General features: G+C 55.7%; 1 protein-coding gene across 3 annotated transcripts; it reads left to right on the top strand.

Moving 5' to 3' along the window:
• The first annotated feature begins 27,838 nt into the window (after positions 1–27,838).
• On the top strand, positions 27,839–65,415 carry HTRA3 (HtrA serine peptidase 3). Of its 3 annotated transcripts, XM_003898431.3 has the most exons (9): positions 27,839–28,444; positions 40,475–40,574; positions 44,485–44,707; positions 49,013–49,207; positions 49,970–50,002; positions 51,721–51,835; positions 60,814–60,862; positions 62,504–62,599; positions 64,294–65,415. In XM_003898431.3, the coding sequence occupies exons 1-9, from the start codon at positions 28,060–28,062 to the stop codon at positions 64,457–64,459; spliced, it is 1,362 nt and encodes a 453-aa protein (XP_003898480.2). In that variant the 5' UTR covers positions 27,839–28,059; the 3' UTR covers positions 64,460–65,415. The 3 variants fall into 3 exon arrangements, with proteins under 3 accessions (XP_003898480.2, XP_003898481.2, XP_009204732.2); XM_003898432.3 differs by lacking the exons at positions 60,814–60,862; positions 62,504–62,599; positions 64,294–65,415 and adding an exon at positions 53,712–54,492; XM_009206468.2 differs by lacking the exons at positions 60,814–60,862; positions 62,504–62,599; positions 64,294–65,415 and adding an exon at positions 53,783–54,492 and having other exon boundaries at positions 27,845–28,444.
• The last annotated feature ends 4,614 nt before the right edge of the window (positions 65,416–70,029 follow it).

Here is a 70,029-nt window from a genome sequence, read left to right as displayed (position 1 = left end):
CCCATCTGCTGCTTCAGTCCTGGGTTGATTTTCCACCCAGCAGAGGTGACAGAGCTGGGAGGTCCTGGGAGCGCCACAGGGGAGCCCCACACTTGCAGCCAGAGCCCTGCCCCGAGCCTCCCCACCAGGGGACAGCAGAGAGCTTTCCAGAACCAGCCGCGGGGCTGGCGGGAAGCAGCGGGTCAGAGCTGCTGACAAACCTCACGTGGACCCCAGATCGCTGTCTCTGTGGGTCGGGCTTGGGAATTGGAGAGGAGGCCGCATGATTGGAAACATGAAGACGGCTTGGCCTGGCTAGAGGAGTGGGAAGCTCAGTCACGTTGACTGAGGACACAGACCTCCTGCCGGCTGAGCCGGGCCTGCAGCCATTCTTCTCGGGGTGGGGGCCGCAGGTCCGGGTTGCTCTCGGCCCCCGACCTGCCTCAGAGTCCGGGGGGCTTTGGAACTGTGCCTCCCCATCTCCACCCACCCTGGCTGGTACCATGAGGGGCCTGGATCCTGGGATCCTGTTCCTCTTGGGCAGCAGAGACTGGGGGACCAGAGGAGATGATGGGTCTTCAAGCCCCACATTCAAACCCCAGCCCACCACTCACAGTCTGGGGGTTCGGGGTGACGGAGTTGATATCTCTGAGCCCCAGTTTGGTCACCACTAAAATGAGGCCGACATACTGGGGCAGAGTGCCAGCCCCAGGGCTAACAGAGGCCTGTTTCCTACTGACAATACTTCTTACTCCTAGGAACAGCTCCAATAACCACACACTAGAGAACACTCAACCCAGGCCAACTTGTCAGAGGCACGTGAACCACAGCGACTCCATCTTGAATGGCGGCTGGGTAAAGGGAGGCTGAGACCTGCTGGGCCGCGTTCCCAGGGTGCTAGGCATTCTTAGTCACAGGATGAGATAGGAGGTCGGCGCAAGATACAGGTCGTAAAGACCTTGCCGCGAAAGCAGATTGCAGTAAAGAAGCCGGCCAAAGCCCACCAAACCCAAGATGGCCATGAGAGTGACCTCTGATTGTCCTCATGGCTCATTATGTGCTAATTATAATGCATTAGCTGCTAAAAGACACTCCCACCAGTGCCACGACAGTTTACAGATGCCGTGGCAGCATCTGGAGGTTCCCTACGTGGTCTCAGAAGGGAGGGCAGAAACGCTCAGTTCTGGGAATTGCCCACCCCTTTCCTGGAACACTCATGAACGGTCCAACCCTTGTTTAGCGTATGATCAAGAAATAACCATGAAAATGGGCAACCAGCAGCCTTTGGGGCCACTCTGCCTATGGAGCAGCCATTCTTCTTTTTCTTTTTTTGAGATGGAGTCTCGCTCTGTTGGCCGAACTGGAATGCAGTGGTGTGATCTTGGCTCACTACAACCTCTGCCTCCTGGGTTCAAGCGATTCTCCTACCTCAGCCTTCCTAGTAGCTGGGATTACAGGCACCTGCCACCACGCCCAGCTAATTTTTTGTATTTTAGTGGAGACAGGGTTTTTCCATGTTGGACCAGGCTGGTCTCGAACTTCTCACCTCAGGTGATCCACCTGCTTCGGCATCCCAAATTTATGGGATTACAGGAGTGAGCCACTGTGCCCAGCCAGAGTAGCCATTCTTATATTCCTTTTCTTTCCTAATAAACTTGCTTTTACTTTATGGACTCGCCCCGAATTCTTTCTTCTGTGAGATCCAAGAAACCTTTCTTGGGGTCTGGATCGGGACCCCTTTCCAGTAACAAACTTGCTTAACCTCTCAGACCCTTCGTCTCTTCATCTGTACCCAAGACAAAGCCTCCCCCGAGGTTACAACAGTGAGGAGCGAACGCATGGGAAACGACGGGCACAGAGTTGGTGTGCAGAACCAGGCAGCCAGTCCCTTTGTTTTGTGGTGGGTGGAGGTCCGGGCTTGGCTGGCTGAGGCCTAAGCCCACTGGTCTGCAGCCCTGCTCTGCCAATCGGAGGCTGGTTCCCAGGCAACAACCGCCACAACAACAACCCCCTTCAGCAGAGTGGGCATGAGATGAAGAGATGTCCAGTGAGCACCTGCCCAGCCCTATGCAGCCAATGGGCTCACAGCCCAGAAGCCGCTGCCCTGATTTTAGAGGGAGGCGGCCATGACCCCCGGGTTGACTCAGTCACCTTCCCACACACGTTTAGCAAGCGCCCACTGCACGGGCTCCAGAAACTCCCTTGGGCAGGTGCAGGGAACTCCAGGAGTGTTCCAGGCCCTTCCAGAGGGGCTCCTGGGACTGGAGCTGAAATCACACTCCTTTTGGGGTCCCTGGAGGCTCTCCCCTGAACACAGAAGGAAAGAGCCTTGCCCAGGGTCACACAGCCCCCTCTCCTGACTCAGAGGCAAGGGGACTCCGCCCAGTACAGCTGCTTCCACTCTCCTGGAGCCCACGTCCTTCCCTGCACTGGTTCATCCAGGGGTAAATATCGGCCGAGTCCAGGGTGGACCCTCATTTGGGTGAGGGAGCTGAGGCTCAGAGAGGGGTGGTCACCATCCCAAGGGTATGGAATGATCAGCAACCCAAGGGAACTGGCTGCATCTTGCCGTTCCCTTCAATAGAGAGATCACCATCTCTACTCAAGAGAACAGCAGGCCCAGCCAGGTGAGCAAGGATTGGGCAGCACACAGGCCACCATCCCAAGGGTGCCCAGCAAGTCCGCATCATCCTCACCTTCGCCACGGAGCCCAGGAGTTGAGAGGAGTTGGTTTATGGCCCAGTGTGAGGCCAAACTCTCTCCTGAGCAGGGTTCTCCGGAGATGGGAGCGGCCAGCTCAGGCAGAAGAGAGCTCCCCGTCCGCAGAGGGGTTCAAGCAGGCCACGAGGGTCTCCCATGTGAGTGGAGAAGTGTGTCAGGTGACACTGTTTGGGCATAAAGGTGCTCTTGGACTCCAGTTGGCACCATCAGTGATCCAGGCTGTGTTTCCAGGGAGCTTGGCCGCAGTCGACTCACATGTCCTGTGTCCAGCGCCTGGCCTGGGGAGCAGGGTGTGGGTCCCAGGCTGGGCAGCTGAGGAGACCCGTGCACCAGCAGCAGGGTGGAGTCTACGCAAGCTCAGGGGCAGGAAGCAGGCTTGAGTCCAGGCTCTGCCTCTCTCTGACTGGGCCTGACCCAGAGCACCCCGCAGTGGGCTCCCCTTCGTATGCCTTGCCCCACCGTGAGCCTCACTTTTCTCATCTATAAAATGGGGCAATGGGATGTACCTTGCTGAGCTATTAGGAAGATCAACAGCATGGTAAGAAACATTTACCACATTTTCCAGGGCTTGTCAGGTCCTCCAGGGTTGATAGAAAAACACAGGGAAAAGAAAAATATGCCTTCCCCCAGACAGAAGTGTGGGCAGGTGGAATTCTAAACTGACCCTGTGTGCCTCCTTCCCCTTCAGCACAGTGAGTCTGGGCTGTGATAGGATTTCACTTCCACAAGTAGGTTGCAGTAGGTGGGAAGGGTGACGGGGTTTGCAGATGTAATTAAGGTCTCTAATCACTTGACCTGGAGTTATTCAAAGGAAGATTATTGCAGATGGGCTTGGCCTAATCAAGTGAGTCCTGTGTAAGAGGGTTCAGCCTTCCCCAATTCTCCTACTGGCCTGGAGGCAAACAGCTTCCACACTGCACAGCACGGTGAACAGTGGGTTCCCCACGGAGGGGCCAGCCCACCAGGGGCTGCAGGCTCTCTAGGAGCTCAGCGGCCCCCAGCCGGCAGCCCTCAAGCACACGGGACTCCAGATCTACAACAGCACGGAGCTGAATTCTGCCAACAACCACGTGAATTTGGAAGGATTTTGAATCGTGGGGGAGATCACAGCCCAGTAGGCACCTTGATTACAGTTTGTGCCGACTCTGGGCAGAGAATCACGTGAGGCTTCTGACCCAAAGAAAGGAGCGTTGCTCTAGGTTGCTGAATTTGTGATTTGGCACACAGCATCGATAGCAAATATGAGGCCAAGCCTAGGAATGGGGAGGCCGAGCCCCAGGCATCCCTCCAGCCCTGAAGGACTCATGGTGGGCGGTAGCCAGGCAGCCCTTCCCTAGGCCACCTCCTCGCCTACCCACCTACCTGTTCCAGCAGGTCCACTCCTCAAACTGAGGTCTTCACACTCAGCTCCCACACCAGGAATTAAGGAAGAACGGAGAAAGAGGAGTAAGGCAGGAGAATGGGGAACTGGGGTAGCCAAAGGGTGGGGCATAAGCAAAGGGAATAGCAGGTGCGGCCAATTGGAGTAAGCCAGAGAACTGCAGGGGCAGCTGGTTCTAGGCAGGACTGGGCGGCACCCAGGCCACGTCCTCACTCCTGCGATAACAGGACGGAAATTTCCACCGCAGCTTCTGATGGACCGTGGGCCAAGTGTCCACTTCACCTTTGATGGACTATGGGCCAGTCCTTCATAGGGCGTAGCCAGCTGGGGGTCTCTCGAGGGCACCCAGGGATATTGCCAAGTTCTTTAGCTTAATAAACACGCCAATTGAGTGGCCCTCAAGCCACCTGCTGGAGCTGGCTCCCGCTCTGTGAATTGCACTTTCGCTTCTTCAGGAAATCTGTGTTTTGGTTGCTCCGTTCTTCTGTTGCTTGGTCTCTCATTACTTCTCTCATTGCTTTGTTTTGTGCGTTTTGTTCAACATGCCAAGACCCTGGACAACTCACAGGAATGACCTTCCATCGGGGAACAGCAGGGCAGGTGTTGGGACCCCTGGGCTCCACCCTCCCCCCAGCTGTGTGACCCCAGGACAGCCTGGGCTTCAGGTGGCCTCCTCTGCACAGCAGAGGGCACACTTCCTGAGCCCCGGTGTGGGCGCCCTGCGAACATGGCCTCCTGTCCTGGACCCTGTTCATCTGCTGCCGTACTCACCAGGCCAGCCCTCAGTACCCAGCCAGAGCCAAACACAGGATTTCACAACCCCGGCCACTTTGGGCTGGGTCTGCACGGCATCCCAGGAAGAGAGAATTCCGGCGCCAGGAGATGTCCAGGAAATAAGGCGTACCTCGTCCCTCTCATAGCAAACACGTCAGCTCCTCGTCTGTGACGGCTCTGATGAGCCCGGACTGCAGGATGAGGAGACCTCTGGGGACCCATCCGTGTGAGGAGAGCTGGGTTTCCAGAGACGTCTGAGAGGGGAGGCAGTTTCACAATGCCAGCACCGCAGGCTTCAGGCCAAGCCCAGCCTCTCCGGGAAGGATAGCCCATGCCAGTCCCCCTTGCCCTGTCCCCAGAGCCTGAGGGACTCCAAGAGGTCCATGGGCAAGCCTCTCCCTTCACCTCCTGACCCTTGTTGGCCCCAAAGGGGAGCCCCTGTGTGCATCCCCACCTCCTGTGCAGGAATGCACACCAGACTGGCTATCTCCAGGCCAGCGGGGAGGACCCCACTGTGTGGCCACGGCTCACACTGTCGGGCCCTGTGAACACACCCATTCCCGACACGGCCTGGATCCAGGGCGGAGTGCAAAGCTGAGCCGGTTCTGACCTAAGCCTTGTTTCCAGCACGAGCTTCGAGGGCCACACCCGGGATGGGCCACAGTGATGGAGGAGGAGTGGTGTTACCTTCCCACATGGGTCCCAGATGCTTTGGGACAGCCCTCCCTGTGCCGGGGAAAGGGCCCTGGAGGGAAGGAGGCCCTGGAACCACTGTGAGCTCAGCCTTCACCCTTATGGAAGCTTCACCCCAACCCCCTGACCCTGTAGGGACAGATCAAAGGAACCTCCAGAGCCACCTATGCTCTGGGTCCCCACTGGTGATCCATGCTCTTAGCAAAGGAGAGATGGTATTGACCTCAACCTGACCAGGGCTTTCTGCTTTACCTAACAGTGGACGTCAGAACATTCCACTCAAGTTCAAGAGCAAGGCTCATCGTGTCATCAACATTATACTGGAAGTCCCAGACAACGCAGCAAAACAAGGAAAAAGAAATCGATTCAAAGAATTGTTAAAGAAGAAACAAACCGACATGATTCACAAATGACAGGGTTGTTTACCCAGAAAATCCAAGACATCCCAGACAGCTCTTAGGGTCACTAAGAAGCCAAGTTTCCTGGGAAAAGAGTAAACAAAAGTCAATTCCATTCTCACGGACCTGGAACAGTGAGTTGGGAAATGCAATTATAAAAATTATGCAATGTTGAATATCAAGAAGATAGACACTATGTATGATGGTTAATATTGAGTGTCAACTTGATTGGATTGGAGGAGGCAAAGTATTGATCCTGGGTGTGTCTGTGAGGGTGTTACCAAAGGAGATTCACATTTGAGTCAGTGGACTGGGAAAGCCAGACCCACCCTTAATCTGGGTGGGAACCATCTAATCAGCTGCCAGCATGGCTAGAATAAAGCAGGCAGAAAAATGTGAAAAGACTAGACTGGCCTAGCCTCCCAGCCTACATCTTTCTCCCGTGCTGGATGCTTCCTGCTCTCAAACATCAGACTCCAAGTTCTTCAGTTTTGGGACTAGGGCTGGCTCTCCTTGATCCTCAAGCTTGCAGATGGCCTGTTGTGGGACCTTGTGATTACATGAATTAATACTTAATAAATTCCCACATATATAAAAAAATTTATATAAATATAAATATATTTATATATTTAAATATGTATTTATATATATATATGTCCTATTCTGTCCTTCTAGAGAACCCTAATACAATGTGTCTAGGGAGAAATTAGCCAAATATTTACAGTGTTCATAGGTAGGAAAATGCAATACGGGGAAGATGACCGTTTTCCTCAAATTAACATGTGGCTTTATGGCAATTCCAATAAAAGCCTCAAAGGTTTATGTAAAACTTCACAAGCGGATTCTGAAATATAGACAGAAGACCAGAAGTTCAGGAAGAGCTACAACTCGTCACGAGGAACAGAGACAGGGCAGAAGGCCTTCCCCCTATGGGCCTGGATGATGTATTATAAAACAGCTTCACTAATACAGGGTGGTATCAGCATAGGGATTTTTAAAAAGCAGAAAAAAAGAAGCCTAGAATTGAATTACCAAATATCCTAACACCCGACATCAGGCGTGCAGGTCCGAACACCCAACATCAGGAGTGCAGGACTGAACACCCGACATCAGGCATGCCGGTCTGAATACCTGACATCAAGTGTGCTGGTCTGAAGGGGGGAAGCTGGGTTCTTCAGTAACCAGTGTCGGGGCAAGTGGTGGTCCAAGCATGAAATGGGCCTCTCACATCCTCCTCAAAACCCATTCCTGCCACTAACCCAAAGGTGGAAAGCAAAAATGATGTTAACTTCTTTTAAAAATGAGGCTATTGGCCGGGCGTGGTGGCTCACGCCTGTAATCCCAGCACTTTGGGATGCCAAGGCAGGTGGATCACCTGAGGTCAGGAGTTTGAGACCAGCCTGGCCAACATGGTGCAACCCCATCTCTACTAAAAATACAAAAATTAGCCGGGCGTGGTGGCGCCCGCCTATAGTCCCAGCTACTTGGGAGGCTGAGGCAGGACAATCGCTTGAACCCAGGAGGCAGAGCTTGCAGTGAGCCGAGATTGCACCACTGCACTCCGTCTGGGCAACAGAGCACAACTCCATCTCAAAAAAAAAAAAAAAAAAAAATGAGGATATCGTCATGAGCCAGAGTGGGAAAGAATTTCTCAAACAAGGCACCTAGAACACAAAAGGAAAAGATGACTAAGTTTGACTGTATTAAAACTACAAACCACTGTGTGGAAAAGACACCATGGACACAGAAAAGACAGGCCCCAAGCTCAGAGAAGACACTTGCAGCACAGGTTTTAGTCAGGGTTCTCCAGGGAAATGGAGCCAATAGGAGATATATATATATATACACATATATATATATATATATATACACACACACACACACACACACAGGTAAACATGTACACATATACATCATATACATATATGTTCATACACATAGATACACACACGCATATGGAGATTGATTACAGGAATTGGCTCACGTGACTGTGGAGGCAGAGAAGTCCCATGAGATGCTGCCTGTGAAGCTGGAGACCAGGAGAGCTGGTGGTGTGATTCCAGGTCTGACGGTCTGAGGACTGGGGGAGCTGATGCTCGAGGGTAGAGGAGGATAGATGTCCCAGTCCACAGCAGACAGGGAGAGAGGATTTGCCCTTCCCTCAACTTTTTGGCCCATCTGGACCCTCAAGGAATGGGATGATGCTGCCTGCACTGGTGCTGATGAGGGCAGTCTTCTTTAATACTATGGATTCAAATGCTAAACTCTTCCAGAAGCGCTCTCGCGCACACTCCCAGAAATACTTTATCAGCCCAGTCAAGCTGGCACAAAATCGACCCTCACCACACGTGTGCATGGTGTGCTGCGTGGAATGTATAGAGTTTATCACGTGCACGTGTGTGATACAGAATCTAATAGATTTGTTATGACATTTCATGTATGCATAACATCTGCAAACATCATATATAACCAAGTACATGCATGCACACGTACAGTTGCAGATGTATTGATCAATGATGGGATACATTCTGAGAAACGTGACGTTAACGTGTGTTTGTGTGGACACCACGGAGTGCTTATACACACCCAGATGGTCTGGCCACTCCACACCGGGCAGAGGGCAAAGCCCCTTGTTCCCAGGCTGCACACCCGCACGGCTTGTGACTGTGCTGAACACCGCAGGCAGCTGTCACAACACAGGAAGGATTGATCTAAACATTGAAAGGGCATAGGGAGAGTTGGGGCAGCTCCTATAGGGCTGTCCCTGCACCCTCAGTGCTCATCGTTGGCCAATTTCCCTGCACATGGGGAACGAGGGACAGGCCTACGGCCACAGAGCTGGGAGGCACCCTTGGCTCCACTGCTCAGAGCTCATGGCCGTGGGAAGTCAACCCCTTGGAGTCCTGGCTTCCTCCTCTGCAAAATGGGGACAGTGATGCCGATGTCCGAGGTTCCTGTGAGGGTCATGTGAGGCTGTGTTTGTAAAGAACAAACCCTCAATACGCAGTGCTGTTACTGTTAGCTTTTTTTTTTTAACTTCTTTTTCTTTCTGAGACAGGGTCTCACTATGTTGTCCAGGTTTGTCTTGAACTCCTGAGCTCAAGTGATCCTCATGCCTCAGCCCCCTGAGTAGCTGGGACCGTGGCTGTTTTGCAGCACACCCAGCGGTTGTTGTTATCTTTTTTACTGGAAAAAGCCTGGACAGGAGAGACCGGCGTGCGTGGGCAATAATCTATCCACCCCCGTGCATGGGCTGCACCCTACCCTTGGCCTGGCGGGCTCCTACCCACCCTTCAGGATCCCATGTGAATGACCCCTTTACAAGCCTTTTCTGCCAGCGCCGCCCCCTGGCAGTTCCCCCACCTGGCTCTCTACACTCCCCTGAATAGTGTTCATTGCACTGAATTGCCACAACCTGTTTACCCAGCTCCTCCATTCCATGAGGTCCTGGAGCCCGGAGTGAGTCTCGCTCACCATCACGTGCCCACCAGCACAGGGTGCGTGCCTAACAGGCATTTGTTGAGGGAATAAACAAACCCAGGCGGGGGTGTGAGAACTCCTGAAGGAAGGCAGGTTCCACGAGGAGTGAACTCCCCTGAGAGGGACCTGCGAGGCAGGTAGAAAGCTTCGCCTGGGGCTGGGGTTTGGAAGGAGGCCTTGGCCTCTGAGGCCCAGCGGCAGGCGTGTTCCATGTGGTTGGGAAAGGGTTCTGAGTGTGCAGGGAGGAAGATGTCCCATGAAGGGAAGCTCTGGAGGCTTCTGCACTGAACAGAATGTTCTTTCTCAGAAGTCCCTGCAGTCCCTTTCCTGACTGGACCTTTTGCAATGAGTGATTGTCATGGGCATCTTCCACCAGGGATGGACCAAGCGGCTCTGTTGAATTTCCTGCTGCAGAAAACGTGGCCGGGCTGCTTTTGTTAACTGCGTGTTTGACAAATGAATATTCTCGAACTCCTGCTCTGAACAACGGCCTGCACTTCTTGGTTGGGGCCGCTGCCACTTGGTTGTGGCAGTTGGGGCCGCTGCCACTTTAGGGACAAGGTGCATTACAGAGGTCGCATGGTCACAGCCCCTTCTCGAAGCTGAGGCCCAAAGAGGAGAAGGAAATAGGGAAGGGCAGAGCCTGGACACCCCTGCAGCCTCCAGCTTCCCCACAGCACCTGTGGTGGAGTTCCCATGGTAACCCTGGGGGGTCAGCAGGCAGGGGCATCAGCCATCGCTGGGAGGCTGCGGCAGGAGCCAGGGCGGTGTCAGCCAGGCTGCTCCACGCCACCAGTCTCCCCTCATCACCTGTGTCCATCTTGACACGCTGTGTCTCTCACTAACCCTTTATTTACTTCTCTGTTGCGTGAGGACCCTTGGTGCCTAGCTCGGGGGAATAAAAATGGCATTGCAATTCGGGGCCGAAACAAAAGGGCAGGCGTTCTTTACCTACTGGTCCGGCTGAAAATCCAGCTCTGCACTCCAGGAGGCCTGTCTCGGTTTCCGGTGGCTGCCATAACAAGTTACCCTGGTCTAGTGACTTGAAGCAGCAGACGAGCCTCCTCTCACGGTTATGGAGGCCAGGCGTCCAAATCAAGGCATCATCAGTAGGGCCACGCCCTAGGAAGATGGGGAGAGGACCCTTCCTGCCCCTCCCAGGCTGCTGGCAACCCATTGCACTCGCCTCTCTGCGATATCTTTACAAGACCTTCTGCTCTGCATGTCTGTTCCAACCTCCCTCTCCCTCCATCTCCTAAGGACACTTGTGGTGGCGTTTAGGGCCTACTCAGATAGTCTGGGATCATCCCTCCATGCCAAGCCCCTGGGCTGAATCCCTGTTTCCCTATGAGATCACAGGTGCTGGTTCCAGGTTCCCGGCACGAGGCCCTAGGGGGCCATTTTCCGGCTGGCCACCAGGGATGCACTCCAGATGAGCCGAGAGAAGGGCTTGAAGCCCTGGTGGATTCGGGAAGCAGGAGGTGACAGGATGCAGAGCAGTGGGAGGCAGAACAGGGGAGGGTTGGCCTGGGGGAGCGGGTCTGCGGGAAGCGGGTGATGCCACTCCTGAGGCCGGAGAGGGCTGTGCGTGGCCAGGGTGGCCAGGTCCGAATTTCAAGGGGCGCCTGCCTCTTGACCGGGCAATGAGGTCACGGAGGTCATCAGCCCCAGGCGGTGGCCGGGAATGGAGACATGGACCAGGATGAACTGGGAGCACGTTTGCCCCGTTTCCCAGGGAAAGACGATTCAGGGGCACCTCCAGCCTCCCCACAGCCACCCCAGCACCCCCAGATGCCGTGTTTCGCCATGGCCAGAATCAGAGCGGATTTACAGTGCATTTCCCAAGCCACTGCTTGCGTCTGCTGCATGACCCTACGTCTCTGTGGTTTTCTTATCTAGCATTTTGATGGGGAGTGGGGGAAGGGTGGCGGGTGTTGCTTAGTGAAAGGATATGCACTTCTGTGCCAGGCAACTCTGCGCTCCATGGCTGGCTCTCATATGCTCTTAGCCCTGGGAGACTGTCTGCCCTCAGTTTCCCCACCTGTAATGTGGGATTGCAAGCATCACAGAGGGGTTCCTTCCTCTCCCTCCCTGCCTTCCTCTCTCCTTCCTTCCTTCTTTCTGCCTCTCCTTCCCTCCTTCTTTCCCCCTTCCCTGCCTCTCTTCTCTCCTTCTATCCTTCCCTTTTCCCTGCCTCCCTTCCCGCTTTGACTATCTCCATGTGGAGGTGCACGTGAATAAGAGGAGCTGTCTCGTCTCTGTTGGGGTCATGGTGACAGCACTGGGCATGGGGTGCTACTGGAGGTTTGAGGGGCTCACTTCTATCCACCTCCAGAGCAGGCTTCCTTGTTCAGAGCAAGTGGCCAGAACGACCCCCGGAGGGTCCCTGTCCACCTGTCACCATGCAAAGGTCCCAAGCCCTCAGGGAGAAAGGAGGTCAGACACTGACTCCTCTCTGGAGTCCAAACAGACAGGGCCCTGGTGCCTGGGTGTCTGGGCTGAGGTTGCAGGCTGGGGCTTGGGAAGATCAAGACCCTCTGAGTTTGCAAATTAGTTGAGGTTCAGAAGAAGCTTCAGCTACTGAAAGTAAAAATTGCTGGTCAAACTCTGTGACTGAGATGCTGATGAATAAGTGATACAGGGCTGAACAGATGGGCCGCGTCAGCGAGGGAGAGGATCTTCTTTTTTGTGGGAAATAGTTTCATTTCTGGAAAAGTTATTTTCAAATAGGTGATTCTTTTGTCATCAACAGTAACTTGGAATTGAGAAAGCATGGTTGTGTGTGTGTATTTTATGTGTGTGATGTGTGTGTTTTGTGGTCATGTGTGTGTGCCTGTGTTTTGTGTGTGTGAGAGAGAGAGGGAGAGAGACTCTGGCTGCCTGGAGAACCTCCGTTTTCCTCTTACCAGTATGTGGGCGTCTTGGTAGGTCTGCGTGTCCAGGACTGTGCCTCTTCTTTCCGTTTCTAATAAAACCCCCACAGCATTCCACTGTGCCAATGCCACTGGCTCAATCCATTCCTGCTGCTATCACAGAATACTGGGGCCTGGGTGGCTTACGAACAGCAGACATTTCTTTCTCCCGGTTCTGGAGGCTGGAAAGTGCAAGTTCAAGGTGGAGTGGGTTCAGTGTCTGATAAGGGCCGCCTTCTGATTCGTGGATGGGCTGGTGAGGGCCACATCCTGATTGGTGGATGGGCTGGTGAGGGCTGCGTCCTGATTGGTGGATGGGCTGGTGAGGGCCGCCTCCTGATTCATGGATGGGCTGGTGAGGGCTGCATCCTGATTGGTGGATGGGCTGGTGAGGGCCGCGTCCTGATTCATGGATGGGCTGGTGAGGGCTGCATCCTGATTCGTGGATGGGCTGGTGACAGCTGTGTCCTGATTCGTGGATGGGCTGGTGACAGCTGTGTCCTGATTCGTGGATGGGCACCTTCTGGCTGTGTCCTCACCTGGGGGAGAGACTGGCCTGGGCTCTGGGGTGCTGTATCTCCCAGGAGGGATCCACCCTCATGGCCTCACTACCTCCTTTACACCAACATCTTGGAGGCTGGGATCTCAACCTATGAGTGTGGGGTGGGGAAGAGCAAACGTTCAGTCCGTTGCAGCCACTGTGGACTTCCATTAATCCATTTTTGGTGAACATCCACTCTCTCTGTTCACTGTTATAAACAACACTGCAATGAACATCTTTTTTTTTTTTTTTTTTTTTTTTTTTTTTTTTTTTTTTTTGAGACAGAGTCTTGCTGTGTCCCTCAGGCTGGAATGCAGTGGTGTGATCACGGTTCATGGAAGCCTCAAACTCCCAGGCTCAGGCAATCCTCCCACCTCAGCTTCCTAAGTAGCTGGGACTATAGATGCATGTCACCATGCTTGCTAATTTTGTTTATTTTTTGTAGAGACAGGGTCTCACTATTTCCCCAGGTTGGTCTTGAACTCCTGGACTCAAGTACTCCTCCTGTCTCAGCTTCACAAAATGCTGGCATTGTACACATGAGCCACAGCACCCAACTGCAATGAAGATCTTGGTGCATGAATTCTGTCTTTCCATAATTATATGCCCAAAGTCAGATCTTCTGAAGTCATAAATTGTGAGGAGAAATCCAGTCCAGGACCTTCCTGCACAGCCCCCTATAGCTGGTGGGGCCAGGGAAGATGCTTTCTGAACTCTGGGTTGATAGAGCCATGTGCTGGCTGTGTGACCAGAGGCAAGTCACTTCCCTCTCTGACCCTCTCGTTTCTTATTTTTTTTTCTGAGACAGAGTCTTGCTCTGTTGCCCAGGCTGAAGTGCAATGGTGCAATCTCGGCTCCCTGCAACCTCCACCTCTCATATTTAAGTGGTTCTTCAGCCTCAGCCTCCCAAGTAGCTGGGACTACAGGTGCCTGCCACCATGCCTGGCTAATTTTTTGTATTTTTAGTAGAGATGGGGTTTCACCGTGTTAGCCAGGATGGTCTCGATCTCCTGACCTCGTGATCCGCCCGCCTCAGCCTCCCAAAGTGTTGGGATTACAGGCGTGAGCCACTGCACTGGGTCAGAGCCCCTGTTTTTGAAGCCCCTGCTGGTGCTGAGTCTGGGGTAGGCTGAGAGGAGCAGAGACAAAGGATGCACCCCATATTGTGAGCAGAGGTGGATGCTGCTGCTTCTCTAGGCATGAGGCAGACTGGCACAGGGCACCGGGGCCACAGAGAAGGGAGGCGGGAAATCCCGCGTGGGGGCAAGCGAGGCTTCACAGAGGTGGCGCAGTGCAGGGGTCCACCTGGGGTGTGACACCTTGGCATGTCCTGCCTTCCTGTCCTCCCCCTGCTCCCTGTGTGCTTCTCATGCATCCCCAGGACTCAGGGTGCTGGGGGAATACGTGTTAAATCACGGAGCCAGTGAGGAAAGAGCAAACGGGTGACGATGCAGGGAGGGGGAGTTCCAGGCAGAGCTAGCTAGAGGGTGAGGCCTTCTGGGACAATGACTTGTAGGGTATGACAGCAGTGTGGGCTGCAGGGAGGGTTCGATCAAGCAGGCTGCCAAATGGGAGGGTTTCAGTATGAGCAGCTGCTGGCCAGACCCCAGGCATCATCCAAGGGTGGGCAGGAGTCATGCTGACACAAGCATCTCTGGCATTCCTTGGCTGTCTGTCCCCAACCCCTCCCCACAGCTTCTGTCTGTGCCACTCACAGGAGACTCATCTGGCACCATGAACCAGTTACAGAGAGGTGACTTTTAAAACATCTAATGCTTTTAAATATAGTGTCCAATGACATCAAAGGTACATTAAGAGAGGCCCTCCTCCTGGAGGAAGAAGAAACCTGGTAAAACCTTCCCAGAAAGCAAGCTCGCCCAGGAGTCTTTTTTTTTTTTTTTTTTTTTTTTTTTTTGAGACAAAGTCATGCTCTGTCGCCCAGGCTGGAGTGCAGTGGTGTGATCTCAGCTCACTTCAAGCTCCACCTCCTGGGTTCATACCATTCTCCTGCCTCCACCTCCTGAGTAGCTGGGACTACAGGCGCCTGCCACCACGCCCAGCTAATTTTTTGTATCCTTTTAGTAGAGATGGGGTTTCACCGTGTTAGCCAGGATGGTCTCGATCTCCTGACCTCACAATCTGCCCGCCTCGGCCTCCCAAAGTGCTGGGATTACAGGCGTGAGCCACCGCGCCCGGCCCCCAAGAGTCTTAAAAGAGATGATATTCATGGGCCTGTGAAGACTCTTATCCTCATCGTATTCTTATCTAAGTCCTAACGAAGTCCCTGCAGAGACCCTCAACTGTTTATGCCCAAGACATTTAATCACAGGGTTAGTAATCCCAGCACTCAGTGATGGGGCTGACTGAGCAGAGCAGAAGGCCACACCCATTGGCTGGTGTGGACCTGTTCAAAGCATGTGTTCCAAATAAGTTTTTTGGTTTTTTTTTTTTTTTTTTTTTTGAGACAGATTTCTATTCTGTCGTGCAGCCTGGAGTGCAGTGATGCAATCTCAGCTCACTGCAACCTCCGACTCTCAGATTCAAGCGATTCTCCTGCCTCAGCCTCCCAAGTAACTGGGATTACAGGCACGTGCCACCACGCTTGGCTAATTTTTGTATTTTTAGTAGACATGGGGTTTCACTATGTTGGTCAGGCTGATCTTGAACTCCTGACCTCAAGTGATCCACCCACCTCGGCCTCCCAAAGTGCTGGGATTACAAGTGTGAGTCACCATGCCCGGCCAAAAGAAGTTTAATAAAAGGAGAATTCACCTTTTATTTATAAGGCAGTGACTGGGTGCGGTGGCTTATGCCTGTAATCCCAGCACTTTGGAAGGCCAAGGAGGGCGGATCATTTGAGGTCAGGGGTTCGGGACCAGCCTGACCAACATAGTGAAACCTTGTGTCTACTAAAAATACAAAAATTAGCAGGGCATGGTGGTGCATGCCTGTCATCCTGGCAACTCAGGAGGCTGAGGCCAGAGAATTGCTTGAACCTGGGAGGCGGAGGTTGCAGTGAGCCAAGATCGCGCCATTGCACGCCAGCGTGGGCAGCAAAAATGAAACTCCATCTCAAAACAAATAATAAGTCAAATAAGTAGAACATTCCACTATAGCGTGAGCACGGTGACAAAAATAAGTGTGCCTGATGCACATACCCTGCTGTTCATTTGCCTTCGGGTTCTCTACCCCTTTCTCTACCCTTCCCCAGTCTGTTCTGTGTCTTGGGAAGAATATATTTCCCAGGCTCCCTTTCCAACCCGCTTCATGCTGGGCTCAGCTGACAGGAGAGCCCCAGGTGAGAGGAGGGGAGACGCCAGGGTGTTTGGGTATGTGCACACACATGCACTCCTACATACACTCTGATATAGGTTGGCTGTGTCCTCACCCAAGTCTCATCTTGAATTCCCACATGTTGTGGGAGGGACCCGGTGGGAGGTGATTGAATCATGGGGGCAGGTCTTTCCTATGCTGTTCTCATGATAGTGAGTAAGTCTCGTGAGATCTGATGGTCATTATAAGCGGCGGGGACCAGGGCGGGGGTGGTCCTGCACTAGCTCTTTTTGCTTGCTGGCATCCATGTAAGATGTGACTTGCATTTCCTTGCCTTCCACCATGATTGTGAGGGTTCCCCAGCCACGTGGAACTGTAAGTCCAATTAAACCTCTTTCTTTGTAAATTGTCCAACCTCGGGTATGTCTTTATCAACAGTGTGAAAACAGACTAATACACACTCCCTTTGTGACCTGAGCTCCAGCCAAAGGACTGCAGCCCAGGGCTCCAGCAATCCCACCTCCTGCCTCTGCTGCTCACGTCCTGGTGGGGTAACAGCCCCCTGCTCTGTGCCTCAGTGTCCTCTGAGTGGCTTTTCTGTTCCTCTATCACCTATGTGACCAATACCCTAAATTAATCACCTGTCTCAAATACCCAGAGTGGTTTCCATCTTTCAGGCAGAGGGTGTTTTTTATTTTTCTTTTGAAATAATTATAGATTTACAAGACATTGCAAAGAGAGGAAGAGAGGTCCCGGGCACCCTTCCCCCAGCTTCCCCCAGTGATCTTATGTGACTATAATACAATATGGAAGCCAGGAAACTGATGTGGGTACAATGCGTGTCCTTAGCTCCGTGTCATTTTATCACATGCATGGATTCCTGTAAGCACCACCACTGTCAAGACACAGCAGTATGACCCTCACAAAGCCCTCCCTCGGCTGCCCTGTGGTGGCCAGACCCACATCCCCGTCCAGCCCAGCAACTGTAAGTCTGAGCGTCATCCTTATGGGTTTGTCAATTCAAGGTCATATACATGGAGTCACACAGTAGGTGACGTTCTGAGGTTGGTTTTTCCCCTCAGTGTGATATGTTTGCAGTGCAGTCCCCTTGCTGGGCCGTCAGTCGTTGGCTCCTTTTTATAGCCGAGCCGTGGCCACGGTGGACAGTGCGGTCTGTGACTGTGTAATAACTCATCTAGTATGTCTGGTTGTTGGCAGTTTCTGGCTGTTACAAGTAAAGCTGCAGTGAACACCCTGTACAGGTGTCTGTGTACCTGCGTCTTCATTTCCCTGGAACAATCGCCCAGAAGCCAAGAGCTGGGTGGCGTGTGTATCTTTTGGATTGTTAAGAAACTGCCAAAGCATTTTCCACGGTGGATGTACCATTTTACGTTTCCCAAGATGGTTTTGATCTCTGTGCAAATCTAGATGAAAAACACAAAAACGATGATAATATTTTACTGGCATAATTAAATATAATTTTTTTTTGAGATGGAGTCTTGCTCTGTCACCCAGGCTAGAGAGCAGTGGCTCGATCTCGGCTCACTACAAACTCCGCCTCCCAGATTCAAGCAATTCTCTGCCTCAGCCTGTCGAGTAGCAGGGATTAGAGGTGCCCACCACCATGCCCAGCTAATTTTTGTATTTTTGGTAGAGATGGGGTTTCACCATCTTGACCAGGCTGGTCTTGAACTCCTGAACTCATGATCCACCCACCTCGGCTTCCCAAAGTGCTGGGATTACAGGTGTGAGGCACTGTTCCTGGCCAAATATACTTTTTATTCCTTGCTTGTATATGCCTGTATCTTCCACATTTTATAAACTAAATCAACAAAAAGAACATTCTCATGAAATTATGATTTTTAAAAGGAAGCTACTGCAAGGTCTGTTAGTGTGATCTTAACTACGCAACGCACACTCACAAACACACTTGCGTGTACACACACACACACACACAGCCCAAGACTCAAGTCCAGAGGAGAGCAACCTGGATGTCACAAGGCCCCATGCTGACTGGAGATTCAGGTGCAGTTTCCTGGGGCGGTTCTTGGTGGCTGCCATGACAAATGACCGCATGCAGTGGTTAAAGCAAGAGAAATGTGCCCCCTCACAGTTCTCTGGAGGCCAGAAATCCTAAATCAAGGTGTGGGCAGGGCTGTGCGCCCTCCAAAGCCTCCGGGGGAGGCTCCTCCTGCCTCTGCCAGCTCCTGGTGGCTCCAGGTGTTCCTTGGCTTGTGGCCATGTCACCCCAGTCCCTACCTCTGTCTTCACAGAGCCCCCTCCTCCCTCTCCTGCTCCTCCTCTGTGTGCCTCCCACAAGGATGATCATCAGTAAACTCAGGGCCTTCTGGCTCATCCAGGATGATCTCAACTTCATCACCTCTGCAAAGATGCTTTTTGCAAACAGGGTCATATGGTGTGGTCTGGGGGCTGGGATATGGGCGTACCTTTCTCACCTACTACAGGGGGTGACTTTTTAAACCTCTGCATACTCTGCTACTTTCTAAATTACCCACAATGAGAATGTGTGTTTTTGTTTATTTATTTTTTTGAGACAGGGTCTCACTCTGTCACCCAGGCTGGAGTTTAGTGGTGTGATCTTGGCTCACTGAAGCTTTGACCTCCCAGGCTCCAGAGTAGCTGGGACCACAGGCGCACGCCACTACACCAGGCTAACGTTTTGTGTTCTTAGTAGAGACAGGGTCTCACTATGGTGCCCAGGGTGGTCTCGAACTCCTGGACTCAAATGACCCACCTGTCTCAGCCTCCCAAAGTGCTGGAATTACAGGCATGAGCCACTGTGCCTGGCCTGAGAATGTACACTTTTTGTGATGATAGATGATGACTAATAATGCTGGTAATAATAAACAGTTGCATTAAAGTAATCGTTATTTTTCCCAACTTGAGAACAAGTCAGAGACGGAAAGGGAGAGACAGTCAACAGAGCTTCCAGTTCTCCAGCCTTGTAAACCTGCCGGGGAGCTTCCTGCCGCCGAGCACTCGCGAGCAGCCTGGATTACATTTCCTTGGGGATTCCAGAGCCGCTGGGCCTGGGTGCACAGGGATACTCAGCCCTCCGAGGCTCTGGGATCTCTCTCTCTCTGGCCGCCTCCCCCATCCCCGACTCTGTAAGGCACCCAGCTCAGGGTCAGAGAACCCCGATGGGGTGAGGTGGGGGCCTGCTCCTGAAGGTGCCCTCAGGATTGTCCACGTGTCCACGTGGCTTCTCTCACGGTGCCTGCCTCTGAACCGCTGCTACTTCCTGACGGGGATACAGGGCAAGTGCACGTGGAGGAGCCCTCACTCCACCCAGACTGAGGCCTGAGGGGCCATGTGCATGGACACCATCCTTCCAGTTGTTCCGTGGACAATCCCTCCACTCCCTGCGGGGAAACGCTCTGCTCACAGACACAGCCAAGCACCTGTTTCTGAAGGTTCTGAGTCTCCGGGTTCCCACCTTTCTTTGAAGTTGCGCTACATTTTCATTAGCTTCTCTCACCGAACACATGAGTACAAAGAGGCACGGCAGGAAATCCCCAGTTCCTAGACGTGGTCCTCCCTGCTTCACTGTGCAGTAGCAACCGCACCCCGATTTCTCCCCAGGGAATCAGGCGCCATTGCCCCAGCCTGTGGGATCACCCTCTGGGCCCATTTGTTCAGCGGAATGAGGGCCCAGTTGGCCAGGTGGCAGGTTCGTCTTCTGATTGCTGGGACCATTTCTGTGTCCCCTGTTGGAAGCACTCCTACCATGGGAACCAAGACTCCTGCCAGCAGAGCTTAAAGAAAATAAGGATTTAGCCTTCGCTGACAATGGCACCAGCTTTAGTCCGGCCACATGCCTCGTCGGGGAGGCCCAAGGGGCCGTGTGTGTCCAGAGCCAAGGCCTCCCCAGCCTGGGGGCAGCGATGCCCAACCTGGATATTGACAGGAGGAAGAATTATCCATGGAATGCAAGTGGAAAGGGCACCGCAGGGCGAAGGCCTGCAGGCTGGAGAAGCCGGCGTGTCGCTGCAGGAGCCTGGGGAACCGGGGAGCCACAGCAGATGGAGAGGGGAGGCTCCAGAGCCCTCTACTCCACCTCCAGGGCCAGGCTGGCGGTCGTCAGCCCAGGCCTGCGGGCAGGGGTGCTGGGAAGCTGACGCCTTGGGGGTGATGTCACTGACCGCCAATGACTGTAGCAGGAGTGGAAGTGCTCAGTCTGCACAAAGACACCACAAGGTCTGCGCTGACCCAGAGACCCACAGATGGGGCTGGGGTGCAGCGGGGGCCCCTTTTGGGGCAGGGAATCCACCACGGCAGCATAGCTGAAGCTTCCTGCCAACTGCAGGAAAATTATAGGGACCCTTGCCACAGCTGGAGGGAGCACACCACAGTCCTGCAGGAACCAGGAACACACTCTTGTCCACCCTCCAGGGCTGCCCAGGGGCTCCTCCACAGCCACTGAGTGTCACCTCTTGAAGGGTTTGTCATCGTACATATCCCCACGGAGGTATTTAAGATTAAAGGGGCATTGCCTCTGCAAATCCAGATGCCACAAAAGTGCCCTCTGCCGACACAACCCTGGTGGGGCCACTGCCTCTCTTGACTCCAGCTTCTCCCCACCCCTGCCCTTGCCCCTCCACCTGTGCAGCCCCCAGCACCCCTGCCATGCTTGGCGTCACATCCAAACTCTTGCCAGGGCCTGCATCCTGGGCCTGACCCTGCTCTAGCCTGCCCACCCCTGCTTTCACCTCCCGCCGCTGCCCTACACTTGGCTAGAAGGAGTGATATGGGGCCTTCCCTCCGTCCTGGCCTGTCCCTGCCACCCCTATTCCCAGCAGTGGGATGTTCAGGACATGCAAGTGCTGGCAGGTGGCACGGTCAATGCCACCACCAGCACCCACAGCTGGACCTGGGAAGAGAATTCCACCCAAACCTGCGTCCAGTCCAGGGCAACAGGGTCCAGGGTCACGGGCACTCTGGCAGGAGTCCAGGGCCCCAGGGTCAGCCCCGCCCTTCTGCCGACCTGCGGTGACCCTGAGCAGGTGATCCCGACTCCTGGACCCTCAGCTCCCACCCTGCACAGGCTCCCACCAGCCCCTGCTGACCCGGGTCACTCGTCAGGTGTCATGCAGCTCACAGGACAGGCAGGACAGGCACCACCAGGAAGGTGCAGCCGTGGGGAAGGGGCAGGCAGAGCCCTCGCTCTCAGCCATGGTTGGAGGACATAGACTGCAATCTGCAGCAGGATGCCTGCAGGGCGGTGGCCTCCCAGGGCAGAGGCGCTCTCAGGGCCCTGTGCTGGGTTCCCGGCAGGGTGGCCGCTCAGTTCTGCCCAGTGAGCCTGGATTGCAGTGTCACTAGCCAGGGCGTCTCCGTGATGGCCGAGGTTGCAGGAAGGTGAGGGGATTTCCCAATTCCAAATGTCACCTCCATCCCTCCTGTGCCAGGCTCCCAGCCTGACCTGTCTGACCTCCCACCTCAGGCTCTGGCTTAGGTCGGGGTCCCCCAGATGCAGACGAGAGCCTGACTTTGACCTTTGTGGTGCGGGGGTGGAGGGTTGTGCGGTGCTCAGGACGGCACTGAGCGGTTCACGGCTGGAGGGCACCAGTGTCTGCACCGCACCCTGACACAGCCCAGGAAAAAGTGTGTGCGCACATGGGAGACAGACAGACAGGTGAGAGATGGAGAGAGAGACACACACACACACAGAGACACACAGATGCACAGAGACACAGAGACAGAGAGAGACACAGAGACAGAGAGAGACACACAGAGAGACATAGAGACACAGAGGGATACAGAGAGACAGAGACACACAGAGACAGAGACATAAAGACATAGAGACACAGAGAGAAACAAAGACATGCAGAGACACATAGAGAGACACAGAGAGACAGAGAGTGATTGAGGGATGGAAAGAGATAGGAGAGGTGGAGGGACAGAGACAAGCCAGAGCGGTGAAGCGGATGTCATAGGACGTGAGCGTCTGGGGACCCTGGGGAAGGCGTATGGCATTCTTTGTCACTCTCATGTGTCTATGACTCTATAATTATCTCAAATAAAAGTTCAGAACGCGCGGAAGGAGGTACATCCCAGAGGAGTGATGCGGGGCCAGGCTGGCCCAGCACAGAACAGGGAACACTGCCCCAGTCGGGAGGAGCAGGAGGGCGGGGACAGCAGGGCCCTCAGCAGCAGGAGGCAGCAGGGTCGGGGTCGCTGCTCCTGGGTCTGGGGTTTCTTTCTGGGGTGGTGAGAATGTTTTAAAATTGATGGCAGTGATGGTGGCACATGTGTGGATGTACCAAACACTGCTGAATCTCATACAAGCATGAATTGTATAGTTCGTGAATTATCTCACAAAAAAGAAGTTGCATATATGCATGGTACACAATCTATATATTATATACAATAATATATTTTATATTAAAATATTATATATTATATATTATTTTTATATATTTTATTTAAGACTTTTTCTTGCTGGACGTGTGAATAGGAAGAGGCACCACAGGAAATCCCAGTTCCCTGACAGGGTACACCCTGCCCACCGCGCGTCCGCAGCCCCAGCCGCTTCCTCCCAGGAAGGAGGAGGCTTCGCCCCAGCAGGTAGAACAGCCCCTATTGCCCATTTGCTCAGCAGAATGGAGGCCCACATGGCCAGGTAGCATGTGACGGGGTGTGCTGGAAACCAGGGTCTGGAAAGATGGAGCAGTTTCGGGTGATGCCGGAGCTGGGCGTGGGAGTTGGGGCCCGGGAGGGATGGAGGAGGAAGTCCTTGCAGCGGGGGTCCTGGGAACAGGGAGGCCGGATGCACCACTGTCCCCACCCATGGAGTCTCTAGCACGAGGGTCGGGCTGACTCCCAGGGCTTAGGAGGGAGGGGGTCAGGTTGGGTCAGGGAAGAGACGACAGTGGGGGGAGGCTTGTGTGTGTTTCAGATAGAGACCGCTGTCCCTGGGTGTGAGCTGTGGAGCATTTTGCCTGAGGGTGTCTTAGAGGTGGTGGCACTTAGGTATGAGGGGTGGGGGGTCGCTTCACCTCTCAGAGCCTCTGCATTCTTCGCTAGGACATGGGAATGGTCACAGGGTTCAACCACACCCGGTCAGGGAGCAGTGGGAACCGGCTCAGCACTCGCACTGTGGAGAGGGTGCCTGAGGAGCACCTGCTTCCCCACAGGAGCCCCGAGGCTCACCTGAGGCCTCCTTGCCCTTCAGGGCGGACGCCCCACCTTCACGGCCCTCTTCAGTCCCCCAGTCCCCTGGAGCCCTGTGGAGGCAGCTCAAGCATCCCAGCCCTATCCCACAGAGCAGATCCCAGCCCTACCCCACAGAGCAGATCCCAGCCCTACCCCACAGAGCGGATCCCAGTCCAACCCCACAGAGCGGATCCCAGCCCTACCCCACAGAGCGGATCCCAGTCGACCCCACAGAGCAGCGATCCCAGCCCTACTCACCACAGAGCAGCATCCCTAGCCCTGACACCACAGAGCGGATCCCAGCCACAACCCCACAGAGCCACGACCCCAGCCCTAGCTGCCACTAGAGGACGGAGGCCCCAGCCCTGACCCCACAGAGCCAGATCCCAGCCCTACCCCAGCAGAACGGACCCCAGCCCAACCTCCAGGACAGCAGCACCGTGGGTGCGCAGGTGGGGCTGGCGGTCCTGGGAGAGCCGCCTCCCTGGACAGGACATCGCTCCCAGGAGGCAGAGGCCACTGTGGTCCAGGGGGTCCACATTCAACCCCTCCTGGCAGGGCTGGGTGGAGTCGGGGTGATTTCCAAGAAGAGTTCAGGCTCCAGACAGCCACAGGAGGAGCGCCATGTGAAAAAGGAAAAGAGGACCCTTGCCCAGCTGCGTGACCCTGATTCATCTTTTCATTTCATCAGTCAGGGCGGGCTCCAGGCTCTCGAAGCCATCTCCCAGCTCCTTCCCCCTCCTCCCAGCCTTCCTCCTGTGAGCCTCCACATCACTTCTGTACAAGATGAGTCCCTCTGCCTGGGTTCCAATCCAATGCTGCAGCTCACTCACTGTGATCTTGGACACAGCGATGAGCTGTTGGGCCTCCCTGTGCCTTGCTTTCTTTATCTGTGCAATGGGCATGGCAATAGTAAGACCTGCTTCAGAGGGTGTGGTAAGGGCTAGACACCTGCACAGTCCCTAGTCCGCAGTACATCGCAGAGGCTCAGTCAATGTGACCTACTAGGGTCAGTTAGCCTGGTTGTCTCAGCCACCCACTTTCCCTTTGTGGGCCTCAGTTTTTCCTTCCATAAAATGGGTATGGAACAGCAGTGTGGTTCTGGGGGAAGAACATACACTTTGCGGTCAGATCCAACTTCTCCTAAGCCTGGATCCATCACCTAAAGGCTGAGGGGCCTTGGGCAAGTCATTTAAACTCCCCTAGCTCGGCTTTCTGTACCCGTGAAATGGCTGTAACCGGCATTCCCCTTGAGGGGTTGTTCCCAGAGCTTACAGAAGCACCCAAGGAGGGCAGAGCTGATGTCAGTGCTGGGAGGTGCAGAAAGGGTGGCCCATGTCACAACCTACGCCCACCCCCCACCCATCTGCCTGAGGAGAGCCCACCCTCTGAGTCACCCACTCACAAGTCCACCGCGTCTGATCACAGCTGACGATGGTCTCTCAGGTCTCTGGAGTGATGTAAGCGATGACCTCATCTGACACGAAGCCTGGACTTGGGCAGGGGTCAAGCCAAAGGGCCGAGCCTGCCCACAGCTTGGAGGGCTCCCCTGCAGACCCAGGATGGGCACTGCTGTCCAGCTCTGGGCAGAGATGGGGGCATGGGATGGGGCCATGGGGTCCTGGCATGGGACAAGAGTCCCCCGGAGAGAGGCAGACCCTGGCCCAGCCCAGGCCCAGCATGGAGGGAGTGAATTCCATTCCACTGAGGATAAGCAACATCTCATCGTATGCTTGTTTGTAAAGAACTGTCAAAATTTCGGGCAGGGTGACAAGGGGGAGTAAGTAGAAATGAATAAAGGAGGGATGTACGTAAATTAAACAAGCTTCCTGGCATTGTTGAAGAACGAGCTGAGATAACACAGGCCGGAGGGTCTGCCCCGCGCCCGCACACGTTGGCCTGGCGGAGCCTGAATCTGGAGCTCTGGGCTGCCGACAGAGGCAGTCCCGTACCGGGAAGCCAGAGACTCAGAGGAACCTCCCGGGTGGGTCCCAGGCCCTTGGGGAATCCTACCCTACTCCTGGGCCCTAAGTCAGGTGCTCAGGGTTAGGGGGCTGGAAGGCCCTGACGTTTGCTGAGGGAGAGGCAGTGCAGGGCGGGAGCAGCAGGGGGCGCGGCTCTCCTAAGGACAGTGCTGGACTCTGGCCAAGCTCCAGGCAGCCACTGTGAGCCCCTGCCCATTTCAAGGAAGAACAAAGGCGACCCCAGGGAACTGCATTCCAGCTACAGAGCAGAGAAGGGTCTTTTCACTCTGGGCCTCAGTTTCCCTCTCTGTACAAGGGGACTAAATCCCCACTGCAAGGAGATCAAGGCGGTGACCGTTGGGGGCAGCATGGTCTCCAGGGAGGAGCAAGGACTTGACCTAAGGACAGGTCCAGATCTGAGGCCCACCTGCCAGAAGCTCTGACCTTCTACTCCCCCGGCCTGTTCTAAGGATCCTAACGCCCACCTCTCAGGGGCCTCCTGAAGACTGAGGCAAGTGTGTGCAGAGCACCCCAGCAGCCTCAGGGCCTACACATCAGCAGCTGTGGCTCCTTGGAAACTGTGGCAGGCTGTGCGAACTCTGACCTGCTGCAGCAGCCGGTCCGGGACCCTCTCTGAGACTCAGTTTCCCCATCTGTAGAAGAAAAGCTTAGGGGAAATGAGCTCTCGAGCCCTTCCCAGGGACTTAGTTTTCTGTGCCCTGGGGGATCCAGGGATGGAAAAGTGTTGATCTTCAGGGCCAGGTGTCTGCAGGAAAGCACAGGTCCCCCGAAAAGTCAGCTCTGGGTCACAGTACCCCACCAAGGCTTACTCGGGGGGGGCAGGCATCCTGGGCACGTGAAAAATTCTCCTTGCCCCTTAGGCAAGCCCACCTTGCAGAGACATGGACCAAGAGCCCTGGCCAAGGTTGAGGGAGGTTCAACCCGGCCCTGAGGTCCCCAACTCCTAGCATTCTGGGCCATTCCAAGAAATGGCCTGAAATTCTCCACATCTTCAAAGCAAAATGCACTTCAGGTGTGCAGAGGAAGAAATGCAGGTGCTACTGCCCGTTGTCAAAGGGACTTTTAGGAGGAGAAGCCCCAGGTCCCTTCTCTCCCCATCTCCTGTGACCCTTCAAACTCTCGCTCTCTCTGGGTCCTATGGAGGCTCACACTTGGGGCCCCGCCTCCTCCCACCTTGTCCTCCCCAGACACCCTGTCTGATGGGGCCACTCCCTGCCCGACGACTCGGCAGTACTCAGGCCTTCAAGGACCCCGGGCCCTGAGGGATCAGGCCCCTCCACCTTCCCATTCCGGGAGGCCCTTTAACCTCCAGCTCCCCCTCCCTCTGGACCAGAGGTGCCCCTCCCCATTCTTAACTTGGGTGTCTGTGAAACTGGATGGAAAAGTTATCCCAACAGCTCCAACTGAAGTCCAGCATTCATTCCTTTGGGGGTGCACTTGACCCCAACCAGCAGGGCCTGTGGCTCCACCGCCAGTAGAAGCTGAGTGTTTTCACCCCCACGTCACCGCCCACACCGAAGGTGTCTCCAGTGGCAGCCCTCTGCCCCGGGCTGCTTCGAAATGTCCACTGGTATCAGACGACAGACCAGAACCTGTAATTAACACGCTGATAAAGAAGCCCATACATAGGCCACACTGTCATGAATTGTTTCATGTATTTTCATAACTGTGTTTTGATAGAACTGTTCCCCTTTGTGACCCCGTGGTCTTTGTTTTATGCATTTAAATGTACTTGACGACATCTTTCTGAGAAGGACTCCCAGGCTTCCCCACGCAGCCCAGGGGACTAGGGACTTACAAAGTGTGAAGATCGCAGCTCCAGGCTGTGCACGCGGGGTTGTCTCCTGCTACCCGGACCTGCTTTTGCTTGGGAGCCTCTACCCAGGTCACCGCCAGGTCCCCCTTCCCATCCCGCTGCTGCACATCCAGATCCTCTCCAGGTTTGACATTCACCTCCAAGGGGGGATTCTGCCCTCTCCCCCGACTCTGCAGCCTTCACGCCATCAGCTGACGCACTGTCACCAGACTCTGACCCTCGTGCTGGGTCTGAAGGGTCCCTGCAGAGAATGCAGGAGCAATGATGAGAATGGAAACAGCTTCCCGTTCCCTGGACAGCCAGGACTCGGGAACGCTGCTCAGGCCTGGCCTCTGTGATTCTTCCAGCGACCCTATGAGCTTGAGAAAAGCTGTCACTTCCCCTTTCCTGGAGGAGGAAACTGAGGCGCAGAGGAGACTGGACCCGGACAGACCCCTCTAGAGCGGGGAAAACGCATCCCCCAAGGTTTACTGGGATAGGCTGGGCCTGGGGGTCCCCACCAGAAAGGACCCCTGCGTGTCTGTAGCCTCGGGTTTTCCCGACCAGGCAGACCAGAGTCCCAAGGCCTGCTGGGTGGGTCCAGGCCCGGAAGGCCAGGCGGGGCCCTGTCGGGGCCTGGGCGGGGCTGGCGGAGAGGCCGGGCCGCCCCTTCCAGCGAGGGCGGGCTGGGCGGTCGCCTTTAAAGGCGCCGGCCCGCTGCCCGCGGACCGTCAGGCTGGAGGGAGCCGAAGTCCCTGCTCTCCCCGCGCCCTGGGGATGCCCCTGCTGTCCCGACTGCCCGCTAGCCTGAGCCACCGGCGCATGTGACCGCGCGCCCACCCCAGTCCCATCCGTAGGCGCCCGGCCCCGCAGCGGCCTCGTTGTCCCCACCGACCCCCGCCGGCCCCCGCCCGGTCTCCCGCGCTGCCACCCGCCGCCGGCCTGGCCGCCATGCAGGCGCGAGCGCTGCTCCTGGCCGCGTTGGCCGCTTTGGCGCTGGCCCGGGAGCCCCCCGCGGCGCCGTGTCCCGCGCGCTGCGACGTGTCGCGGTGTCCCAGCCCCCGCTGCCCCGGCGGCTACGTGCCCGACCTCTGCAACTGCTGCCTGGTGTGCGCCGCCAGCGAGGGCGAGCCCTGCGGCAGCCCCCTGGACTCGCCTTGTGGGGAGAGCCTGGAGTGCGTGCGCGGCCTGTGCCGCTGCCGCTGGACGCACGCCGTGTGTGGCACCGACGGGCACACCTATGCCAACGTGTGCGCGCTGCAGGCGGCCAGCCGCCGCGCGCTGCAGCTCTCCGGGACGCCCGTGCGCCAGCTGCAGAAGGGCGCCTGCCCGCTGGGTAAGCGCTCTGGGGCCGGGGAGGAAGTGAAGCTTCTTTCTCTTGGGGAAACTAAGGCCGGGAGTTAGGGCCGAGCTCGAGGTCGTCTTTCCCTGGGCACCACCGGGTGGCCCTTCAGAAATCATCCCACCAGCCGTCTGGTCTTTCAGATGAAGAAACTGAGGCCCAGAAAGGTAAACCGCTGTCCCCAAGGTCACAGAATTAGTCAAAAGGGAAACCCGGTGGTCTCCTGGCCACCCCAGGGGCCTCATCTAGGACTGTTTCTAGCTCTGGTCTCTTCAGAACTGATGTCTCGTGCCCATTCCCCTGGTCCTCGGACCCCTGCTCTGTCTGGGTATTGGATGAAGGACACTCTTTTCTGCCCTAAATCTCCAGCCCTGGCGCCCTCTTGGGTGATGCCTTCTTTCCTTGCGACTGTGGTGGAGTGCATGTCTCCACAGGACTGTGTGGGAAGGGTCGGGCTGCAGGTCCCTGAACTGCTTAGGGCGCCCCAGGGAGAGGCTGCCTGGGGGAGAGAATGTCGGGGTCAGACCCTAGAACAGCCTCCCCTGAGGCAGTCAGGTCTGAGTTGCATCTCACTGTGCAGGTTGACTCTGCGTGGAGGAAAATGCTGGAAAACCTGCTGTACCTTTTTCCCTGTTTGGGGTGCTTCTTAGGAAGGCAGGCTCTGCTGCGGCCGGACAGGGGCTCACTGAAGACCAGCACTGGGCCCCAGGTTCATGGTTAGGAGTCAGGGCCCTGTGTGCCATCAGCTTGCAGGTGGCAGGGAGAGATGCAGTAGCCGCCAGAACAGGCTCTGTGGAGCCTCAGGAGCACCATGGGGAACACCAACTGCCAGGGCGCCTGGGAAGCCTGCAGAGGGCTTCCTAATTTTTCTGCGGTCCTCTGAACACAATTCCAAGTGTTTTCATGGTCTAAAAGGGTTGGGAAACTGAGCGCTCTATTCCTGTAGTGGAGACTTACAGGCTCAATCTATCAGAGGTTCTGAGAAAACCTGCAGTGTTCTCAATTGATAAAACCCAGGAGTTCCCCAGAGAATTTCCACAGAGAGCTCTTCTTTTCTGGCAGAACACACATGTCCTCCTCCCAGCACACTGGGGTTCCTGGGAGCCCCGTGTGGGAAGCATCCTCGGAATTAGCTAGGATTATGTGGAAGAGTCACCGCAGGGTTTGGCAGGGAGTCCTGGTCCATCTTGTGCTGGTACAACACACCTGAGACTGGACAGTTTATACAGGACAGAGGTGTATTTCTCACAGCTCTGGAGGCTGGGACATTCAGGACCAAGGTGCCAGCAGGCTCGGTTGTCTGGTGAGGGCTGCACTCTGCAGAAGGGAGGAAGCTGCGTCTTCACACAGCAGAAGTGCAGGCAGGGACAAAGCGCGATGCTGCCTGTAGCCTCTTTTATACGGAGCTTCAGCCCATGCTGGAAAGGAGGAACCCTCGTGACCTCATCACCTCCTAACTCCCCACCTTTTCATACCATCACATGATGAGCAACACCTCTGTTTTGGAGGGAACACGTTCAAACCATCATGCGGGTGAGGGTGATGAGGTCTGGCTTGTGTTGAGACTGCCCAGGAAGCAGAGGGGTGCGAGTGTGGGGCTGCGGGGTCTCAGAGACGTCACTGACTCAACACCTGCTGCACCGTCATGGTGGCTCATCAGATTGGGGCTTGGTACTGGGGTGCCTTTCCTGGGTCTGCCCATTGCAGCCCAGCTGTGTGGATGGGGGTCGCCTCCCCACCCTGCTCCCCACCGTGGAAGGCACTATGAGAATAGGGCTGCAGGGCTCAGGGCTGGCAGGGAGCTGGAGGCAGCCTGGGTGTTCCGAGACACTCACTGAGTCCTGGAGTCCATGTCGTGAGGCACCTTCTCCGTGTGCCTGGCTGGCCCCAGGCTGGTGACAGGGCACAGCCATGTAGCAGACCCTGTTGGTGCCCTCAAGCCTCACAGACCATCAAGGGGACAGAGGGAGGGTGCGAGGAGGAAAATAGTCTGATCCCCACAGACAGGTGCATGGGGAGCTCAGAAGGCCAGGAGACGGCCAGGAGCGTGGGGTCACGGGCTGAGGCCTCAGTGCTCCGGGATCTGTGGTGCCAGCGCACCTCTTCCCGATGAGGTGACCTTAGACCACTTACTCACCCTGAGTTTCCTCAGATGAGAAGCGGGGGTGACAGCAGCACCTGCAGGAGAGCTGCTGCCAGGCACGAAGGCACACGCCCCTTGCCTGATGGGCGACCCCAGACCGCGCTATTTCACATGTTGTTATCACTGTGGTGACCAACCCTAATCTGTCTCACCCGGCAAGGTGAGGAGAGGCTCTCCAGAGGAGGCGCTTCTGTGCCAAGCTGGGGAGGAGGAGTGGGAGCTGCCCAGGGAAGGATGGGGAGGACGGGAGGGCATGGGCAAGGCAGAGACCTGCACAGGACCTGAGAGCCCTGTCACCACCAGAGCCCATGGAGCCAAGGAGTTGGTGGGGAGCTGGGGCCCAATAGGGAGGGGAGGCAGAGCGTGCAGGCGGGAGGCTGCTGGCCATCTCCAGGGCGCCGCTCACACTGTGGACAGTGTGCAGCCCTGCCTTTGTAGCCCGGTGCACGGGGACCTTGGACGCCCAGCTTTCGGCAGGGTGACACGCAGAGTCCACTCCCTGTGGAGGCCTTAGGTGCCCGGCCTCTCCCCAGTCCTGCCGCATTTCCCACGGCAAGCCTGGTCCTTTCCCAGGCAGCGCAGATGTGTTGCCGGAGGCCAAGGAGGCTGAGGGACTGCTCTGAGGTCACATGGTCAGGAAGTGACCCAGCTGGGCCTGGTCTGGGTCTAGCTGGCTTTGAAGGCTATGCTCTGTGGGTCTTTTCCTCTGCAGGGGTGGCAGGGCCCCGAGACTGGGAGTCGGGTCAGGCCTGGGCCCCCGGCTCCATCAGGCTCAGCCTCCACGGAGTGTTCCAGCAGCGTAGCCAGGCTTCCACCCTCCTGGCCAGAAGTTGCTGGGTGCCGGCCACACTTAGTGGTGTGCCAGGTGCTGCTGGGCATTTCTGGGAGGAAGTCTTGCCTGGTGAGGGCAGCCTCCTGTGGGCTGAGGTTCCTTGTGCTCTCCTCTCCCCTCCCCGTGTCAGCTCCTCCACCTGCTCTCACCCTCTGTAGGCAGGAGGGTCTCCTTGGTCCCTTCTCACCGCGCCCCTCCCCGTGAGCTCAGCTGCCATTAAGTCCTCCCCAGGTGCTGGGCCTTTGGGCGCTATCTCCAGCCCTCAGGTGTCTCCTGAGCTAGAGTTGTGTGGAGATGCCTGTGGAGCAGCCTTGGGCTCCACTCTCCCAGCCCCACTGAGAGGAGCACCAGGATGTTCAGTGGGGAGCCTCGACCCCCTCCGTCCCTCCACCCCTCATTCCCCTCTGCTCCTCATTCCCCTCCGCCCCTCACTCCCCTCCACCCCTCACTCCCCTCCGCCCCTCATTCCCCTGTGCCCCAGGAGTCCTCTCAGCTCACCCACAAAATGTCTCCTGGGGCGCTCTGACTTCCCCCCACCATCCTCCCTTCCATCACTTCTCACACAGCAGCCAGGATCACCTTGGTCAATCTGTCCTGCCTGTCACCTGCAGGCTTCCCTGCAAGGCACTCCAACACTTACCTTGACTCACAGGGCCTTGCGCCTGCCACCTGGCCCACACCACCCTTGGTGCTGTCTCCCACTGTCTCCTGATCCCCTGTGCTCCAGCCTCACTGGTCTTTTTCCCACCTCGGGGCCTTTGCACGCACAGTGCCCACTACCCGGAGTTTCCTTCCCTCGCCTTCGTGTGGTGGGTTCTCCTGGATGTCTCACCGCCCCTAAGCCGCCTGCCCTGGCCACTGTGCCCAGTCGTCCTTCATTGCCTGGTGAGCACACCCAGGGTCTCCAGTGGGCCCTGCACACAGCTGTGACTGTCGGTCAGCTTCTCTGCGTGATCTCCATCTCCTCCAGGCTCAGAGCGTCGCAGGGCAGGGGCCTGGGCCGATGTGTGGCCTCTGTAGATGACATGAAATGAGACAAGGGCCCATGTGATGTGTGAATCTCCTATAACCTTCGGGGTCCTTCTTGCGTACCTTCAGTGACAGAGGATCACCACTTCTCAGGGGAACCCTTGCATCTTCTCAGGTCCACGTTAAGGCAGCTCAGTTGCACAGAGCGGATAAATGTCCATCCACGGGGTGGTAAAAGCGGGGATAAATGCGTTTCTGAGGGCCTGTGTGGAGAAGGGTTGCCTTTTGCGCATAACCAGCGCTCTGAGGCCATGCAGCTCTCCTCTGGCTGCAGACAAACAGGCCTTGGAGCCTGCCTTGCGCTCAGAATGTAGAGCCCTGGGGCAGTTTACAAGGTGGCATTTAATCATCGGCTTTTATTGTGCAACCCCAAGCAGGTTCTGACGGCATCTCCCGGTTGTATTTATTGAAGAACTTGGGTTGACTTTTGACTTGTAATCCTCTTAGCAGCTTCCTGGGGCTGCACATGCGTTGGAGTTCAGCATCTGGGACCACTCAGGCAAGATGACACCTCCCCTCCTGCCCCGCCCACTCCCGCTGGGGCGGCAGGGCCGAGCCACAGAATCTGGCCGCACTGGAGGACTTGGAACTGCCGGCAGAGCTGCTTGGCCAAGAGCCTTTGCCAAGGCCGCCAGGAGCCAGGAGTCCAGCCGGACTGGAGCTGAGACCAGGGCGCTGTGCAGCTGCCCTTCCTGCCAGGGCTTGGCCTAGCAAATGCACCCTCACCCCATCTGCCAGTCTGCAGTCTTCCCCCAGCAGGCCACTGCCCTCCCATGAAGCCCCACACAGTGGCCTGAGGGGACTTGGCGAGACCCCGGACCTTCCCTGCTGAAAGCTGGGCCATGACTCCCACGGCCTCAGGACTAAGCACAGTCTCCTGGAGGGTTCGCAGGCTTGGTGCCCCCAACCACTGCCTCCTGCCCACATCACCACAGCCACAGAACCCTGTGAAACCCCCGTCCTGCATTGTGAGGGACCAATGGCAATGCATGGAGCCCAGAAGAGGACGAAACCACCTTCAGAATGGACAGAGGGCTAGGTCAGGAGGGCTTTCTGGAGGTGGTGGCATCCAGTTGTAGAGAGGCGGGTACAAGGGGGCCTGTGCCTCCCACAGGCTCACCAGGGCCTGCCAGGTGGTCTGAATGCCCTCCACCCAGGCTTGCTTTGAGGGAGGGAGGTCACCAGGTTTTACAAGGGTCAAGGGTGTGACCCTGGGCTGTGTTCCAGGCCCACAAAGCCTTCAACACATCACTGGGGTATTGATATCCTGGTTCTGTATGAGAAAGGGTTCAGGGAGCTATAGGAAGCTGCCCTTGGTCACTCAGGTAGGGATGGACGGATCTGCCCTGAGCCCAGGTCCCCTGGTTCCCCAACCAATGCTCTGAATACCAGGCAGGCCCCTAGTACCTTGGGGAAGTGAGGCCTTACTTAGTTTTGATGAGGGTGTTTGTGGACTAGTGGATGAGACAGGGTTTAAAATCACAGACCCCTGTCCTTTGTGCAGCCAAGACATGGCCAGGACACGTCCATATGTTCCCCAAGCTGAAAGCCAGGTCTAGTGCAGGGGCAGCAGGTGACTCCTGGAATTGTGCAGTGTACAGCCTGCCCACCTGTGTGCGTTACCCTGCTCCAGCACATAACGGGCAGAGCTCCAGGACTGGGACCCAGTTCTGTCCCTCATGTCTGGCTGCTCAGGGTGGAGTCCCAGCTCTACCCCAGAAGTCTCTGAAGCTCTTTGCACCTCAGTTTCTTCATCTGTGAAATGGATAACAGTGGGGCCCTCCTCACTGGTCACTGGACAAACAAGATGATGGACTGAGTGTGCTTTGCACGGGGCCGGGCTCATAGAAGTTGATGTGAAGAAAGGATGGCAGGTGGACGTGTCTTACAGAAGTGGAGTTTGTGAGCGTGAGGGAGAGGGGTCGAGGAAGGGAAGGAGCTGGAAGGCGGTGTTTGTGGAGGTGCTGTCGTGTGCTGGCCCTGCCGGAGGGAGTTTCATTGGCCCCAGTCAAGGCAGGGAGGGCTTCCTGTAAGAGGAGGGCCAGGGGCTGTCTTCCTTGCCTTCAGTGGCATGGATGCTCAGAGGCCTGCCTGACCCATGGCACTGTGCACAAGGACCAGCCTTCTTGGTAAATCACAGGCAGGCTGGCGGCAACGCCTCCTCCTCCTCCGAGGGGCTGGCCGCGGCCCAGCTGGGTGTGGAGTTTCACAGCCAGAGGAGCCAGGCTGGCCCCACATTGAGGATGGGTCTAGGTTGAGCTCCCCTGGGGCTGGACAGGCTGTTACATTTGCCAAGGGCCAGCACGGAGCAGGGGAAGCGCCAAGGTCAGGGCCTGGCTGTGCACCTTGGGCAGGTCCCATGACCTCTCTAAGCCTTGTTTCCTTGCCTGTAAAATGGACTCAGTTCCTGTCTTGCAGAATTGCTGCAAGAATTCAATGAGATCACAAACTTCGGAGCCCAGACTGATGTCCCGTGCCCAGATCGGGTCCCGCCTGCGAGGTGTGGCCCGTGGAGGGGGAGGCAGCGGGTTGCTCTAGGCCTGGACTGCAGCCCTCGTCCCTCCTGCGTTCCACATGGACACGTCCCTGGGCTTGAGGGTGGCAGACAGCAGAATCCACCCCATGGGGAGCCACAGCTGGACCTGAGGCTTGTGGGGGCACAGTTCACTTGGGGACATGGCTGGGGGGGGGCACGCACAGTTCACTAGGGGACAGGCAAATTTTCCAGAGGAGGAAAAACACAGGAAGCTGTCCTGGGAACTAATTAGACCCAGGAGGCAGCCCCTTGTGGTGGGCGGGGCTGGGGGCTGTCGAGCGGGCCCCTGGAATGGCTCCTCTGTCTCTGAAGAGCATTCATTCGCTCCCTCATTCGCTTCCTGCCCGCTGCTGGGGGCCAGGTCCAGCCCAGGTGCAGGGGTGCAGGCCATAGGCACACCCCCAAGGGACCAGCTTTGGGAAGGGTACCAGCTTTGGGAAGGGTATGAGGTGCTGTTGGGCCCAGAAGGAGAGGTGGATCACTGCACTTGCAGAGTCAGGGTAGGCTCCCCAGAGGAGGCGCTGCTGGCCTGGGTCCTGAGGAATGACAGGAAGGGCATATTCCTGGCAGAGGGAACCACATGTACAAAGGCACAGTGACACTTAGGAGCCTGTGTGTGCAGGAACTAGAGCCGAGATCCACAGGGGAGAGTGGCAGCACGTGAGGCTGCAGATGTCAATGGGGCCAGGACACCCCAGGCCTTGAATGCCCTGCTAAGATGTTGCCTTCTGGTCTGTAGACCATGGTCACTGTTATGGACAGATGGTCACAGCCTGGGACCCATGGCTATCCACTTATGGCTTGTCCATCCCCAGCTCACAGCTGACCACTGGGTGACAGAGGGGTCTGCTAATTGCACAGGGCAATAAAAGAAGGGGCAGGGACCTTAGAGATGGAGGAACAGAACTGAGTGTTGGTCCCAGCTCTGCACATTATGTGCTAGAGGGACTGATGCATACAGTTGGGCAGGTTGTGCGCTGCACAACTGCAGGGAAGCCGGCCACTCTGATATTTGTCAATAAGGGCCTGGAGTTACGCAGTGCACGTACCGTGCAGCAGCACAAGATAACCCAGCGGGGTATCTGGGCCTCAGTGTCGCCATCTGCTCCATGGCAGTTATGACTGTCCAGAGCCAGCACGTGGTCCTCCCTCAGGGTCGGCCATAGTCCCCCAGGACTCCTCAGAGCTCCGTCAGGCAGGGCTGTTGGAGCTGGAGCCCTGGCACCCTGCTTGTCTCCCCTGCGCCCTGCTGTGCCCCTTCCTCTCCTGGGAGGTGACACCAGACACCTAGCCTTGAGCCTTGATTGCTTCGCTCTGTGTCAGGGTTTTCCCCACTGAAACTTCTGGGGCCTTTAGATTCCAGTTTATTGAGGGAAAAAAAAAGGCTGACAGCTGAATCTAGTTGAGACTGACTGTTGACTTCAGAACTTTGGCTCGAGGATGGGGTGGGGGTGGAGGTTGTCAAAAAACCCCAAATAAACAGAGTCTGCTTCCCAGCCATGGGGCCCACGGTTTTCCTGTGGAAAGAGGCAGTGGGAACTGCGTCCTCCTTTCCCCTGATTCATGGCTGATTCATCTGCGTGTTGGGAGGAGGAGCTGGAGCACGGAGGCCCCTGCCCCCACCCCACCACCCACCGAGGTCCGCTTAAAGGGACAGGGCTTGATGGGGCCCTGCACGGGTGCCCCAGGCTCTGGGGTTGCCCAGACCCTGAAATCCACCAGACCTGGGCCAGCACCAGGCCTGCCCTCCCTCAGTGAATGATCTTCGCCTCTCAACCAACCTCAGTCTCCTGGGCCATAAAATGGGCCAGTGCTGCTGCTGTTGTGAGGCTGCTGGGAGACTTGGTTAATCAGCCGACCCACATTCTTTCCTCAGGGTGCTGTTTGCAGACCTACTGTGTGCTGGCTCAGAGAGCATCAAGAAGGGCACCCTTGAACTTCTCTCCCTGCTCTCTGTCTTCCTCCCCTCCTCTCTCGGTCCCTCCTGCCCGCTCCATCCCTTCCTTCTGAAATGTCTCACCGTGCGTTGGTTACCACTGGGGTGTGGAAGCGAACCAGACAGTCTCTGTCCCAGAGGAGCCTGGGGTGTGGGGTGGGCACATGCGGGCTTCTCTTTGGAGACTCTGTGGGAAATGGGCCACCTCCCAGCTCAGCCCCACGGCCCTTCTGTCTCAGGCCTTGCTCTCCCGGCCTGTTTTGTTTTCTCTTTGCAAAATGAAAAAAAGTCACTCTAACTTCACCCCAACCCCAAATAACCACCATGTAGTAGAATTCCGATGTTTCCTGCAAGGTTTTTACTTAATGAGTATTTTACAGAGGGTTTAACAACGAATCGTCCCCTCTAAAATCGAGTGGCACCTATTTTAAGTAACCTCTGGGAGACCACACTGGGGAGAAAGTCCTTCCAGTGGAGACCGCAGTGCCGTGCAGATCTTCAGGTTGCTGGGTCAGAGTTCAGGGGCCCAGCAGCCCAGGGGCTTCAGGGGGTCCAGGGGCTCAGCTTTGGCCCCAGCTCTGCCGCCCCCCGTGGTGAGACCTGGGCCAGGTCAAGCAGGGGGTGGACAGGTTGGGGCCCAGAGAACTTTCTGGCCCTGGGTGATGGAGTGTCTGAGTCCAGGATGGAGACACACAGGAAGGCAGCCTTTTCTAATCACCCGTGGGAGGAGAGGTGCTGGCATTCCTCCTTCTGCTGTGCTCACACTGGTCCCAGGTCCCCCTCTGCCGTGGCTGCCTGCACAGGCAATGTGGGCTCAGCCTATGGCTTTCCATGTGCTGTGCCCCTGCCCGTGGGCTCTTCCAGGCCTGGGTCAGGGCACCTCTGCACTCACCCACCCCACGCCAGGCTCCCCTCTGCCTCATCCCTGGTGATGCTGTGCTGTCACTGGTCGGTTGCTGACTTGACCCTCGCCCCCAGCTGAACCACTGTGTCTCCAGCAGCCGTCACAGGGAGCACATGGAAGGCACCCTGCATGCACGGATTGAATAAGGCTATGAGCAGGGGCAGATTCGGTCCAGCTGGGGCTGCTGGGGGGCTGCCTAGAGGAGGCAGGATTAGGGCCGGGCCCAGGACAGGCCAGAGCATCTTGGTAGGGAGAGCAGAGAGAGGTCGTGCAGGTGGAGGTGTAGAGAAGTGGGCGATGAGCAGAAACTTGAGTCGGCAGCCCGACAAAGGCCACGTGGTGGGAGAGGCGATACGGTCCCGACTGGGAGCTGTGCCCATGCCCTGGTGCTTCTCCTCAGGTGAGGCACATGGGGCGCCAGCCTCAGGCCCCAGGGCACGCAGGGGAGCAGCAGACCCGCTGAGTCTTCCCTGGTAGAGGGAGGAGGGCCTGGGCCTGGGGGTTGCCCTGGGGTCCCCCTGGGTCATGGGAATTGTTGGTCTGAGGGCATCTTGTGAGAGCTCTGAACCAGCTCCGAACCTCACCAGGGCAGCAGGCTTTGTGGCTGGTGTCCTTCCTCTCTACTTGGGGGCTAGGAAATGAACTCAAGTTCCCAGGGGCAGGGAGGAGGAGCGGATAGGCCTGGGCTGCTTTCTCGGGCCACACGGCAGCTTCACCTCACCAAGGCAGCCGCCCGCTTTGTAGGTGTGGAGCAGGGCAGCACATCCCTCATGGAAGCAAACGTGGGCACAGAGAGCCCTGGGCCCACAGCAGGCCCTGCCCCTGGGGTGCTTGTTAACATGACCTTTGAACCTGAGACCCCACTCTGCCGCAGTAGTTTGATCTATGAGGAGCCTCGCGGTGGCCAGCGTCTCCCAGCCAGGCTCTAGCCACCCCGGACAGGCGGTCTTTGATTCCGGCTGACTGAAGTGGACGAGCGCTGGTGTGGCTGGTGCCTGCAGGCCGGCTGAGAGGCAGACATCGGAAGTCTGGGAGACCCAACACCAGAGCTCGAGCCAACCCCCCAGGTCCCAGCTCAGGCTAAAGGGCTCTTCAGGGCCTTGGGGAGCCGCAAGGCAGAGGTGGGGGCACCCAGGGAAAGGAGCTCCGCGGCCTGCATTCAGATCCTGGTTCTCCCCTCCCAGTCACGTGTCCGTGGGCAGAGCGGTTCTTCTTATGGAGCCTCAGTGTCCCCACCTTTAAAATAGAGGCAAAGTTTCCTCCCCCGGCTGCCCCCGGAGAGTTGGGGAAATGAATTGGGATGTGCCTGGGGATTGCGTTTGCCCCGTGATGATTCCTGGAGCATGGACCACGGCCTGGGTCCTGCCCCGACAGTGGCATCCAGCAGCGTGGACTGCAGCCCGGGCCCTGTCCCCACAGTGGCATCCACCACGGTACCTTCGTGCCTTTGGATAATCCAGAAAACCAGATTTTCCCTCGGTCCCCATGCTCGGCCACTTCCCAGAGATCAAGAGGAACGCGGGCTGCAATGCTGGACATTATGGACTGAGCCCTCTTTGCTCCCCATCGCCAAGGTGGCTGGGTGGCTGGGTGCCGGGTAGGTGGGGCAGGGACTCGAAGTTTGCAGTCCTCCATACTCAGTTCCCACAGATGTGGTAGGAGGGCATCTTCAGTCCCATTTTCCAGATAAGGAGTTGAGGCCCAGAAAATCTAAGTGATTTGTCTGAGGCCACACAGCTAGAAAGCAGACAGGCCCAGCCGAACCCCTAGTGTGTGCAGCCTCCAGCCCAGTCTCATTCCGGGGCCCGGGAACCACAAGCGAGGCTGAGCAGTGTGCGTTCCAGATGGTGGGAACCAGAGAGATCCTGGCACAGGCCCATGCAGGGAACCCTGAGGTCTGTGGGCCCCGTGCCACCGCATGCCTCAGGCCTGTGGTCCTGGCAGCCACAGCCCCCACTCCTGACGGCAGCAGGAATCTGAGCCCGGGAAGGGCCCAGAGAAGTTCGTGAACCATCTGGCCAGTCGGGCTGGGGTGTGGCCAAGTTAGACACCGATGTAGGGCCCTGTGGACTCAGAAATTGGCAGCCCTTTTGGCCCAGAGGGGCCACACTGTGTCCGGGCCCGGGTAGCTCATAAAGGTCACCCAGGGGTCTTCCACTACACCCCCGCCTGGACACTGCTCTAGCCCCGGGGCTCAGAGGGACCGGCTGGAGCCCATGAGGAGAGGGCCCGTTCTCTCCTGTAAGGGTATTGCTGCAGCATGAGGGAACAGACAAGGCCCAGGGGGACTGACCCGAGATCCGGCCCCAGCCTCACTCCCGTGTGGCCCAGGACAATGTCCTAACCTCTCTCTGAGCCTCCTGGCCAGCCTGGCAGGGTCCAGTGAGAGGGCTGAGGAAGCCCAGAACGTGGAAGCCTTTTTAACCATTCTCAGGGTGGGCGAGCCCCCTTCCCAAATGCCTGGTGTCACTGCACTGCTATGGGGTAGGGGGTCCCCAACGGGCTCAGTGTAGGCTGAGGCTGGCTGGGAACCGGGACAGGGGTCTCAGGAAGAGCCTCCTCCTCCTGCCCCCTGGGCATAGGCCTCTGGGAGCTGGCAGTATCAGGGTCTCACTGACACACCTGGCCCTTCCCGCCAGCGCAGGTCTCCGCCAGCTGAGCAGCCCGCGCTACAAATTCAACTTCATCGCCGACGTGGTGGAGAAGATCGCACCAGCCGTGGTCCACATAGAGCTCTTCCTGAGGTGGGTGGAGACCCCTCGCCCCTCTCCGCCTCCCGGTGTCCCCCGGCACGCCGGCCAGCTACTGGGGCCCAAACCAGGCTTGATTCTGCAGCCTGGGCCACAGAAACTGGAGTGTCCTGGGGTCAGGCTGACCTCAGTCACATCTCCCAGCTGCCTGTGTGCCCCTGGGGAGAGTGACTCCACATCTGCTGGAGCTGTAGGCACCAAGAAGGTGCACAGCTGTGGGTCTTTGTCCCTTCATGCTGCCACCCATGCTACTGGGTTCCTGCAATGTGTTGGTCTTCCTGAGGGGCCGCGCAGTAAAGCAGACACAGAACCCTGTGGAGGAGATGCCGGGAGGCAGCAGGTGTGTGTGCAAGGAGCAGACGCACGACAGGCAGAGAGCAGGGCTCGGGGCAGTGGGAACCGGGGGCTCGGGAAGCCTCCCAAGCTGAGCCTGAAGTAGGCACCCCGGGAGCTGGGCCAGTGGCGCAGGGCAGTGGGGGCAGCTCAGCAAGCTCGGAGGCCCGTGTGGTCAGAGCAGGGAGGAACGAGGGCTGGGTGAGTGAACGCACGAATCAGTGCACGGATGAGTGAGGGAGGAATGAGTGAGTGAGGAAGTGGCAGAATGAATGAGTGAGGGAGGGAATGAGTGAATGTACAAGGGATGAGTAAAAGAATGAATGAATGAGTGGAGTTGGTTAACAGGGAAGCAGGATGTCCCAGCCCCGTAGAGGAGGCGGTGTGTACCATGTGGCCTCACCCCCTCTCCTTGCAGATGCACAGGCAAAGCCTCCTCCCCTTCTTCCCGCATGTGCCTGCCCTGGTCCCTGCCACCATCCCCCACCTCCCCCATCACAGAGACCCTCTGAACTGCTTTGGGGGAGCCTTGCCCTCGGAACCTGCCACTGCAAACTGCCCAATGTCTGATCGCTCACACAGAACCCTGAGGGCTCATCCCAGATTGACTTATATCCCGTGGAAGCAGATGAATGACTCTTCTGAGGTTTAGAGTGTCTCTCCCACCCACCTTTCCCAGCCCTTTGGCCCGTGGGTGTGGACGGAGCTGGCAAACAGCCTGATGAGGAGACCCCGGAACCGAGCCTCATTCCACCCTGATAGGGATCAGACGGCGGGTCCAGGCGGACAAGGAGCTGGCAATGAGCAGTCAGCAGAGGCCGCCAGCCAGGGCTCCAGGGACTTGCTTGTTTTCACCGCACTTTCCCTGAGGCCTTCAGCCTCCCCGTGACGAGGCTCCACTGCCCTAGGCCCGCCCCTGGGCACTAAGAATCTGGTGGCTCATTGGGAGATCCCAGGAGCGATTCCTGCTCCAGAACAGCCTCCCTGCTGGCTGGCTGGGCCTTGTCCTGTCCAAGCCCCTGTCGCTTGGCGTCACTGCCCCTCTGCCCTCCCCATCTCGGGCTCTTCAGCATAGGCTGTGCTCCTTGAATGGGGGTGCGAGAGCACATGACGGGCACACAGCACCTCAGCGCCACATCCTCCACACCTGCTGGGAGCGCCCTGGGCTGTGGGCTGTGTGTTGTGTAGCCTGTTTCTCAAAACAAGCCTGGGGGCACCACCCATGCAGAACCCACAGCCCTGGTTGCCACCCTGTCCAGTGCCCCATGCTGATGGGCCTCTCACTGCCCCCTTGGCAGCACACTGACCCCTCACTGCCCTTCCCTCGGGCCCCGGGCCCTGAGACGTGTCATTGAGGAAATTATAACTGGATGCGCTTAAGTGGCACACTGCTGGCCTTCCAGGAGGTAGGGACGGGGGCAGCATCTTTCTGGAAGGCTCCGGCCACCAGGCTCTGAACCAGCTAATTACTGACTCACGCCCTGCTGGAAGCTGTTTCCACCTCAGAGCCTCCAGCGGCTGATGCCCTGAGTGGGCGGGTGAGACCCAGCAGACAAGATGAGACAGATGCTCGTCAGGCACAGGCCTCCCAGCTGTGACCCCTGACCTGAGGTCTGGATGTGGGCATTTTCTGCAGACCCTGCAGGTACCAGGCCCTGGGAGGCACCCTGGGGCTTCCACAGGCCAAACAGGTACAGTTCCTACTCTGGGGTACACACGGAGTGGGGGTGGCAGAAGCTGGCTGCAGACGTGAGTGGACAGATGCTGGGGTCACCATGCAGGGTGGCTGAGCAGCCAGATGCCCAGGCTGCCTGGGGCAGACCCCTGCTCTGCCCTTTGCCCGCCCACCTGACCCAGGCAAGTAGTTCAGCATCTTGGGACTCAGTTTTCCCACTGTGAAGACCTGAGAGTTAGGGACGATGGTAGTTTCTTGTGGCTGCCATAACCAAGTACCACAGACCGCATGGCTTAAAATGACAGAGATGTTTGCTCCCATGGTTCTGGAGGCCAGAGGTCCTAATCAAGGTGTCGAGGTCCTAATCAAGCCAGGCTGCTTTCTTCTGGGGGATGTGGGGAGAGTGTCCCAGGCTCCTCTACTGGCTCTAGTGTTTTCCGCAGTCCTCGGTACACCTCTCTCTGCTCTCTGTCTCCATCATCTCATGGCCTACCCCTCTGTGAGTCTGGACTCCCCTCCTCTAAAGACACCGAGGACCCACCGTGATGTCACCGTAACTTCATGACACCTGCAAAGACCCTGTTTCCAAATAAAGTCACATTCACGGGTCTATGGGGTTAGGACTTGGCCCTATCTCTTGACAGGGACACAGCTCACCACAGCACCACCCTTGCAGGGTGCCCGTGAGCATTCGATGGCCGGCCTGCCTCAGAGGCAGTGCAGGGTGGCATTTGCTGCCATCCCTGGTCCTGTGGGTCACAGCGAAGCTCCTGTCCTTTGCAGAGACGTCACCTCCCTGCATGCGCTGAACGCTCCCATCCCTCCATGCTTTGTGTGTCACACATGGTTTCGGGCCCTGAGGGGGCCCATTTTCCTCGCTTATCTCTGCTAAGCAGCCTCAGGGAGTGAGTACCTGCTCTGGGCCAGGCCCCTCGCTGGGGTTGCGAAGGCTGTCACCCTGGAGAAGGTCTCAGGCTGTGTCTGGCATTCAGCCTCCTCCCCTGCTGGACGTGGGGCTGTGGCTTCTACTCAGACAGCTCTGGTGAGAACTGGGGACCGTTGCCCATCGGCAAACATCCGTGCAGACCCAGGCCAGCTCCACCCCATTCACAGAGAGCAGGGCCCAGGCTGGCCCAATCTGTTCCTGTGCACCCCTGCCCTCGGGGTGTCTAGGGCTCCGGTCCTGCATCTGCTGGCTGCCAGCACTGCCACATTTGGGGCTTTGGGCAGCTAGCCTGGTAGTGGGGGTGGAGGGAGGTGGGAATAAGCCTTTCCCAGCCCTCCCAGCGCTCACCCCCTCTGGATGATCAGGAATCTGCCCCAGCCTCTGGGGAGCCTCCGTTCCTGGGTATTTGCTAGAGCCCCGGAGGATGCTGTGTGCGCAGTGGAGCTTCTCCCCTAGGGCCAATTATTGTCCTGTCTGTTAAGAGGCGTTTAAGAGCCCAGGCATCACCTGGGAGGTGTTGTTGTCCCATTTCCCATGTGGAGAGACCGAGGCTCAGAGAGCCTCACTGACCTGCCCACGGCCAGGCAGATAATAAGTGGGGCCTGGACTTGGGATTAGTATCCTGGTCTGTCTGGCTCCGTGCTCCGTAGTCAGCATGGCGAATGCAAGCTGGGAGTCATCTGACACGTCTCGGACAGCCCGTCTCATCTCAGCAAATTGCAGCCGGAGGTGATCATCATCACCTCTTTATGGCTGTGACCGTGTGCAGGCGCCAGGGACTCGACCAGGTCACACGGCCAGGATTCAAATGGAGGCTTGAGGGACTCCAGACCTGTGTTCTGTCAGGCGCACACTGGCTCTGCTCCTCGCTGACCAGCCCCGCCGCTGCACCCAACTCTCCTGCGTCCTAGCCCCACCCTAAACGCCTGCCTGTGTCTCCCTGGCTGCAGACACCCGCTGTTTGGCCGCAATGTGCCCCTGTCCAGCGGCTCTGGCTTCATCATGTCAGAGGCCGGCCTGATTATCACCAATGCCCATGTGGTGTCCAGCAACAACGCTGCCTCGGGCAGGCAGCAGCTCAAGGTGCAGCTACAGAATGGGGACTCCTATGAGGCCACCATCAAAGACATCGACAAGAAGTCAGACATCGCCACCATCAAGATCCATCCCAAGGTGGGTGGGCGTGGACGGAGGGGCACAAGCACCTGGGGCTGGGCATGGCGGCCTCTTCCCAGACGCCGGACCCCAGAGGCGAGCTAGCCTCACCTTCCATCGGTCAGTGGGAGGAACCCGGGCCCAGGGAGGACTGGCACCTGGCCCAGGGTCACGGCTTAGAAAAGACCTGGAGCCCAGGTCTTTGGACTCCTTACCCTGGGCTCCCCGAGCCACTAGATGCAGGACACAGCCAGGAAGCGTGCAGCCCACAGTGGGTGGGCTGTGGTCCCGTATCACACCCCATGGAGGTGCTTCACTTTCCTACCTGGGCCCACGACTGGGGATGCACCTGCCCCGTGGGATGGCGTCTGGGTGTGGGCGTGGAGGCCAGTGGGCTGCCGTAGGGAACACTTGGGACAGGGGCCCCATCCCTCCACCTTCACATCTGTACCTCCCACCAGCTGACCCACCAGAGGCCTGCACTGAGGCCCCCCGAATCCTCTTGTTCCTCCACTAGCTGTTTCCGGAAGGCCTGCTCTCAGCCGGGCGCTGACTGCACTCCTCTAATTCTCACCCCAGGCCTGCGAGGAAAGGGCCTGTATGAGTCCATTTTCACACTGCTATAAAGAACTACCTGAGAATGAGTCATTTATGAAGACTCACAGTTCTGTAGGTTGTACAGGAAGCATGACCGGGAGGCCTCAGGAGACTTACAATCATGACGGAAGGCAAAGAGGAAGCAGGCACGTCTTCTCATGGCAGAGCTGGAGAGAGAGAGAGAGTGAAGGGAGATGTGTCACACACTTTTAAACCGTCAGATCTCACTACCTCGAGAACAGCATGGGAGAAGTCTGCCCCCATGATCCCATCACCTCCCACCAGGCCCCTCCCCCAACACGTGGGGATTACAATTTCACATATTTGGGTGGAGACACAGAGCCAAGCCATATCACGGCCCTCATTATCTTGGGATTTCAGATGGGGAAACTGAGGCTTGGAAGTTAGGTAACTCGCCCAAGATCGCAGTGCACTGGAGCAGGGCTGGCCTGCTCAGCTAGGACCCCAGCCTCCCTCCAGCTTGTTCTTGTCTTGCCCAATGCCATGGTTATGTGACCCTGGGGACCAGAGTCGAGTTACCTGCGGCCTCCCCATGCCATGAGGTCACTGAGTCCCATGTCTCACACCAGCGCTGGACCCGGAGCTTCCCTCGGGCTGGGAAGTTCACCTTGGCTGGTTTGAATTTGGCTTCCTCTCTTTCTGAATGAAAGTTTACAGCATTTGTGATGAAGTCTTTTGCAAAGGGGGTTTCCTCTTGCCCCATCAAGGGAGAGGAGATTTAATGGTTCCAAGGAGTTTCCCTAATGGGGACCCTTCCCTGCTTTTCAGCCCTTTCACGGTTGCTATGAGTCTGGGGCACCTCCATTTTAAAGACAAGGAAACCCACTGAGGGGTGTGCTCAAGGACAGGAGTTGGCAAATTTTCTTTTCTTTCTTTTTTTTTTTGAAACGGAATTTCACCCTTGTTGCCCAGGCTGGAGTGCAATGGCGTGATCTCGGCTCACCACAACCTCCACCTCCCAGGTTCAAGCGATTCTCCTGCCTCAGCCTCCCATGCCTGTAGCTGGGATTACAGGCATGTGCCACCATACCTGGCCAATTATTTTGTATTTTTAATAGAGACGGGGTTTCTTCATGTTGGTCAGGCTGGTCTCGAACTCCTGACCATAGGTGATCCCCCCCGCCTTGACCTCCCAAATTGCTGGGATTACAGGCATAAGCCACTGCACCAGGCCTTTTTTTTTTTTTTTTTTTTTTTTTTTTTTCTTTTTGCTTCCTCCCTCCTCCCTCTCTCTCTCTTTCTTTGTTTTTTTTAAGGGTCTCACTGTTGCCCAGGCTGGAGTGCAGTGACACAATCACAGCTCACTGCAGCCCCAAACTCCTGGGCTCAAGGAATCCTCCCACCTCGGCTTTCCGAATAGCAGGGACTACAGGCACGCACCACCACACCTAGCTAATTTTTAAATTTTTGGTAGAGATGAGATCTCGCTGTATTGCCCAGGCTGGTCTGCAACTCCTGGGCTCAAGCAATCCTCCTGCCTCGGCCTCTCAAAGTGTTGGGATTACAGGCATGACCATGGTGCCCAGCCAACAAACTTTCCATGAAGCCAAATGGTAAATATTTTATCTTTGCAAGCCCTGTGGTCTGTCACAACCATGCATCTCTGCAGTGGCAAGAACGCAGCCATAGCTGCACAGGTGGGTGTGGCTGTGTTCCAGTAAAGCTTGATTCACAAAACAGGCAACGAGCGGCGTTTGGGCCTTGGGCCAGTTTGCAAACCCCCGCTCAAGGACCCCCATGGGAAGAGGAGAGTGAGACTAGGGGCAGAATGCTGGCAGGACTGGGGGAGTGGTGTCCAGGTGGGGCTGAGCAGGATGCCCCACCAGCCACCTGTGGCAAATGGGTGCCAGCAGAGCTAGTGTGATTCACGTCCTGCAGGCCCTGGTCAGCACCTATGGCTATGACCTGAGGTGGGAAACGCCCTCCTAGCCCCTAAGCATTAAATCGAGCCATGGGAAAGGCTCCTGACTCTCACCTGTGCACCCTGCTTGGGTGCAGGGAGGATGGACCAACCCTTCCCAGCTCACAGCCCTCACCTGTGCACCCTCCTTGGGCGCAGGGAGGATGGACTGACCCTTTCCAGCTCACAGCCCTCACCTGTGCACCCTCCTTGGGTGCGGGGAGGATGGGCTGACCCTCCCCAGCTCACAACCCTCACCTGTGCGCCCTCCTTGGGTGCGGGGAGGATGGGCCGACCCTCCCCAGCTCACAGCCTCACCTGTGCACCCTCCTTGGGTGCAGGGAGGATGGGCCGACCCTTCCCAGCTCACGGCCCTCACCTGTGCACCCTCCTTGGGTGCAGGGAGGATGTGCCGACCCTCCCCAGCTCACAGCCTCCCGGAGTTTCAGACGTTGTTATTTCTGCCTCTTCGGCTGGTCAGCAATGGAAAATGTCACCTCTCCGGGTCCTCGCCTTCCAATGTGCAGGCCTGGTTCCGCCACCTGGGGTTCTCTCTGCCATTGTCTGAAGCTCCTTGAGCCCCAGCGGCACAGAGAATAGAGGAGCGGCCTGAGCCTTTCCCTCACTAGCACCCACCCACCAAGTGCTCCTTTAATCCTGCGCGGGGCTGCACGTCGCCCCCGTTATTGGTAGCTTTCTCCTCGTATTAAAAGCTAGAAACTTTCTCATTTGACATGATGGTGTATCATAAAAGGGAAGAGGACTGAAACGGTGAGAAGGACCAGTGGCCTGTTGGAGGGGAGCCGTCCAGAGGGTCAGAGGCATGGGGTCCTGCCCCACTGATCTCCTGAGCTGGGGTGAGGCTCATGCGACCTGGCGGATCGCAGACCCACGGGAAGCTACAGGGTAGTGCCACAAGGTCCCAGGAGCCTTTCCCCAGCTTCCCTCAATGGTGACATCTTAGGTAATGGGTGCAAAACCAGAACCAGGAAGTTCATGTGGGTACAAGCACAGAACCGCCTTCCCCAAGTTACATGTGCATCTGTGCTTCGGCACCTTCTAACAAGCACCGGGGACCACTTTCTCAGAGTGTGCACCACGCAGCTTCTGGAACACAGAGCCCGGCTGCTCTCCCAGCTCCCAGCCTAGTTGCAGAGTCAGATAATCAGACGGGCTCCGCGGGCCCCACGCAAAAGCAGAACAGGAGTGTGCAGGTGTCTCAGCGTGCGCGGCGGGAGCGGAGCTTGGCTGGTGGCTTCACCTTTCCAGGCCTGAGTCCCCGTGTGTCTGTATTGGAAGATGAGACTGAACTGGATCAAGGATTTCGAACCGGGGCTCCCGGAGTCCTTAGCTGGGCTCCGGGGACCCGCAGATCTCTCTCCATCAAATGCGTCAGGTTGTGTGTGGTGCATATGCAGTAGTAGTTTTTACCAGGTGTCTGCAGCTTTTACCAGATTTTTAGAGGACATGTGGCCATCAGATCATTGGGCTCAATAACCTTGAAGGCTGTGGTCAGCTGCACCCTGTGTGCACCGCCCATGATGAGCACCCATGCCTGCCCTGGGGGAACCTTTGCTCCCTGGCACAGCTGAGCCTCTGTTCCATGGACTCCAGCCCTGGGTCTCAGCACGGGGCTGCCCTGGTCTTGGTCTGCACTGGTGACCTGCCTGAGCCTTCGCAGTCCTGACGGCTTTGCACAGATGTGCCTGCCTTCTCTGGGACCCCCCCGTGCCAGGATCTGACTCCGGTCCCCACTGAACGTAGACGGCTAAGCCTCCCTCTCTGTGTCTTCTTCCCTCTCCTAGAAAAAGCTCCCTGTGTTGTTGCTGGGCCACTCGGCTGACCTGCGGCCTGGGGAGTTTGTGGTGGCCATCGGCAGTCCCTTCGCCCTGCAGAACACCGTGACAACGGGCATCGTCAGCACTGCCCAGCGGGAGGGCAGGGAGCTGGGCCTCCGGGACTCCGACATGGACTACATCCAGACAGACGCCATCATCAACGTGAGTCCCAGGGACGGGAGGCCGGGGCACCTGCCATCTGTGCCCAAGACCTCAACCTCAAGGTAGTCTCTGACTCGGCTTGCCCCCATCCCCAGAGCCATTCTGTCACTCGACACATCCACTTGCTAGAAAGTTCTCTGTTTACATTCAGTGGAGCTCTACTCCTGTGACTTCCACCCCAGGATGCCAGTCACCCTGGGAGTCAGAGGCTGCTGTCTTCGCTCGGGCAGCCTTTCAGAGAAACAGAGGCATGGCCATGGCCTGGAAACACCTTTGCCCAGCTTACACATCCTGGCCAACGCTGCTTGTCATTATTATTGTGATTATGTTGCTGGCACCTTTAAAATCCACAAAGCACTTCACGCAGATGCCGCAGATCATGTCCATCCAGCTTTGCCGTGACTCGGGCGCTTGGCTGGAATCTGAGTCTTTGTAGGGGGTCCCCCAGGCCAGCAGGATAGGAAGTAGCACCTCCATTCTCCATGCACCAGGTGGTGCTGCCCGGCCTCAAGGGTGTAGATGCCAAAGCATATGGTTTGTGCAGAGAACAGTAACAGTCAGACCTCGGTCATCAGGCGGCCGTCCACATGGCCTCTGTGGGCTTGGCCTTCTTATCTGTGAAACGGGGACAGCACTGAGGCCTTTCAATGCTGCTGAGGATGAGATCTGCTTATGCGTCTCTGCACTGGTTAGAGGAAGAAGGAGGTCCGGGAACCCTCGGGCGGGGTCAGGCACCGCTAATGCTATTTCCTCCCCCTGCAGTACGGGAACTCCGGGGGACCGCTGGTGAACCTGGTAAGTGTCCCCTAGAGCCCAAATCTCTAGATTTCTGGGGCTCTTCTCACATGGGGGCGCTCAGCCTTGAGGCGGGACAGGCCCCACAATATGGTCCTAGAACATTAACACCAACTATCAGGAGTGCAGCTAGGCTGGAGGCCTGGAAGGAGGAAAGACCAAGGCTGCCCCAAGTGCCTCAGGGATGCTGGTGGCCGCCAGGAGTGAGGACTCACCCACGAGCAGCAGCTCAGTCCAGGAGCGTGTGCCTGTCAGGGGAGCTGGGGCAAGGGAGACGCAGGTGTGGGGCTGCTCACCCCAGCCCTCCCTGCCCTGGGTGTACACACAGGATGACGGGGCACCCTTGTTCTCCCCTTCCCAGTTGTGTCTTGAGCCTCAAAGTCAAGCTCAGCCTCATCCCAGGTGAGATTTTTCCAGAATAAACCAGGAAGCTCAGTTCAGAGCTCCTAGGCCCCGAAGAATCGGACAGTCTCACCCCTGGAGCTCCTGTCCATGGCGGGGGAGGTGCCCAGGTGTGAACAAGGCCCAGCCCCATGTGAGCCACATGAGATGGCTCTGGAGATATGCTGGGCAGGAAGACCTGGCAGCTGATGTGAGATCAGGGAGGGCTTCGTGGAGGTGAGCATCACACAACAGCGATGGAGATTGAAGAGGACTGGGCACAGGAGGAAGACATCCCAGGGAGAAGGCACAGCATGAGCATTGGGGGAAGTTTAGGGAGGGGGAGATCAGACGAGGGGACAATGAAAGGGCTGGTGGCCCATGTCCTGCTGCCTCAGGCCTCGTGTGCAGATGGGGCTTCACCCTGTGTGCCCGAGATGTCTCCCAGGCTTTTGGCAGGGCTGAGGGCATGCCCTGGCTTCAAGGAAGCTCGTGTGTGTGGTTTAGGCTGGAGGCCAGGAAGCCAGGCCCAGGAGGCTGCTCCACGTGGTCCAGGCAGTAGCGATGGGCACAGAGGGCCAAGGGTGGACACAGAACTCAATCTACTGGATCTCACACTTGGCTGCTCTTCCTGCCTCCCGAGCTTCCAGGGACCAGGAGGACAAAGGGTGCCTTGACCCAAAGCTTTGCCCCAGGCCCCAGAGGGTCCCCTGATGAGCTGGCCAGGCCCTGGCTGGGAGGGCAGTGCTAGGGGTATATGCCAGGCTGTAGGGTGGGGCTCCTTTCCAGGAGCGGGCCTGAATGTGAGGTTCCCAGGGGCCAGGTCAGATCCTGCCCAGGTGGCACCAGCCTCATGGGGGGCAGGGCAGGTTGGGAGGGGCACCAAAGAGAGGGATGGGGCTCAAGGAGCTCCCCTGGCCCCACCTGTCAGCCCCCCACTTCTGGAAGGAAGGGATAGACATGGTCTCAGTCCCCGACACGCCTCACCATGTTCCTGCCTCTCTCGGTCCCTCCAAACATGGCTTGGCAGTGTCCCTGGTCCCATGGCCCTGCTTCTTAGAGGCAGAGTGGCCAGAGCCTGGGGGCAGGCCCAAGCTGCAAGCTTCCCTGGAAATACTCTCCAGGGATGGGAAGGGGGATCTCCAGGATTTGGAGAGGTGGGGGGTCACTGACCCAGGTGTGATCCTGAGAATGACCTTTTCAAGGGGAGTCAGGGGCTGTAGGGTGATTGACAGCCGGGGTCAGCCTCTAGCAACAGAGCTGCGGACACAGTGCTTTGTGGGCAGGGGTTTGCCTGGGTTCCTCCAACCAATGCCTGCTCTTACCTCCCTGCCCAGGATGGCGAGGTCATTGGCATCAACACGCTCAAGGTCACGGCTGGCATCTCCTTTGCCATCCCCTCGGACCGTATCACACAGTTCCTCACAGAGTTCCAAGACAAGCAGATCAAAGGTAAAGAGCTCACCTGGAGGGGGCCAGAGGCAGGGGGTACTCTCCCAGGGCTACAGCCCCTTAGCACCCCAGTCCTGGGACCAAGGCCCATCAGAGGTGCTGGGTGAACCTTGCTCACTACTGGACAGGTCCTCTCTGCCCACCCCAAAGCTTTGAGACCCCCAGGACAGCTTATCCTCAGCCTCTTTCAGGATCTTCCCCCTGCCTATCATCAATTCATGGTCAGGTTCACCCCCTGCCCCTCCAAGGCTGTCTCCTTTTGGCTGGTGATCTCCAATCTCAGCCTCTACCATCAGCTTCTTGGAGTCCCTAAACTGCTCTCATCTGGACTGCTCCTTAGTTGTCAGGTGTTTCTTTCCTTCTGTCCATCCATCCATCCACTCACCCACCCACCCACCTATCCACCCATCCATTCACCCATCCATCCATCCATCTAAACGATCGATCGATCGATCTATCGACTGACGACGATTTATCGATCGACGATTTATCGACGAACGATCGATCACGCATGAATGATTCCACGACGATCGACGACTTATCGATCGACGGTATCGACGTATCGACGCATCGGTCGACGACGATCCGTTTTCGATTTTAATTTATCGACGACTTAATGACGATTTATCTATCCACGATCTATCTAATTCATCGACGCATCGATCGACGACGACGTATCGATTTATCTACTCGACGCATCGCATCACCATTCCACTTTACATAACGATTTATCTAATTTACATATCACCGACGACGACGACGACGAATCTTATCCATCCAATCATCCATTCATCCACCCACTCATCCACTCATCCACCCATCCACCCACCCATCCACCCATCCATCCATCCATCCACCCATCAATCCACCATCCATCTACCCACACCTTTCTACCCATCTACCCATCCATCCACCCACCCATTCAACCAACCACTCATTTATCCTTCCACCCACCAATTCTTCCACCCATCCATCCACCCACCCATCCATCTACCCACCCATCTGTCCATCCACCCATATATCCATCCACCCATCCACCCAACCATTCACCCATTCATCTATTCACCTATCCATCATTCATCCACCCATCCATCCACCCACCCACCCACCCAGCCATTCACCCATCCATCTATTTAGAAACGACATCGACGATTTTATCGACGACGACGGAGTCGACGAATTTAACGATGATGATCTTTAATTTATTTTACGCTGATCGACGATCGATCGACGACGATATCGACGACGACGACGACGATTATCTATTTATCTACGACGCACGACGGTTCAGCGACACGATTTGTTCCATTTATTTTGAGCGGAGTGCTACGACGACGACGATTTACTTTATTTTATTTGTTTACGATCGACGACGACGCATCGGTTTTGAAACGCTTTTGAAATGACGATGCCGACTATTTATCGATTTTGAGTATTTCTAGTCTGTGGCCCATGCAGATCACATGGTAGAATATCTCTATGCCAGGAGCAGAGTCCAATACCCCGTCTTTGGAAGTAAGCCTCCTCCAAGCCCCATTTTCCTCACCCCCATCCAAAAGGGATGCCCAGCCCACCCTGCCCTCCTAGACTGCCATGAGCACCCATCTGGGAGAGGTCTCGCCAGGGCACTAGGCAACTCTCCCAGGTAAGAGCACACCCATTGCCTCCTCAAGTGAGCAGTTGCAGCCACCTTCCAGAGCAGGGCCATGCTTCCAATCACAGGGCCTTTCCTGGGGGCCTCCACCTCCCCGCCTTCTCTTCAGCCCTAGTGAGCGTCTCCCTCCTGCCATTGTGTCTCCCATGCCCACCTCCTGCCCAACACCCAGGCCTGACTCAGCAACTCACACCTCCACATTGCTTTGATGTCTCCTCCCAGCCCCCTCACTGGCAGTTCATTGAGAGCAGGGGGCCTCCTCATGTTTGCCCCCTCCTCCATGACCCTGTCAGCCAAGCACATGGACCCCAGTGCAGCCAAGGCCGGTGCCATGAGGGCTAGTCACATGAAGAGCTGCTGTTGAGGAAGCCACCATTGTCCTTCTGTGTCCATTATGGGAAGACAATCTGGAGCCAGGCAGAGCCTGTCTTGCCCAAAGAAGCTGAAGTCTTCTACTCTTGAACAGTGAGGACCATCTAATCTCTTGAGCCCTTTTCCTGTTGGCTTCTAGGAAGCTCAGAACTAGATTCAGGGATGCACCCACACCCGTCCTAGCGTGCTCCTTTCCCTAATGACCGAGCCTTTCCTGTTGAATTATCCCATTCTCCATGGGTGCCTTTGACTTCAGCCTCCTTACTGGAAATTAGCAGAGCTGCAGTTTGCACACACTGAGCTATGAGATGACTTTACTTGGAAGTGGATGATAGTGTCCTCTTCCCTTCTTGCCTCTCTCTTTCTCCTCTGAGACACGATCCCACCGGGGCCTGGGTTTGCTCCTTTGTTTTACAGGGACTGTCCCAGTTAGTGCTGACCTCATCCCAGACCCCCTGAGAGACATCCCCTGTCCTCAGAGCTGTATCCCCTCCCCAAGAACAGCACAGACTGAGGAGCCTGATAAACCTTAGCGGCATGGCACATTTGCCATTTTAAAATCCTTCTGAAGTTGACTGGTGTTTGTACTTCTTTTCTTTTTTATTTAATAAAATGCAATGATCCAAACCCAGTTAATCTAAAGTTCTTTGAAATGAACCATCTTTTTATTAAATCAAGGAGATGTTAAGTACATTTCTTATTCTTGTCTGGGGGTGGGGTGCAGAGGCCTCTGGGGGGCTTTCAGGGTAAAGAGTGGCCACCATGCATGTTGGGGGAGCCCCAGGAGGGCTTGGGGTCCAGCCAGCCTTAGGACCAGAGTGTAGCCCCACATGGGGTGATGTGGGGTGTTTGATTCATGGAGTGGGGCCATTTGTGGGCATCTGCCCCTCTGTGGATTATGGGGGACAGTACAGTTCATAGGTGGGAGACCTCTGGCCTGGGGGGTAAACCCCTCATTTATCCTGTGGCCTGCAAGCCAAGGGAGAGCTGTAGGGAGGGGAGGGGACAGGGACAGGGGCATGAGCGTTCCCTGGTCTCAGACATCACAGAGTTCCCAGATCTCTGACATTACAGGATTCCCCGATCTCAGAGACCACAGGGTTCTCAGAAGTCACAGGGACCCCTGGTCTCAAAAACCATAAGTTTCCCTGGTCTCAGAAGTCACAGTGTTCCCCAGTCTCAGAGGTCACAGGGTCACTTGGTCTCAGAAGCCATAAGGTCCCCTGGTCTCAGGCCCCTGTGCTGGGTGGAGTCCTGAGTCCTTCCCAATAGTGGAAAAGGCTGGCGGAGGCAGTCCAGCCACCTGGCAGCAGCAGGGCCGGGAGCAGGATGGGCAGGGAGCCTCGTGGCCTGGTGCTTGGTGTGTGTTCTGCTCACCTCTTAAGTTCAAGGAGAAGAGGCTTTAGAGTCTCCTAGCCTGAGCACAGCCAGTCGCTTTCCTCAGCTCCGGCCCAGAGGCATTACCGGGCCTCTGCTTTCCCAACCGCACGGTGGGTCTAAGTCGGACCGGACCACAGGCATTGTTCAAGTGCCGGCTCTGTGCCTTGGACTCCTGTGGGCTGTGAGCCAGAGATTTTCCCGTTTTCCCTCCCATTTTCCTTCTAGCAGGGAGACGGGCCACAAAAATGCCCCCAGATGCCACAGATAAGAGTGAGGGGTGCTGGGAGGAGGCCGGGGCAGGGCTGGGGCCTCGAGGGTGAGGGCTGCACGAGGGGGCAGGAGACCTCTCTGAGGAGGTGACCCACCTCTGGCAGAGACTGTGGGAAGGGAGCGGCTCTGGAGATTGCAGGGGACTCGCAGGCAGTGGGAGCGGGAAGGGCCGATGTCTCAGGTGGGCTGTGCGGGGCCTGTTGAGGATCCCATGCCCTGGATTTAGAAGCCAGCTAGAGAGTGATCCCCCGGATTTACGCCTCCAGCCTGGCCCCTCCCACTCCAGGCTCGGACGGGCAGCTGCTTGTGGGACGGCCCTACCGATGTCCACGGGCAGTTCCCACTCAGAGCCCCTGACAAGACCCCGCTCCTGCAGCCCCAGCTGCCGTCCCCACTCAGTTACGTCAGCCTTGTCCCTCTGTCCCCCACACACCTCATCCGCTGTCAGCGAGTCCATTGGTCCAGGCTTCAGGACGCATCCACCCCGGGCCTTGCCACCGCTCCGCCTCCACCTCCACCTCCGGGTCCAGCGCTGGGGCACTCGCTGCCCTGGACCATCACCTCTCTGGGTTCCTCCGGATGCTGCCCCATCCCCCACAGACCCTCCCACAGCCAGAGAGGCCCTTTCAAAACTAAAGGCAGATCACGTCTGGTGATTCAAGATCAAATCCAAAGCCTTCCAGGACCCAGTGGACCCAGGGGTCAGGCTTATCGGCCGGCTCTGACCCCATCTCCCACATGGCTTGTTCATCAACTGTTCATCTTTGGTGTGTTTAAATATTTGGCCCATTAAAAGCATTTAGGTTATGTGTGTTCTTATTAGTAGGTTGTGCGAGTTCTTTCTACATTCTGGATAGGAATCCTTTATCAGATAAGCAAATTGCAAATATTTTCTCCCAGTCTGTGGCTTGTCTTTTCATTCTCCGAACAGTGTCTTTAAAGAGCAGAAGTTTTGTAAATTGTGATGAAGTGTGTTTTCCCAATTTGTCATGCATTTGGTGTTGTGTCTACGAAGTCTTTGCTAACCCAAGATCAGAAAGATTTTTCTCCTACAATTTCTTCAAGAAGTTTTACTTTTTGAGGTTTCAGATTTAGGACTACGATGCATTTTGAATTTGTATATTTTTAAATAGTGCAAAGTATAGATCGAAGTTTGGGGGGTTTTTGTTGTTTTTGCCTTGGAAATTCAATTGTTCTAGCACCATCTGTTGAAAGACTGTTCTCTACTGAAGTGCCTTCACACCGTTGTCAAAAAGAGAATGACCATATGCCATTCCAGCTATCTGTCTTCAGGCCAATATTCAGTATTGCACTGGCTCGATTACTGTGGCCTCACAGTAGGTCTAAAAGGCAGGTGATGTGAGTCCCCCGACTTTATTCTTCCTTTTCCAAGTTGCATGGGCTCCTCAGACCCTTTGCATTTCTATATGAATTTCAGAATAAGCTTGTCAATTTCTATATAAAGAAAAATAAAGCCTGCTGATGATCTGATGGGGATTGCATTGAATTTACAGATCAATTTGGGGAAATTTGGCATTTTAACCATGGTAACTTTTCTGATCCATGAATACAGAATACCTCTCCATTTATTTACATCTTCTTTAACTTCTCTCTGCAATGTTTTATAGTTTTCAGTGTACTGGTTTTGGGGCATTTTTCATCAGATTTATTTGTAAGTATTTCTTAATTTTGATGCTACTATAAATGATGTATTCTTTGAAATTTCAGTTTCTGGTGGTTGGTTAAGAGTATTCAAATTAAAATGATTTTTGGCTGGCTAACACGGTGAAACCCCGTCTCTACTAAAAATTACAAAAAACTAGCCGGGCGAGATGGCAGGCGCCTGTAGTCCCAGCTACTCGGGAGGCTGAGGCAGGAGAATGACGTAAACCCGGGAGGCGGAGCTTGCAGTGAGCTGAGATCCGGCCACTGCACCCCAGCCTGGGCGGCGGAGCGAGACTCCGTCTCAAAAAAAAAAATAAATAAATAAATAAAATAATAAAATGATTTTTGGATGTTCACCATAAGATATCCTGTAAGCTCGATAACTCACTTACTGCTTCTAGAAACTTTTTTTGTAGATTCCATCAGATTTACTACATACATGGCTATACAGTCTGTGAATAAAGACAGTTTTACTTCTTCCTTTCCAATCTGAATGCTTTTTTTCTCTTGCCTGGCTAGAACTTCCAGTAAAATATTGAATGAAAGAGGTAAGAGCGAACATCCTTGTCTCGTTCCTGATCTTGGAGAGAAAAGCACTCAGTCTTTCACCATTGAGTGTGACGCTAGCTAAAAACTTGCATAGGGATCCTCTATCAGGTTGAAAAGTTCGCTTCTGTTTCTGGTTTTTATTGGGAATGGATGTTACATTTTGTCAGAGGCTTTTTGTGCATCTCTGGAGATGATCATATGGTTTTCTTTTCTAGTCTGTTAATGTGGTAAATTGCATTGGTTGATTTTTAAATGTTAAACCAAGTGTACATTCCTGGGATGAACCTCATTTATCACTTATTTATGATGTATTATCCTTTTTTTTTTTTTGAGATGGAGTCTCACTCTGTCCCCCAGGCTGGAGTGGAGTAGTGTAATCTTGGCTCACTGCAACCTCTGCCTCCCAGGCTCAAGTGATTCTCCTGCCTCAGCCTCCTATGTAGCTGGGATTACAGGTGCCCACCATCATGCCCAGATAATTTTTGTATTTTTGGGAAACATGGGGTTTCACCACGTTGGCCAGGCTGGTCTCGAACTCCTGACCTTAGGTGATCTGCCCACCTTGGTCTCCCAAAGTGCTGGGATTACAGGTATAAGCCACCATGCCTGGCTGTACTATCCTTTTTAATGTATTGTTGGATTTTATTTGTTTAAATAATTTTTGTATCTGTTTTCATGAGCGATATTGGTCTAGTTTTCTCTTCTGGTTGTTGTATCCAGATAATGAGGTTAGAAGTAGTCACTCATTTTCAGTTTTCGGGTGGAGTTTGTATAGAATTAATACTACTTCTTCCTTAAACATCTGGTAGAATTCGCCAGTGAGCTCTTTTGGGCTTGAAGTTTTTTTGTAGGAAGATTTTTTAACTCCAAATTCAATTTCTTTAATAGATATAGTGCTATTTGAGTGATCTGTTTCTTCTTGAATGAGCTTTGGTGGTTTGGAAATTTCAAGAAATTTGCTTCTTTTATCTAAGTGATTAAATTCATTGACGTCAAGTTGTTCATAATGATCTCTTATTATTCTTTTAGTATCTTTAGAATCTGTAGTGATGTCACCTCTGTAATTCGTGATATTGAAAACTGTGTCTTTTTGTCATGATCAATCTTGCTAAAGATTTATCAATTTTATTGATCTCAAAGAATCAGCTTTTAGTTTTTATTTTCACTGTTATGTTTCTTTGACTTACATTCTTTATTTCATCGATTTATACTATTGATTTCATTGATTCACACTCAACTTTATTATTATTATTATTATTATTATTATTATTATTATTATTTGAGACGGAGTCTTGCTCTGTCACCCAGGCTGGAGTGCAGTGGCCAGATCTCAGCTCGCTGCAAGCTCCGCCTCCTGGGTTTACGCAATTCTCCTGCCTCAGCCTCCCGAGTAGCTGGGACTACGGGCGCCGGCCACCTTGCCCGGCTAGTTTTTTGTATTTTTTTTTTTAGTAGAGATGGGGTTTCACCGTGTTAGCCAGGATGGTCTCGATCTCCTGACCTCGTGATCCGCCCGTCTCGGCCTCCCAAAGTGCTGGGATTACAGGCTTGAGCCACCGCTCCTGGCCTCAGCTTTATTATTGATTCACACTCAGCTTTATTGATTCACACTCATCTTTATTATTGAGTCACATTCTCAGCTTTGTTATTGATTCACATGCATCTTTATTATTGAGTTACACTCATCTTTATTGATTCACACTCATCTTTATTATTGAGTCACACTCTGAGCTTTATTACTGATTCACACTATCAGGTTTATTATTGATTCACACTCTCAGCTTTAGTATTGACTCATACTCTCAGCTTTATTGAATCACACTCTCAGCTTTGAGTCACACTCTCAGCTTTATTGATTCACACTCTTACCTTTATTATTAATTCACACTCTCAACTTTATTATTGATTCATACTTTTAGCTTTATTATTTTTTTCTTCTGGTTATTCTGGGTTTTATTTGGTCTTTTTCTAGTTTTTAAGATGGAAACTGAGGTTATTGATTTGAAACTTATTTTCTAACATAGGCACTTCAGTACTATTAATTTCCCTCTACCGCTACAACCTATGAATTTTAATATATTATACATTCATTTTTATTCGGTTGAACAGAGTTTCTAATTTCTCTTTTTACTTATCTGAAGATGAGTAATTTAGAGTGTTTTATTTAGTTTCCAAGTACTTGGGAATTTTCCAGATACCTATTGTTGATTTCTTTTTTTTTTTTTTGAGACGGAGTCTCATACACGCCTTGTGGCTGGAGTGCAGTGGGCTTGATCTCAGCTCACTGTAAGCTCCGGCCTGGTTCACGCATTCTCCTGCCTCAGCCTCCGAGTGGGGACTACAGGCTCCACCTCGCCTCGGCTATTTTTGTATTTAGTAGAGACGGGTTTCACTGCATAGCCAGGATGGTCTCATCTCCTGACCTCGGATCCCCATCTCTGCCTCCCAAAGTGCTGGGATTACAGGCTTGAGCCACCGCGCCCGGCCCCTATTGTTGATTTCTAATTGTGGTCAGAACTCTTATATAAAATGAAAATTCTAAATTTATTGACTCTTGTTTATTTCTGGGTCTGAGACACCTGTTAAGTCACAGATTGGAGCAGCTCGGGGGATGGAGACAGTATCTCAGTGAGTTGTGTGTGCAGTGGCCCCAGCCACAGGGCCTGGCAAATGGTTGGTACTCACTGGACATTAGCAGCGAGTATTGTTTTGGGGAAGGCCAGTGGGAGGTGATGAGTTCAGTTCCAAGCAGGGAACATTTGGGGAACCAGCAGTATGCAAGCCAGAAAGGAGAGCCCCACTGGCCACTGGGGTTGGGTTGGAGCTCACGTGGTTGGAGCAGGATGGGGTGGACATGAAGCCACCTGTGGGGCGAGCACACTAGAGCGAGAACACCCCACAGCTCCATAATGATGGTCAGGAGAGGGCAGCTTTGCCGGACTACAGGGGGACTGGGCCGGCTTAAGCAGAATGACACCTGCTGCTTCCTGGTCCTGCAGGGAAACTTCTGTCCTCTGCCTGTCCTCTGAGGGAGGGTGGCAGCTTTTTGCAGCAGCCCTAACAGAGTCTCGCCATGTTTCATTTCCAGACTGGAAGAAGCGCTTCATCGGCATACGGATGCGGACGATCACACCAAGGCAAGTATCTGAAGAGTGCTCTCCCCTGCTGCCCCTTCCTCTTGTCCCTCACCCTGGCCCTCCCTCCAGACCCTGGCTGGCTGTGCTCGGCTTCTTGCAGGTGCCCAGATGGGCCGATGCACTCAGGCCTCTGATCATTGCTCAGGCTGGTCCTTCTGCTTGGACTTTTCCCTCTTTGCCTTATAGATTCCTTCTGTTCTTTCAGGACGCCATCTCTTTCCCGTGGCTGCTATAACAAATTACTATAAGCCTGGTGGCTTAAAACAGCAGAAGTGTGTTTCCTCTCAGTTCCGGAAGTAGGAGGTCTGAAGTCAAGGGGTCAGCAGGGCTGCACTGCCTCTGAGGCTCCACGGAAAGCTACTTCCTTGCCCCTTCCAGCTTCTGCTGGCTCCAGGTGTCCTTGGCTTGTGGCTCTCTCCCTGCAGTCTCTGCCTCTGTCTTCACTTGACCTTCTTTCTCTCTGAATATCTGTGTGCACATCTCTCTCTTGTTTCTCTTATGAAAACATCCATCGTTGGAGTTAGGGCTCGCTCTAAACCAAGAAGGTCTCATCTCAAGATCTTCAACTAATGACATCTATAAAGGTCCTATTTCCAAACAAGGTCACATTCTGAGGTTCTGGGTGTATATGAATTTGGGGACACACCATTCTGCATTCTCAGGACACTCAAGTGGGATAAGGTGCCTCCTCGTAGCACACAGAGCCCTGGCCTCCCTCCCCAGCCTTGAACTCATCCTGCTGTGTCGGAATCACCTGTGTTGGGACTGCCCCACCCCATCCTGCCTCCTTGGCTGTCGGCTCCTTGGGAGCAAGGACTGTGACCTGCTCATTCCTCCACTCTGCCCCAATACTAGGTCCACCGCAGAGCAGGTGCCTAGAAATGCTGAATGAATGCAAGAAAGAAGGGGCTGGGGGAGAGGAAGTGGGGGCAGGATAGAAGGGAGGCTGGAAATGCAAAGTTGAGCTTCAAGGTTTGAAGAAGGGAGAGGTCACTGCATTGGCAGCCTAGGAAGAACTCAAGAATGCTCAAGCGACCATTTCCTCGAACAACACAGTCCCTAAAGCTGTCATTCCTCCTGTTTCACCAACTCTGCTAATCTAGGGGTGACATTTGAAAAAAATTATAATCAACATTCAGTACACCAATTTATCTTTTGTTTCTTTCTGTCTGTCTCTTTTATCTGTCTGTCCATCCCACCTCTGACCAGTCTTCTGTCTGTCCGTTCCATGACTCAGCATTGTCTGTCCGTTCCATGACTCAGCATCATCTGTCCGTTCCATGACTCAGCATCGGCTGTCCATTCCATGACTCAGCATCGCCTGTCTGTCCATTTCTCCTTCTATCCACCCATCCATCATCATTCCTTCTTCCATCCATCCATCTATCCTTCCGTCCCTCCTCACACCTATCCACCCACTCTTTCCTCTCTTCACGCTTCTAACCAGCCATTGCTACCACATTTCTCTTGAGAAGCACATCCGGTAGGGGACACAGAGTGGCCAGTGGTGGGACAGGGCAGTGTGGGGGCCCAGAGGAGGCTCCTCTTCTGGCCTGATGCTGGAGGGAGGGAGGGGCAGCTTCATACCAAGGAGCTGGGCAAAGGCTCAGAGGAGGGGCCTTGACAGCAGACTCTTTCCAGCCTGGTGGATGAGCTGAAGGCCAGCAACCCAGATTTCCCAGAGGTCAGCAGTGGAATTTACGTGCAAGAGGTTACGCCGAATTCGCCTTCTCAGAGGTAGGCTCTGCCAGAGGAGACAGGGAGATTGCTGGAGTCATGGGGCAGGTGTGAGGTCTGGGCTAGGACTGCCCCACTGTTCTCATGTGACCTTGAGCTTCCCAGCAAAGTGACGGGGAAGGGGCAGGTGAATTCTAGTGTGTCTGCTAAGCCAGGGGAGGCTGGAGAGCTGAATGGTCCCTAGAGCCCTGACCGTGTCCATCCTAAGTCCACAATGTCGTTTCCTTCAAGAAGCAGAGACTGAGGAGTACCTGTTGGGCTAAGAGCCTGCTCTAAGCCAGACTCTTTCACCAGCTGCGGACCAGCCTGAGTCCTGGGTCTTTCTGGAACTCACCTTCTCATTGTAAAATGGAGATAATTTAGCCTTTTTTTTTTTTTTTTTTTTTTTTTTTTTGAGACAGAGTCTCACTCTTGTTGCCCAGGCTGGAGTGCAGTGCCGCAATCTCAGCTCACTGCAACCTCTGCCTCCCAGGCTCAAGCGATTCTGCTACCTCAGTCTTCTGAGTAGCTCGGATTACAGGTGCCCGCCACCACACCTGCTAAGTTTTTTTGTATTTTTAGTAGAGACACGGTTTCACCATGTTGGCCAGGCTGGTCTTGAACTCCTGACCTCAGGCGATCCGCCTGCCTTGGCCTCCCAAAGTGCTGGGATTTCTACCCCCAGGAGACTTTGTAGATGAAATGGATAAAGCACTGCTTTCTTTGAAGTCTTCCAGTGCTAGAGAAATGTTAAGCATTGCAACACCATAGGCTGAGGCAGGCGTGCAGCGACACTACCACACGCTGGCATGGCTGACCCACCCCTAGGAAGGGCTCTGAACCAGTCGCCTCCCCTCCTTAGCCTCACTCTTTATCTGCGGTGGGAAAAATCCACGTATAAGTAGATCCACACAGTTCAAACCCATGTTGTTCAAGGGCCAACTGTACTGTGCGTCCTCAGAGGCTAGGCTTGAGGGTGGGAGGCCCTGCGTGACCTTCCGCGATGAGCACAGATGGCACACGAGCCCTGCCCACAGCAGGCCTGCAGTAAAAATTGTTGAGATGGTGTAAGATTTTCCATACGCATCATCTCAGTTAATCCTCACTGCAGCCAGGGATTTGAAGGCTCTTGCCCTCACCCATTTTACACATGGAGGGACTGAGGTTTAGAGAAGTTACTCTTCCAGGTCACACAGCCAGCATGTGTGAGTCCTGATGCTGGTGCCCACGCCGCTGAGCACGGTACCATCACCTTCCTTCCTGGCAGTGGGGAGGTCTCAGTGAACCTCAGGCAGAAGGAAGGCCGGCCCCGCGAGCTCTGCCTCTCGCATAGAAGTCTTCGTAACTGCGGTAACAGCAGTACCTGCCCCTGGGCCTTTGTAATTTGCAAAGCACATTTCCACATAGGACTGTAGACCTGAAAACTGAGGCTCAAGGGGACAGAGTGCCTGGCCCAGCTAGAAGGGCTGCAGCGGGAGCTTGAACCCTCCCTTCTGAGGCATGGGAGAAGCAGTTTGAAAGGTCGTTTACCTGTCATGTGACACTGGATTTCTTCTGGTGTGAGAGCTTTGGGGCCAGGGCACTGTTCTTTCCCATCGAAACGACTTTTGTTGAAATGTTGTCATTGACCCTGACTGTGCCTCACCCTGGGCTGGGCCTGGGAAGGCTGTGCCTGTGGAGGCTGTGGGTGGTGACCCCGTCTCTCCTGTTGGCAGAGGCGGCATCCAAGATGGTGACATCATCGTCAAGGTCAACGGGCGTCCTCTGGTGGACTCGAGTGAGCTGCAGGAGGCCGTGCTGACCGAGTCTCCTCTCCTGCTGGAGGTGCGGCGGGGGAACGACGACCTCCTCTTCAGCATCACACCCGAGGTGGTCATGTGAGGGGGCGCATTCCTCCAGCGCCACGCGCCAGAGCCTGCAGATAACGGAGGGCACCGCTCCCCGAGATCAGGACGAAGGACCACCATCGGTCCTCAGCAGGGTGGCAGCCTTCTGCTGGCTGTCCAGGGCAGAGCGAAGGCTGGGCTTGGCCAGGGGCCCGAATTTCCGCCTGGGGAGTATTGGATCCACCTCCCAGTGCAGGGAGGGAAGCCCAACATCCCCTTGTACAGATGCTCCTGAAAGTCACTTCCAGGTTCTCGGGATATTCACAAAACTGCCTTCCCTGGAGGTCCCCTCCTCTCCTAGCTTCCCGCCTCTGCCCCTGTGAACACCCGTCCGCAGTACCCCCGCTCCTGCCCCTCCTACTGCAGGTCTGGGCTGCCAAGCTTCTTCCCCACTGACAAACGCCCACCTGACCGGAGGCCCCAGCTTCCCTCTGCCCCAGGACTTACCAAGCTGTAGGGCCGGGGCTGCTGCCGGCCAGCCTGGGGTCCCTGGAGGACAGGTCACATCTGATCCCTTCGGGGTGGGGAGTCCAGCCCGGAGCAGGCACTGAGTGAATGCCCCCTGGCTGTGGAGCTGAGCCCCGCCCTGCTGTGAGGATTTCCTCCCCAGGCAGGCAGGAGGCCACGGGGAGCACGTGGAAAGTTGGCTGCTGCCTGGGGAAGCTTCTCCTCCCCAAGACGGTCATGGGGCGGCCTGCAGAGGACAGTGGACATGGAACTGTGGGGTGTGAGGACTGAGCCGGCTTCCCCTTCCCACGCAGCTCTGCGATGCAGCAGCTGCTCGCATAGAAGTGCCGCCCAGAGGCAAGCGGGCTCCTGGGCATCACCGCCCTCATCCAGGGAACAAGTGTGTCTCAAGGGGCATTTGTGAGCTTTGCTGTAAAACAGATTCCCAGTGTCGCTTGTACTGTATGTTTCTCTACTGTATGGAAAATAAAGTTTACAAGCACATGGTTCTCAGCCAGCAGGGCACTGGGGCAGCCTGCCCACCACTGGCCAGGGTTCTTCCTGGGGATCCATCTAACACATGACTGGATATACCTGCAAAGACACGGGCCTTTAAAGGGTTTCTATGACAGCCGAGCACTGGGGCACAGCAGGCCTCAGGGTCATGTGGCTCTGCGGAGGGCCGGCTCCGAGTCAGGCAGCCCAGCTCAAGTCCTGGCTCCTCCACTTACTTCCAGCTTCATGGTCTTGGGCAAGAGATGTCCCTCTACCTGCTGTGGCCTCTGCCTCTGTCCAACAGGAAGGCTGGCTCTGCTGCGCTGACCTCCTGGTCGCCCCAGGATGCAAGGTGACGGGTGCAGCACTTGGGAAGCCACCCAGCTTACGGGGAGCTCCCACTAAGCCCCACTGTGCATGTCTGGTCACATGAAGAACCCTTTCCCACATCTGTGCTATTTCACCCTCCCTGCCACCCACCCAGCAATGGGGAAACTGAGGCAGAGAGCAATTTCAACGAGCAGGAGGTCCAGGGACACTGCCTAGAGTAGCTGGAAGCGGAGCACTGGGAGCCGTGAACTTGCCCCCAACCCTCTGCTCCACCCAGAGTGGGCCACCCCCACCAGGCCCCGAGCCACTCTGGCCCCATCTAGGCTTCCATCCACCTGCCAGGCTCAGGCAGCCATGTCCACCCTCCAGGCCCTGCTCTCACTCCCACCTGCAGCCGGGGCTCTCCACACACACAGTGGCCCCAGAGAGTAGGCCCTTGTCCCCTGAGTCTTTGGGCCCTGGCTAAGAGGAGCCTATTGGGTGTTGGGGGGCTGAGGTTGGGAAGAGGGCATGGAGAGCTGTGACCTTACCAATTATTAGAGAGGCGAGCGCTTGGGAGAGCGTCAGGGGCCACCAGGGAAACCATGACCCCCATTCCCACAGCTCTTCCAAATCTGAAGGGTCAGGGGTCACTCTAGTGATTTCTGGGGTCCTGTGGGTTCTAGGGGAACTGGGTCTGGGGATTCTGCCCATTCACACTGTCCCTGCATCAGTGCCCATCACATGAAGCCACTTATCCCTTGACAACTGTTCCCACCTTGTGGGAGACAAGCCCTGACACCCCAGCTCAGACCACCTTCTCAACCCCGTGTCTGCCCCACAAATGCCTCAGGGGAGAGTGGACCACAAACCCACCCGCTCACTCACAGACAGGCTGTGCTCTCCTGGCTCTGTCTGGGTCGCGTTCACCTTGCAGCCTGGCTTCAGAGTCCCGAGATCCGTTGCAGGGGCCTGAGGAGCACAGCGGGGCTGTGAGGTCAGGAGGCTGATTTCTTTCTTTTTTTTTGAGATGGAGTTTCACTCTGTCACCCAGTGGTGTGTTCTCAACTCATTACAACCTCCGCCTCCCGGGTTCAAGCGATTCTCCTGCCTCAGCCTCCCAAGTAGCTGGGACTACAGGTGCCCACCACCATACCCGGCTAATGTTTGTATTTTTAGTAGAGACGGGGTTTCACCATATTGCCAGGTGACCTTGTGATCCACCTGCCTCGGCCTCCCAAAGTGCTGGGATTACACGTGGCTCACGGCCACCGTGCCCGGCCCATGATGTTGTTTTCTTAACAGTTTGGGTTCCATTGAAGGAGATAAGCTGGCTGTGTGAGCACTGAATTAAACAGCGTGAGGAGGATCCTATTCACACTCTTCACACTCCAGGCCAGAATGTGCCCCCGAGATGTTGCCTCCCACCACCCTCCTGCTCTCTGCCCCTGGCTTCGAATGACCATGGCCTCCGGATGCCCATCTGTGAAGCGGGCAGGTGGGCGGGGGTCTCTGAGCTTGGGAGTGAGCAGGCCTGGGCTGTGGTCCCAGTTCTGACACCCTTGAGCTGACCTCTGTGGAGGCCTTCAGCTCTGGGCTTCTGCATCCAGGAGGCCTGTGGCTGCCACCTCCAGAGGAAGAGGGACAGTGACACTCAGACAGCCCTCCCCTGATGGGGGGGTCGCCCTTTTACCCACCCCGGCTGGCCCTGTCGTAGTGGGAGGTTGAGACCTCTGTCCTCCCAGCCCCCGAGACCTGACTGTTCCCTCCGGAAGGAGCCGCCTCCCTGGCTGCCCCTCCAGCTGCACTCGGTAAAAACAACCTCTGCAGAGCCCGCCAGCTGCTGTCCCGCCATTGTGCAACCCTCTGGCTCCTGTGCAGTTCCAGCTGCTGGGCCGCCACCCACCCCTCCGCGTGTCCCGTGAAGATGTAAACAGCATGCTCACAAGGCCAGCGCCCGCCAGGAGGAGCGCCCTGCCCCAGGCTGGGTCCTCCGTGAACACCTGGAATCCCACAGGCACAGGTCCCCATGTCCCAACACCCCACATGACAGAGGCAGAAACTGAGGCCTGGAGAGGGTGAGGACCTGTTCCAGGTCACACATGAGCCAGTGGCCGGGCTCCAGGTGACCAGAGCTGGGCTTCCGTCTGTCCCATCAGGCAGCCATGGTGCAGCTGCTGCAGGACAGACCTCCACTGCCCTGACGTGGAGCCCAGCCAGTGCCTCCAGGAGGGCAGCCCTGCCTCCCACAGCTCACCTGTGGGTCACACATCTTCCTTCCTGCTCCCTCTGGGGTAAGTGGGTTCAGAACAGAGGAGCACAGCTGGAAATTTCAGAATGGGTCAGAGCTGAAGGAGCAGAGGAGTGCCTGGGGCTGTCACCCACACCTGCTTCATTCCTCCTGACCATTCCCTCTGTGACGGCCAAAGAATGGTCTCCAAAGGCATCCATGTCATGACCCTCGGAGCCCTGGAACGTCTTATATGGCAAAAGAGACTTAGCACATGTGATCAAGGCAAATAGCCTGATCCTGATTGTAGGACGGGCCTGATGTGACACAAGGGTCCTTATAAGAGGGATGCAGAAAGAGTCAGCAGAAGTTAGAAAGTGGGATGATGCAGCGACAGGTGGGGGCTCTGTGGGGGAGGCTGAGAATGCAGAGGACCTTCTAGAAGCTGGAAATGCAAGGAAAGCAAGGAAATGGTCCCTTCAGAGCCCCCAGAAGGAGCCACCGCCTGACTCCTTGACTTTAGCCTGGACAGACTGACTGTAGACTCCGGCTTCCAGGACTGCGAGAGAAGGAGTGTGTGCTGTGTTAGTCGGCGAGGTTCATGGTCATTTGTTATGGCAACCACAGGAACCGCACCTGCTCTTCAAGCTGGCCTCCAACTTCACTCCCTCCAGGAGGCCCCACCCTGCCCACGCCGAGGGCCTGGGGACCCTTTAGGGCCCTCGTGGCCTCCGGTTTCTGGCTTATTTGCTTGTTCCTCTGGATGTTGACTGCTTCTTGCTTCCCCACCCCCTAGAAACATTGGCTCCAGGAGCTTATGAACTTTGCTTAAACCCCAGCCGTGTCCCCAGAGCCAACCCCAGCGCCAGGGCAGAGCAGGTGTTCAGTGAATGGGTCTTAGTTTGAATGAGACTCGTGGGCTTGAAAGTTCATCTCAGCTCTATAACTCTGGGGCCCATGTTGCCATGTCACTCCAAGCAAACCCCAAAATCCAGTATCCAGGAAGGCCAGGATGCCAGGCATGGGAAGACGCAGGAAGAAGAGGTGGGGGTGGGAGGAAAATGGCCCCACTGTCCTCATAGCTACTGATCCTCTAAGCCTCAGGATCCTCTCTGAAAGTGGAGGAGCCACCTTCACTCTGCAGATATCCCCTCCGAAGAAGCAGCCCCTGTGCTGCCCTGCACCCATGCAGCTGTCACTCAGCCCCTCTCCCAGGACCTCTCCAGGCTCCAGGGACACCCCAGGCAGGAGAACCTTCAAGGGGAAATCCCCTCTACTCTTTATGTCGCCAGTTCCTGCCTCTGTCCCACTCCCTCCTCTCACTTCGGGAGAAGGGACCCCTCCTCCCTGGGCTCTGGGGCCACCCTCCATGGCTCCCTAAAGGAAGAGAGCCCTTATCTCACCTCTTACCAGCTGAGAGCTGCCCTCTCCCTGAGCTGCCCAAGACCTCTCCTCTGATGTTTTATCATCACCCCACACAGTGGTCACAATCCGCACTCAACTTCCTCTCCCCAAAGAGCTCCCTTTTGCCTTCTAGGGTCCAGAGGAGAGGTCGCAGGTTGGCCATCTGCAAAGCACTCCCTAACCCGCTGTTCTCCTTTGACAACTGTTCACACGTTGCAGGGTACAGGCCCTGACACCTCAGCTTAGATCACCTTCTTGACCTCCTGTGTCTGCCCGAAAATGCCAGGGAAGGAGGCAATCACCTCGAGAGGCAGGACGTCAGTGACCTTTGTGGGGAGAGAGCTGTTGATGGGATGGGCTGAAGGGAAGTTCTGGGGAGTCAGGACTTGGATGCTGGTCATCTGGGGTTTGCTTTATGATAGTGCATTGGACTGTTAGGTTTCTCTGCAAATTCTCCCAACCCAGCAAGCCCAGCCCTTCAAACCCAGGCAAGGTAAACGTCAGAAGGATGTCCACAGCACACACAAGTATGTGCGCTCACAGCTCACATGTGTGTGCACACTCAGATGCATGTATGCATGGCACAGCACATGTGAGTGCAAACAGAGCTCACATGAGTACACATACACTCAGATACATTTGCGTGGCATAGCAAATATAAATATAAGTGTGTACACTTC

Source organism: Papio anubis, chromosome 3 (assembly GCF_008728515.1).
Source record: "Papio anubis isolate 15944 chromosome 3, Panubis1.0, whole genome shotgun sequence".
Lineage (NCBI taxonomy): Eukaryota > Metazoa > Chordata > Mammalia > Primates > Cercopithecidae > Papio > Papio anubis.
The sequence above is the reverse complement of the archived record's forward strand: the minus strand, read 5'-3'. Positions and strand labels throughout refer to the sequence as shown.

Bases quoted from the DNA above. Each gene is read 5' to 3' on its own strand.
- HTRA3 (XM_003898431.3), top strand. From the start codon at position 28,060: ATGCAGGCGCGAGCGCTGCTCCTGGCCGCGTTGGCCGCTTTGGCGCTG. The intron at 51,836-60,813 runs GTAAAGAGCTCA...TTTCATTTCCAG, and splicing joins CCAAGACAAGCAGATCAAAG to ACTGGAAGAAGCGCTTCATC. The intron at 60,863-62,503 runs GCAAGTATCTGA...GACTCTTTCCAG, and splicing joins ATGCGGACGATCACACCAAG to CCTGGTGGATGAGCTGAAGG.